General features: G+C 63.1%; 1 protein-coding gene and 2 long non-coding RNA genes across 11 annotated transcripts; 2 read left to right on the top strand and 1 right to left on the bottom strand.

Moving 5' to 3' along the window:
* Positions 1–13,716: 13,716 nt before the first annotated feature.
* Positions 13,717–18,897, top strand: LOC136793148 (uncharacterized). The gene is made up of 3 exons (XR_010838028.1): positions 13,717–13,836; positions 17,384–17,531; positions 18,800–18,897. It is a non-coding gene; the product is annotated as an uncharacterized lncRNA (long non-coding RNA).
* Positions 18,898–30,700: 11,803 nt separating this feature from the next.
* On the top strand, positions 30,701–66,462 carry KCNJ12 (potassium inwardly rectifying channel subfamily J member 12). 9 transcript variants are annotated; one of them, XM_067020518.1, is made up of 4 exons: positions 52,570–52,785; positions 54,376–54,466; positions 55,448–55,569; positions 61,610–66,462. In XM_067020518.1, exon 4 carries the CDS (start codon positions 61,672–61,674, stop codon positions 62,953–62,955), a length of 1,284 nt encoding a protein of 427 aa, XP_066876619.1. In that variant the 5' UTR covers positions 52,570–52,785; positions 54,376–54,466; positions 55,448–55,569; positions 61,610–61,671; the 3' UTR covers positions 62,956–66,462. The 9 variants fall into 9 exon arrangements, with proteins under 9 accessions (XP_058904867.1, XP_066876622.1, XP_066876619.1 ...); XM_067020516.1 differs by lacking the exon at positions 52,570–52,785 and adding an exon at positions 53,135–53,340; XM_059048884.2 differs by lacking the exons at positions 52,570–52,785; positions 54,376–54,466 and adding an exon at positions 30,701–30,867.
* Positions 43,691–50,559, bottom strand: LOC136793147 (uncharacterized). Its single transcript, XR_010838027.1, has 2 exons — positions 48,998–50,559; positions 43,691–47,829 (listed from the first exon to the last, which is right to left on the bottom strand). It is a non-coding gene; the product is annotated as an uncharacterized lncRNA (long non-coding RNA).
* Positions 66,463–67,936: the final 1,474 nt, after the last annotated feature.

Below are 67,936 nucleotides of genomic sequence, written 5' to 3'. Positions count from 1 at the left end.
GAGGCCCTGCTCCAGAGCACAGGCGCTGACTCAGCAGCACAGCACCCACCGCCCTTATCCTCTGCTGAGTCACACACTGAATCTGTGTCACCGCAGGCCACGGTGTGGGGACCAGAGGGGCCGGGTGCCCACGCATCCAGAGAAACGCCACGTGGACCCTCAGGGGGCGGGGCGACGCGAGCCCATTTCCCGGGCAGGAGAGGTGAGGTGGTCCCACTGGGCTGAAAGGCGGGGTGTCACCCGGCCTGGCTCCTCCAGAGCCTGCAGGGCCGCTGGAGTCAGAGCTGGAAGCAGCTGCAGACCCCAGACCCCAGCCCATAAGCCAGGGAAAGTCAATGGCAACACTGTGTGGGTGTGTTTCCAGCCTCGCTGGCCAGACGGTCGGCGTCTGTCCCGAGAGAGTCGGGGTGGTGGTGGGGGGGCGATGAGCCCAGAGGGAGGTGACGTGGCCAAGGTCACGCTGTGTGGGGGGACAGAGCTGGGGGGTGGAGTCCTGGGCTCTGGAGGGAGGACTCAGCTGCAATCGCAGCTCTGCCTCGGGCTGGTTGCTTTACCTCCCTGGGCCTCAGTTTCCTCCTCTGCAAAATGGTGTCACAGCACTGCCTCGGGGGTGGACGCGAGCCGGCGCGGCCCACGGCAAACACTCAAAAGCACTAACATTTGTGCAGCCGGTTCTGTTCTGCGCACCTGCCATGACAGCCTGCACAGGACAGCTCCCCTCCGGCGGGCGCAGCGCAGATGTCTGACCCCAGGTGGGCGGCCCCAGGCTGCGCTCCTTGCCGCGACCCCGCAGGCAAGGCTGCTTCCGGGGCCATTAGGGCAGCGCCGTTCTCCTCAGTCCTGCAGCGCACGGCTCCTGAAGCCCACGGCTCCCGTTCTCCGCCGAGGCCCGGCCCCACCCCCCGCCACGTCCTGCCCTGCCCATCACGGCCTCTGCTCCCTGGAGACCTCCCGGCCTGCCTGTGGTCTCGGGAGATTCTGAGTGCGGCTCCACATGCACTGATTCACTCTCTTGTCCACTCACTCACCCAGCACGCGTCCACCAGCCCCGCTGTGAGCAGGCTGTCTGCGGATGTGGCCCCGAACTTGACCTGCCCCGGGGGCTCAGGCTGGGAGGGCGAATCGATGGCAGAGAAACAAGTCATCCTAATCAGTCACAGGAGGAGTGGGGCAGGGGCAGCTTTCCCAGGGTTCGCTGAGCCGTCGGGGGCCCCCAGAAGAGGTGACGTGACGTGGACGGAGATGGGGACAGCAGTCCTGGCGGGGCGGGTGCAAAGCGCCTGTGGTGAGGAGTAGGCGAGGTCTGTGGGAGGAAAGGAGAGAGCAGCCCTCGGGACGTCCAGGCTGGCAGGGCCGGGGGTGGCTGTGGCCAGAGTGCAGCAACGGGGCCTGCGGGCCCCCTCGGAGGATGGCGGTGTCCCTTTCCGATGGCTGACTTGGCTTGACCTGGGCCTGCAGTCTCTGTGGGGTCAGAGGGAGGCCCGAGGCTGCGTGGCTGGGAAGGGGCGGAGCCAGAGCGGGCCCAGATCTGAGAGCCTCTGGGGCAGGTGTCTCCACAACGCCGGGGTTAAGTGGACTCATTTTGTCAACCTTTTCTTCGTGGTTCTGCTTAAATAAAGCGTGTGAGCGTGTTCACGCGTCCGCCACGTGGCCACCACCCAGGTCAGGCCCCGGCAGCCCGCAGGCAGCCCCGCTCCGACGGCATCGCCGAGAACCGACGGGCCCGTTTGGAGGCATGTGTGTGGCTCTGCACCTGGGCCCCTCGCTGGGAACGCGTCCGCGGCGCTGGTCCACGTGACCGGTCCGCGCCGCCTCTGTGCCGTGTGCCGCCGCGTGGGTGTGCACGGTGTGTTCCCCCTTCCTCTTCTTGATGGGTTGCTTCCCGGTTAGGGTGACTCCGAATAAAGCAGCAAGGACGCTCTGCTGTGGACCTTCTAGCGGATTCACTGCCTGAGGGTTCACACCCACGAGTGGATCTGCTGGGTCCCAGGCTATGGGCATCGCTAGCAGATGCTGTCGGATGGCTTCCCAGGTGCTTATCCTAATTACACTCCTACCCACGCTGCGTGGAAGTGAACAAACCCACTGAGAGAAAGAAAGCAGATCGAAAGCTGGAGCAAGGTTCGAGGTGGGGGGCGCCTGCCTCTCCTGTGCCTGGCACCCCTGTGGATCCGAGGGTGCTCTGGGAGCCCGTTTAAACCCCTCTTCCAGGGCTCCCCTGGTGGCGCAGTGGCTGAGAGTCCGCCTGCCGATGCAGGGGACGCGGGTTCGTGCCCCGGTCCGGGAGGATCCCACGTGCCGCGGAGCGGCCGGGCCCGTGAGCCGTGGCCGCTGCGCCTGCGCGTCCGGAGCCTGTGCTCCGCGACGGGAGAGGCCGCGACAGTGAGAGGCCTGTGCACCGCAGAGAAACAAACCCCCCCAACCCCCCCTCCCCCCGTTCCAGCCCAGCCCTCCGCAGCCCTGGCTGTGGGCGGGAGTCATGCGCACAGGCAGAGAGGGCAGGCGTGTTGAAACACAGGTTCCAGAGCTCCATCCACACAGTGTTTGATCTGCAGGCTGAGGCGGGACCTCCCCCCACCCCCATCCCCCCGGACCTTAGCCAGCGACCCGCAATCGTGACCGGGTTTGAGATGGCTGGAACGAGCGGGCACGGTGCCTGGGAAAAATGCATTTTCCTGGAGAAGTGCAGTCAGAGCTGGTGGCTGAGTTTTACTTCCTCTAACTTACCTTAATTCAGCTCAAGTCCCTGCTGGCACCCGGCCTGTGCGGGGCTGGAGGACAGGGTGTGGACGGAGTGGCTTCCGCCCTCGGGAGGTTTCCATGCTGGCGGGAAAGATGCTGCTGCATTGACCATGTCAGCTCAGGGCCCTGGCCTGGGGGTGGGACACAGAGACGTGGATCCTGCCTGGAATCAGGGCCAAAGGGGACATTAACGTGGCCGGGCTGTGAGCGTTGCACACAAGTTGGCCGTGGTCCGACGAGGAAAGAGGAAAGGGCACACCAGGCAGAGGAAGCGACAGCTGCAAAGGTGTGGCAGGTGCAGAAAGCGTGGTCAGTGCGGCCGGGGCTGCAGGTGCATGGGAGGCCCTGCCTGCCAGCGGGAAACAAGGCAGGCTCTGAGCTCCCCTCCTCACCTTCCCGTTGCCCCCACGCAGGCCACAGCCAACTCTCAGATGGAGGAGAAGACCCCCCGCCCCCCGCGGGCCCAAAATCAGTGCGGGAGGGGACTGATGCTGGCCCTTGTGCCCTTGTCTGCTGGGGCCAAGCCGCCCCTCGACCAATGAACAGCCAGTGCAAAACGTCAGGAGGGCTGAGAAGGCGCCCTTGGCGTGAGCTTTATCTGCAACAACACATCTTTATCAGTGAGCAGCCGTCCATTCCCAGGGTGTGCACTCTTCAGTCACTGCGGCTGCGTCCCCTCTGTTCCTCGCGATGGGGCGGTGGGTAGGGTGCCCCCTTGCAGATGGAGATGAGGCCTGGAGATTGGGCCCATTGAAACCTCAGATCTCCTCACCTGAGAAATGAGGATATGATGTGTACCAATCAGCTACTGCGCCGTAACATACATCCCCTAAACGCAGGGGTACAAAACGACAGTGCTTTGGTTTTGCTCACCGTCTGTGGGTGGGTGATTTGCGTTGGGCTTGGCTTTTCTCCGCTGGGCTTAGCTCACTGTTGGCGAACTCAGGTGGGGTGCCTGGGCCTCACTTCCAAGAGGCCCCTCGCCCTCCAGCAGGCCAGCCCAGGCCAGCTGACCAGAGGCGGAAAGCTGCAGGCCCTTTGAAGACCTAGTCTTAGTCCCGGCCCGGTTTCACCGCTGCCTATCCTCCAGCTGCTGTAAAGCTCACGATTCAAAGCGACGGGAGGTAGAGTCCATCTTCTGATGGCAGTCACTGGGAAGAATGTGTGGCCATATTTGCAATTCGCATGTGGTGAAAGGCCGTCGTGCATTCAGTCAGTCAACATGTTCTGAGCTCTCAGGCCTTACGTTGGGTGTTGCTGGGGTCACAGAGAAATCAGACTCAGTGTCTGCTCTCCAGAAGCTCTGGTTTGATGGAAGAGGGAGACACAGTCGGGGGGGGGACTAGAAGTTAGGGTGCTAGAAGTTGATGGAAGTTTTGACCTAACAAATGAGGTCATGGAGGTAGGATGTGGGAAGTAAGCTCTAACGGGCTTTATGAGATAAAAAGTGCCGATTTCGTGCTTATTATTTACCACAGGTGTTCGTGATGTTCTGGTCGGCTCTGGGCTATCAGCTGAGGCCCAGGCAGCTGAGGTCACTTAGCCTGAGGTCGGTCCTGGCCCAGCCGGCTTTGACCCCAGTGATGCGGTAGGTGAGCCAGTGACCTCAGGTCCCAACACGCACGTGTGTGTGCCTGGACTGGGCCCCCTCAGAGCCCCCAAGTCAGGCGCGGTGAGGGCCTCCGGCCAGGCCTGCTCCCTAGCCCCGCTTGCTCTGGCTTTGCTGCTGACCTCTCCAGCCGACTCACAACCTTCCTTCCCCTTCTGCTGTGTTTGTTGGGTCAGTCATACCGGGAAGGGGGTGAGGGAAGGTTCTCCCTGAGGACAGCTGCAGGCCCTTGGACAGGGTGCTGGCGTCCCCTGCATGGAGGGGCCCCGCCAGGCGCAGCAGCAGCAAAGATGGCACCGGCGTCCTCTGCTGGGTGCTGCCCTGCTCTCACCTCCCTTCCTGCTCACGACAGCATCCCACGCTAGGCGTTATTAAGCCCGTTTTGCGGATGAGGAGACTGAGGCAGAAAGGCAAAGAGCTTGCCCCGGGTCACACAGTGAGTCGAGGTGCGGCCCTAGGAGTGTCCGGCTCGGCGGCCCCGCCCACCTCGCCGACCCGCCCCAGAGGCCGGAGTGTCAGGCCCAGCCAGGCACGTCGTCGGTGTCACGGCCCTGAGCTTCCACGACAAGCTCTGCTGCGGGGCCGATGCCACCGGCTGCACGGGGGACGGGAAGGCCACCCATCGCAGCCGAGTGGCTGGAAGCGGGGAGCCGGGCTGAGGCCCGAGCCCAAGCCGCCTGGCAGGGAACCGTCCGGGCTGCAGGGCCTGTGGCTGGCGGGTGCCCGGGGAGCGGGTTCCGGGGGGCTGGAGAAGCCGTGCTTCTCCTTGGGGAAGGTCCACTCCCCAAAACTGTGCTCTCTGGGGTCTCCTCTGCCTGGCCGGCAGGGCTCTGGCAGACAGGAGACGGTGGGGACAGCAGCCCCAGAGGCTCGCTCTCACAAGCGCAAGGGGTCGCTCTGCAGGGGGACAGTTCCGCGGCTGGTGGGCAGCAGGGCTGGGCTTGAACCCCGGGCAGGGGGCTTGGAGGCTGTACCTCAACCACCCACTGTGGGGCAGGTAGTTTTACCCTCACACATGTACTATTGGGGAAACTGAGGCACAGAGGGGTCTTGCATCTTTCCCAAGTCTCCCCAGCCACGAAGTGGGTCCCGGGCCCCGCCAGCCCCCTCGAGCCCGTCCGCTCACCCCTCCCTGTCAGCTCGCTGGCCACTTCATGTGTTCACCTCGGGACCAGGCCAGTGTGTGTGACCCTCGGTGGCGGGTAACCTCCCCAGGCCTCAGTGTGCCCATCTGAGAAGTGGCCTTGCAGCCCCACAGGGCAGGGGAGGATGAGGTCTCCAGGCCTCCCGCTGCACCCTCCTGGGCCCAGACACACCTGGCCCTTCCCATCCCACGGCTCCCTTGTCCCCCCTCCTCCCCCCCCCGGCCCTGCACTGCAAGCACTTCTCTTCCCTTTGAACTGTCTGTCTTGCTGTGGAGGAAGCTATTCATAGCTGAGATGATGCAAAATTTATAAAGCATGGTTGGTAGGCCTGAATCCGCCCCCGGCACAGGCCACGCCGCCCGTCCCCTCCGGGCAGCTCTTTCTGCGCGCGCGTCCGTGCGTGCGCGCGAGGGTCAGCTCCCTCCCCCACCCTCTCCCCCCAGCCCCCTTCCTTCCCGGCCTCCCCTCTCCGCCCAGCCCGCCTGAGTCTCCACTCTTGGGGGGACTTGGGCTTAGCGCAGCCAGTCTACCTGGCACGGAGCGGCCCGGCCTGTGGCCCCCATTGCACGTTCCAGCCCGACCCTGCGTCTCTTCACCTGAGGAACAGGGCTTGTAAGACTTAGATGTTTGACCTGCACCTGTGGAGCCAGTGCCATGAGTCAGGACTCTGCAGGCCTCCGTGCACCCCGCAGAGTGGCTGCAGGTGGGGAGGCTGAGGCGGGGAGCCACTGACCGTGGCAACTGGGTCCCCAGGGCGGAGGGTTGGGCGGTGGGGAAGCTGCGATTCGAACCCTCCCCTGTTGCATCATCCCCGCGGCTGAGTCCGTGAGGCTCCCGGAACAGAAAGGTCCTGGGGTGGGAGCTCTGCGGATGGCTGGCGTCTGGTCCCTTCACAGACAGGTGGGCGAAGCCCAGGGACGAGACACCAGCTGACCAAGGATGCGGAGGGACGGCCGCTGTGGCTCAGATCTTGGCCCCTGGGGGCGGGGCGGCCGTGGCCGCAGACGTGCCATGGGGCAGCTGGGGGCCTCGCCCGCCCAGGGCAGCCGGCCCTTGCTGGTGGCGGTAACGTGGCAGCAGGCCTGCTCCAGACACGCCCACTTGTCCTCCCCGCAGCCCTGGAGCTGGTGTGCTGTCCTCTCCCCACAGGCGGAGAAATGGGGGCTCAGAGAGGGAAGGAACGCGCCCAAGGCCACACCGCCGGCGGGTGGCAGGAGGCACTTGCACCGGGCGTCTGCTCACCGTGTCTCCTGCTGTTGCTGCCACGGTCCTGCCGTGGCCCTGGTGGTTCCCGCCTTTTTACCGAGGTAGAAGTTACATGACGTGCAGTTCCCCGAAGCTCAGTGGTGTCGAGTGTATTCGCTGTCCTGCCAACGTCTTCGCGCTCGAGTTCCGGAGCATTTTCGCCCTCCAGAAGGGGCACCCCGTGCCTGCCGGGAGTCACGCAGCCCCGGGCAGCCTCCAGGCTGCTTACTGGCTGTGGATTTGCCTGGTCCGGACGCTGCGTGTAAGGGGTCGTGGCCTTTGCCCTTTGCCCTTCATGTCTCCGTTGGCACGATGGCCTCAGGTTCGTCCCCATTGCAGCCTGGCCAGAGCTTCATTCTCTCCGGGGTGCGGTGATATTCCACCCTGTGGACAGGCCCCCTTTCGTGTGTCCGTTCATCTGCGGACAGACGCTTGGTTTGGGTCCCCCTTTGGCCATTGTGGGCAGTGCTGTTCTCAACCTTCTCAGATGGTTTTTAAAAAAACTTATTTATTTATTTTTGCCTTTGGCTGCGTTGGGTCTCCGTTGCTGTGCGCGGGCTTTCTCTAGTCGAGGTGAGCGGGGGCCACTCTTTGTTGCAGTGCGCGGGCTTCAGTAGTTGTGGCTCGCGGGCTCAGCAGTTGTGGCTCGTGGGCTCTAGAGCGCAGGCTCAGTAGCTGTGGCGCACAGGCTTAGTTGCTCCGCGGCACGTGGGATCTTCCCGGACCGGGGCTCGAACCCGTGTCCCATGCATTGGCAGGTGGATTCTTTTTTTTTTAAATTAATTAATTAATTAATTAATTTATGGCTGTGTTGGGCCTTCATTTCTGTGCAACGGCTTTCTCTAGTTGCGGCAAGCGGGGGCCACTCTTCATCGCGGTGCACGGGCCTCTCACTATCGCGGCCTGTCTTGTCGCGGAGCACAGGCTCCAGACGCGCCCGGGCTCAGTAGTTGTGGCTCACGGGCCCAGCTGCTCCGTGGCACGTGGGAACTTCCCAGACCGGGGCTCGAACCCGTGTCCGCTGCATCGGCAGGCGGACTCTCAACCGCTGTGCCACCAGGGAAGCCCCTCTCAGGTGGTTTTGTGAGAACACGGGATTCAGTTCTTTCGGGCCGAGACCTTGGAGGGGCGTTGCTGGCTCACGGTCCCTGGCGTTTGGAGGGCTGGACCTCCTTCTGTCCCCAGCAGGCTGCACTCTGCTCCTTCCTCCCTTATCCGGGGACTGCGGCCGGGGACCCAGGGCTCTGAGGAACCAGGTCACAGACAGAGAGGTCGGGGACCACAGGGGAACAGGGTGTGGCCCCGTAACCAAGGCCCACGGGACGCCCGAGTCCTGGCTCTCCCACTGTCACGGTGTGTCACGGGGCGGCCTTACCCCGGAGAGAGCCAAGCTGCAGGGCACTCCTGGCCCATCTTCTTGGGGCATCGGCTTTCCTCGAAAATCCGGGGCAGGACGTGACACTTCCTGTGAGAACAAACCCCGGGCAGATTCTGCAGCGGAACACCAGCCTCGCGCGGGTTTTTCATCATCGGTCAGAGGCATCCAAGAAATATCAAGACACACCAGGGACGGGGCCGTGTCTGCTCAGCGGCCAGGGTGTGACTGACGCTCCGGACAGGCTCCCGGCCTGCGCGTCGGGGAGGGGTCTCCTCATCCCCTTCCTCCTGCAAAGAGAGGCGTCGCCCGAGCTCACCCGGCCTCCCCAAAGCCTCGAGGTGGCGGGGAAGGAGCCCCCGCCTGCGGCGCCGGCGTGGTTGAGACCGTGGCGGTGACGTTCCTTCTTCCAGATCCCGGGCCCCACGCAGTTTGCAGCTCCCCTGACCCTTCGGATCAGCCGTGGACACTCGATAAACATTGAGCTGACCAACGAGTCTGTCCCCCCGGCCTGGCCGAGGGAGCCGCTGAGTGCCCGCCACGGGCTGTATTTCCCACTCCCCTCACTGTGCAGGTGGGGAGACTGAGGCCTCCAGTGGGGTTACGCACCACGGATGAGGGGTGGGGGTGGGCCTGGTGAGCAGCTCAGGGGCCCGGGCAGGGCTTGTCCGCCCCGTGCTCGCTAGCCCTGAGCTGGTGTTCTCACTGCGGAAACAGACACAGTGAAATGCCGGGCAGGGGCGAGCACGGTGGGAATAACGCTGGGAAACGGAAAGGCAAATAACACGGGGAAGGAAGCCGTCTCAGAGGAGGTACCACCTGAGTGGATACCTGAACCCGGCGAGAGGTCTGGAGGAAGAGCTTTCCAGGAAGGGTACGGCGAGTGCAAAGGCCCTGGGGCGGGCGCGGTTGAGGAAGTTGCCCACGACACGGCCCCGTTGCAGGGACAGGTGAGAACTAGGGCTCAGGTGGTTTGGGGCCCAGCTTCCAGGCCTGGGGGGCCCGTCCTGTTGGTGTCCTCCAGCTGGTGGACACCAGAGCCCTGCCCAGTGGGGCAGAGAGGCGTCTGATGCACTCGTGGCTCCAGGCTCACCTCGACGGTCCCGGCATTCCAGGGGTGACCCGACCTCAGAGAGGAGAGAACCAGCTTTGTGGAGGACACGCACTCTCTCAAGGCCACCAGCGAGGGGGTCAGGGCCGCAGACAGCAGCTGCCAGACCTCTGATGATGTCACACCTGGTGGTGTCACTTCCGGTCTCTCCTGGAGGGGGTGGGACCAGGGCAAGTTCAGCAGGCAGGCTCAAGGGCGTCCTGAGGAGCCAGCCCCCTCCCCCTGCCCTGAGCGCGGCCCCTGGAGGCCCCTCAGTGGCGCCTCACGCGTGCAGGGTGCATCCTGCGGCCCCAGCTGACACCCCCTGAGGTCCAGTGTCCAGGGCTGGGCGCTGCCCACACAGCACCTCGGGCAGCTGGGAGGGAGACCCCGGCCCTCCAGTCTCTGGACAAGAAGACCGGCGACCCTGCCTTGACCTCGTTCTCCTGCCCTCTCGGAAGCAGGCGTGCGGGGCTCGGGGCCCTGGACCCGGGATCCCTCCGCTCTCTTGACGGACTCGGGGACTCGCAGGCCTCAGGCCTAACTTACTCCCTGAGCCCCGCCCACTTTGGGGCCAGGTCTGTGGGGCTCGGAGGGTCGGTCTTGTGGCCTCGACTCTGCGCCCCAGGGCTTGTAGCTGAGGCCAGCCCTCACCGGCGGGATCTTCTCACCCCAGCAGCTCCGGGAACCCAGAAGGGCCTGGCCCCTGAGCTCACGGGGTCCTGTTACACGCTCTGACCAGGCTGCCCAGAGAGGCTGAGCCACTTGCCTGGGGTCACGTAGCACCTGCCCTTGCGGTGCTCTGCCTCCAGCCCCTCCCAGCCCCGCCCTCCTTTCCTCTCCTCCTCTTTTCCCAGAAGCTCGGAACTCGGGGGCCACGTGGGGTTGCCCGGCAGCTGGGACCCCAGAGGCCGTGAGTCCGCTGCCTCTGCGGGGCCGGGTCCTCAGCGGGCACCGGCAGGACCCCGTCTGTGGGAGGAGGGGCGCGGTGTGGCGTGGGGGGGCCACTAGCCTTTCAAAGCTCCTTGCAGCCCCCGTCTGTCCCCCGCCACCCATTTCTCCGTGTGGTTGTGAGACTGGGAGGTGTGGTGGGAGTGTGTTTCTGCGAGGCCGCTTTGCTCGTGCGGGGACGGGGGCGGGGGCCCGTCTCTGAGCCCCGAGCGGGGGCCGCTGATGTGAGTGGAGCGGCCGGCTTCGGGGACGGCGGCCTGCAGGGTGGGCCAGCAGTGAGGCCTGAGCTGGCTCCTTCCCTGGTGCCCGGCCCTGGCGTAGGGGCAGTGACGGTCAGATGTGGCCTCGTCCTGGAGGAGCCGGAGGGACCTGTCTGCGGGGTCACGCACAGGACAGCACGTCCTGCCGCCGCCGCCCCTGCCCACGAAGCCCAGGCTGCGCTGCAGTAAGCTCGGGGGTGCCGTGCGGGCCCGGCTCAGCCTGGGGGGCAGTGAGCCTGGGGCAGGGCCTTTTTTTTAAACATCCTTATTGCAGTACAGTTGCTTTACCATGGTGTGTTAGCTTCTGCTGTATAACAGAGTGAAGCAGCTCTACGCATACATACATCCCCATATCCGCGCCCTCTTGCGTCTCCCTCCCACCCTCCCTACCCCACCCCTCTAGGTGGTCGCAGGGCACCGAGCTGCTCTCCCCGCGTCGCGCGGCTGCTTCCCACCAGCTCTCTGTTTGGCGTTTGGTCGTGTATACGTGACCACGCCACTCGCTGGGGTAGGTCCTTTTACCCCCCACCAGCCATACACATTCTCAAAGACACAGAGAAAACAAGAAGATACCAATGATCTGGGCCCCGGGCTAAGCTTGCCCTCCAGACACTTCTCTCTGCCCCTGAGCACATCTTACTCTCCTCCTTCTGTGGTGCCTGCAGTCTGCCTTCCTGCTCACTGGCTGTGCGGGGCGCCGTTTACGCCGTCGGCTGCTGCGTGGATGGGGGTCAAGGCTGCCCCAGGCCTGCTGCACACGCGCCAGACACTGTCCCCTCCTGCCGGAGGTCGGGCCCTTTCCACCTCTCAACCGTGACCCTGAGGTTACAACTTCACACGTCTTAATTATTTCTCGAGGGTTTGTGCACGGTTGCAAAACCCCTGGGTCAGTGGATCAGCAGGTTTACATTTACTCCGTCTTTACATTGAGTTTGTAATGGACATATGGGGACGGAGTCTGAGGGGACGGCGTGGATGCCTCCTCCAGCCCCCCCACTTCTCCCTTCTAGAGGCAGCCACTGGGTTTCTTGTGTGTACTTCCGGAGGCTCCCATACACACACAGCACTGATACAAAATCTTTTTTGTGGTTCTTGTTTCAAACAGAAAAATAGCACGTGTGAATGCTGTTCCGCACCTCGTATTTTGTTTCACTTGTTACCTGTGGAAGCGTCTCCTGTCCTGAGAGATCGGCTCTGTGACATTCTGTGTCCGAGGGCACCGGCGTTTGTCCCGTCAGTGCCCCGCAGCGGGCAGGCTGTCCAACTTTTTGTTCTGGCAAACGGGCTGCGGCGAGCATCTTCGCTCAGGTGTTTCACACACGTGCGAGGAAATTCGTGAGCTGAAGTCTTCAGTGGGTCGGTGGTTTCTGGTGAGCTTTTGCCTAAGTGGCCCTCGGTGGCGGCTGTTTGACCAGCGATGTGTGGCGCCCACTTCCCCGTGCCCTGCTGAGGTCTTTGGAAATCCGCCGGTGGAAATGGCACCTCCAGGTAGACTGCATTTGGCTTGCACCTCTTAGAGCTGGCAGAGTGGAAGGGGGTGGAGGGAGGGACCCCTGGGGGAGGCAGCCAGCCATCACACGGGGTGGCCCTCTGTGTCAGTGGCGCACCTCTTAGAGCTGGCAGAGTGGAAGGGGGTGGAGGGAGGGACCCCTGGGGGAGGCAGCCAGCCATCACACGGGGTGGCCCTCTGTGTCAGTGGCAGGCGGATCTTCCTGACAGACTGACTTCATCGGGCCCTTGAGCTGGGGGGTTATTGCCCCAGGTGAGAAAGAGGCGACAGGTGAATCGCTGCGGGCAAGGCAGGAAGGTGTGAATGGGAGGGTGGGTTTAGGGGGCAGTGAGGCTGTCAGCTGGGCAGCAGGGGACAAGGACAGGCCTGTGAGAGCCTCGGCGTGTCCGCGTGTCCTCTGGGCGCTGGCGAGTCAAGCAGGAGAGGGAGAAGGGAGGACCCAGGAAGAGCGGGCGGGGCGACCCTAGCCTACGAGGCCTTCGTGAACCCTGGGCCCAGGGCGGAGGAAGGCCGATGTTTTATTCACGCCGATGCGGAGCCATCCATCACCGCCAAGCCGCCCAGCCCCGCCACCTCCATCATCCTGCCACCTCAGGCTATTTTGGGCTTGGGCTCGGCCTCGCCTCCCCCGTCATCCAGGCCCCTCTCCCGGCCTGGGGTGGGGGCACTCCTCCTGCCTCGAGGTGACAGGCCAGACGCGTGGGTCCACTCCCGCCTAGCGCTTGGGTAAACTGAGGTTCAGAGAGGCGTGAGGACCCCACTAGTGCAGCCAAGGACCAGGGCCCTCATCTCCCCGGCGCAGCCCCCGAGGCGGATGGGCTTGCGCCTCCCATTTCACGGGGAACTGGAGGACCTCAGGTGCTGTACGACAGCCACAGCTCACACAGGGCGTCGAGAGCGAGAGACGAAGCCGGAGCTGTCCCCAGCCGTCCCCGCTTTTCCCAGGCTCTGCGTGCCCAGCAAGCTCCCTCTGGGAGGGTCCAGCTCCAGTGCTTCTCGCTCATTCATTCCATAAACGCCCCCAAAGTTCTCCTCTGTGCCAGCCCTGTGCCAGCTGGCCGCTGAGGCCATGGAGAGGGGCAGCTCTGGGGCACTGCTGGGGCCGCAGAACGTCCCACCCCATCTGCTCCTGGCTGAGCTCCCTCTAAGGACCAACTAGCTCCAGGCTCAGAGAGGGAGGCAATCCACCCAAGGTCACACAGCATGGCGCTGGCAGGGAGGGGAGAGAGCGCATATAATCTGTTCCTACTCTGTGCCCACGGGGTTGAGGCCACATGGCTGCCTGAACCTTGGTCGGCCCTCACAACAACCCCGGAGGTCTCAGGGGTGAGCCGGAGCCGCCGCCCGAGCAGGGCACCCGGCCCTCCCGGCGGACGGGAGTGCGCTGCTGCCGGGCTTCCCGCCGGCCACTCGGAGATGCCGTGAGTGGGCGGGACAGCGCGAGCCACGGAGCCGGCTGCGTTGCCGGGGCCGCAGGCTTCTCACAGCGGGGCCCCCGGGCCCCCACTCACCGCACAGCAGCCTCGGGCGCACCACGCCCCCACGTGTCCGAGGGAACGCCGGGCGCGCTCCCCCCGTGGGGTCCGGGCGGAGGACAGGCGGGGGCCGCCCCGCGCCGACCCCGGGGTGCCACTTGACTGCACGTGGCCAGTGGCTGCCTCGTGGCCTCCCCGGGCCACACTTGTCCTCCAGCCCCCTCTTTGCGGGGTAACTGGGCACGCGACCGGTGTCTGGGAGATGTTGGGGTAGCGGGCTATTTCCTGTCCTTAGGCCTCCGTCCCTGAGGAGAGATCACGGCGCCCAGGGCTCACGTCTGGGTGGAGGCTGTTTCAAACGCAAGACCAGGGGTCTGTGGGAGCCCAGATGAGGTGCTGAGCCAGCCCTGAAGGACTTCCTGGAGGAGGAGAGGGTGAGTGGTGCAGTTTCTGGAAAGGGTGTCCCCTGCAGAAGAAACCACCTGAGCATGGCCCTGGAGGTGGGGAAATGGAGACCTGAAGGCTGAGCCAGGCTGGAGGGAGGTGGGGAAGAAAACGGGGCCCCCGTGAGTCATCAGGCCTTCCTCTGGGGCCCCGTTATGACTTTTAAGCACCCCGGGCACTTTTGCCTTCGTGAGCCCCGTCCTCCACGAGAGACGATGAACATTGTATTCTGGGGCTGAGTCGGTATAAAGATAAATATGAATCTGCTCATTGTCTACTCGCCGGTTCATCCACGCCTCCCTCTTGGCCCACCTGCTCACGGCAGCCAGTTGTCCGTCCTTCCCTGACACACACTCACCTATCCGTTCACTCACCCATCTGTCCACGTGTCCATCTGTTTTATCTCTCCATCGTTCACTGTGTCAGCCTCTACATTCCTCTCTCGCCTCTAGAGATTCTTCCAGCATCCGACCCCAACCTTCCCAGCACAAACCCCCTTTCGCCTCCTATTGCCGACAGATCCCACCCGCACTTCAAGCTTGGCTGGGCCTCAAGGCCCTGCCGAGCTACCTCTTCTGTCCTCTCCCCGCTCCACCAGTGATCCTAGAAGCCTGTGGGCCCGAGGCACCGCAGCAACTGTGCCCAACGGGTAAGCTGTGCTCAGATGTCCCGCTCTGGCCTGGGTTGGAAGCTGTTCCCGAGGGTCCGTGGCTGGGCTCCTGCAGCCCAGAGAGGAGGGGTGAGCCATGATCACAGGCTCAGCTGGAGGGGAGGGGGTGAATGGAGACAGGTGCGTGCACCAGGCCTCGGTTTTCTCACTTGTAATGAGGGGGGGGGAGGGCAGTGTCGTCCCCCCACATCCTAAGCTGGTTTCTAGACTCCCTGGGCTGCCTGAGTAGCAGGGTGGTGGTGGTGGGGGCGCTTGCTTTTCCCTTCCCTCCCTTCCACTTATCCACTTAACAGCCCAGGAGGGGAAGGCCTGCTTCCGGAGGGGGCATCTCAGCCCCATTGACGCTGTTAACAGCCTCCGGGGAAGCAGCAGGCCACCAGGTCGCAGTTGCCTGGCCATTAGCCCCAGCCCAACCCTCACTCCAGCCTTAGGACCTGCACTTCCTGGCAGAGCTTCTGGCCCCTCACACCACCCCCCTCAGAGGCCCCCATCTCTGGTCACGGACTGGTCGGCCTGTACAGGGCTGAGGAGGACAAAGGCAAGGGAGAGCCTGGCAGCTGGGAGCCCGTGGCTGGACCCACGGAGCAGGTGGTGATGGCAGGTGGAGAGGTGTGGGTCGTGGGGCCAGCGACTCAGCACCAAGTCCCCTCTGTCCCTTTGCCAGGTAGCAGTTGTACGCCGTTCTCCGCTTCCTCCCCTCCAGCGTATGTGAAGTGCCTTTTATCCAGGAGCAGCTGTGCCGGGTCAGGCAGTCAGTCAACAAACGCCCATTGAGCTAGCAACCAACAAAGTTCTATCACGCCCTGCGTGCGAGGACAAGACTTAGGCTCCCCTAGTTACAGAATTCATTCATTCACCAACACATATTTATTGAGCACCCACCGTATGCCAGGCCCTGAGCACAGCAGTGAAAGAGACAAATATTCTGGGCCTGGGGATGAAAAATGAACATGTGAAGGAACAAATGGGACAGTTTTTGAAAGGAAAGTGCCATGCAGATTATAAAACACGGTTTCTCGTGAGACAATGGCGGGTGGCTTCTGTGGTCTGAGGACTTGCAGGGAGGCTCTTGGAGCTGAGGCCTGGATGGTGCGGAGTCTGGTGAGCGGAGAGCTAGGGGAAGAGTGCTACAGGCGGCAGCAACAGCACGTGCAAAGGTCCTGAGGCGGGGACGGAAGCGAGGAAGCCAGCAAGAGGGAGAGAGAGAGGGGTGGGAGAGGGCACAGGAGGACTGAGGGGACCCAGGAGTCTGGCTTCCTAGTACGCACAGGACCGTTGCTGGCCAGCTCAGAGCCTGGGGGACACGATCCAGCTCAGGTTTCCTGGGACCCGTCTGGCTGTGAAAGGGGCCAGCAGGGAGGCTGAGGGGTGGCTTCTGCCTGGGTCTTGGTGAGCGTCTCGGGAGAGCGGAGGGTGGGGATTGCTTGGACTTGCTTTTGGACTCCCAGTCATCAGGAGTTAGAAGCCTCAGGAATCTTAGACTCTCCCAGTCAGGGCTAAAACGGGAAGCCTCGCAGCATCTTGGCCTTAGACGCTGGCAGGAAGCTCAGGGAGACCTGGTCCCTTGCCTTGTGGCCTCAGCCCCCTGGGCCCACCCCGACCAGCGTCCCTCGTGGGAGGGCGGCCAGTGGTCCAGGCTGCCCGCGCCAAGCGCTTCGTTCACGTTCCTTTACCGGCTCCTCGTGAGGTCCTGACGAGGCGCGGGCCGCTCTCCTGCCGGCTTCGTGGAGGAAGGAACCGAGGCTCGGCGAGGGTCCCGATCCGGCCTCCGCTTGCTCGGCCGACCTCGGGGTACGGGAGGCAGAGGAGCCTGAGTGGGCCCGGCGGGAGGGTGGCCGCGCGCCTGCCCTGCCTCCGGGGTTGCGGGGGTGGGGGTGGCGGCAAGACGGCCTGGAAGGGAGGAGGAACGTCAGGCGGTGTCTAATTGGGATGCTCGAGGACAAAAACGGTCACCAGTGCTCAATTATTTTACACCGAGCCCGCCCGTGCAAAGCAGAGAGCCCCAGACGTTGGCAAAGCTGATGTGTGTGTGTGTGGTGGGGGCACGCTGGTGTCGGGGGCCGGAGGGATGGAGGTCCTTCCTTCTGGTTGCGGAGCCAGGAGGCTCCTCCTGCCCTACAGTTCACTCCCTCAGTTTCAAGCGTCACGGGGGACGCTTTGGTGAGGATTCCAGAGGCTGCCAGACCCTCTCTCCCTGACGGCGCTGGCTGGAAAGGGGGCCACGCTGGGGAGGACAGACCCCTGTTTGCCTCTGTCTGGGTCCCTAGCAGCTTAACGCCTTCCATGGCCCCCAGCGCCCCCCTGATAAGGTCCCAGCCCCCCGGCCTGGGTGGTCCTGGGCAGCCTGCCGCTCAGCCTCCCTCTGGCCCTGCCCGCTGCTTTCTCTGAGCCACCCTGATTCTGAACCAGGCCTGGGAGGTCCCCGCTGCCTGGACCTCCACCTTCCTTCCGTTCATAGCTGGAGAGCGTTACCGCTTCTTCCCTGGCTCGGTGCAACGTTTCTCCTCAGTAAACCGTCTTGTGTATTTCACCTGCTGCACGAGTCCCTGGTGTGTCCTTGGGTAAATCAACCCCTGCCAGGACCTCACTGACCTCATCTATTCAACGGGGGCGGGGCTTGGACTGAAAATTCGGAATACTGAGGTGCCCGTGCTGGGAAAGACAGGATCTCCAACCCACAGGCCCCGAGAAGGTTTCCACGGCGGCTGGCCAGAGATCAGGCACCCTCGGGGCTCTGCCGTCAACAGAGCCTGGCCCTTGGCCGGCGGTCAGGATGAGCGAGGCAAAGCTGGACATTACGGTTTCCATTTCACGATTAAATTTTAAATTTCAAGCTGAGTTTTTAAAACATGATTTTGCGTTCACAGATATGTCTGGGAATGGAACAGCGGCTGGGAAACGGGAACCTGGTGGAGAGTCACTGCTGGGGGCTCTCAGGAGCCACAGCCCCGGGGGCCTCTACTTCTCCATCTGTGAAATGGGAGCACTGATTGTCTCCCCAGTCCTGGGGCCGAGGTGAGGCCTCCAGGGACCGCCGAGCTCTATTAAAGAGGCTCAGTGTTTGTGACAGCAGCTGTAACGGTCTGGGGGCAGGATGTGTGAACAGCCCTATGCCTCAGAAGCAGGGGGGGGTGCTCCTTGGAGTCCTTCCCAATATCCCTCCCTGGTCCACGATCAGCAGCCCGGATGCAGCTGCTGGAGCAGCAGGAAAGGAGCAGGAGCAGGATTCTGCTGCAGGAAGGCACATGTCCCCAAAGGCCCCCGAAAGCGACAGGCTGCAGCCTGAGGCTGCCAGGGGCCCTGAGGCCTGCAGGCCTGTGTAGGGGCGTTATTCCATTTTACAGGTGAGCAGTGGGGCCCTCAGGTGTCAGGGAAGAGGAGGAGGGCAAGGAGAAAGAGCAGAGACCCTTATGCTCTCCCTTCCTTCCTTCCCTCTTTCCCTCCCTCCCTCCCTCCTTCCTTCCCTCCCTCCCTCCTTCCTTCGATCCCTCCCTCCCTCCCCCCTCCTTCCTTCCCTCCCTCATTCCTTCCTTTCTTGTCTTGCTCACATCACCCCTTCTTCCCTCCCTTCTTTATTTCAGTAAACGTTCCCCAGCTCCTGCTGTGTACCAGACGGCTTGCTGAGGGTTGGGGACAACGGGACAGACACAGGCTCTGCCCTTAGGCCCCTGCAGCTGGGTGGGGGGAATGGGGAGAGGCAGGCTCTCAAGCACCTTCCAGGAACTGTGGATGATAATCCACACTTACAGCCACCAGCCCCCTTGAGTGTCCTGAGGGGAGGAGCCGAGGGGCCTTGCCTGTCAGGCTCGCTTGTTGGCTCCAGAGGCTTCTGCTGCCTCCGTTTTGGAACCTAAGTCAGCTCAGGCCACTCCTCAGCTCAAAACCTTCCCATAGCTCCGCCTCCCTCGGGGACAAAGGCAAAGGTTTCTCAAGGCCCCGGAGGAGCCCCTCCCGAGCCCCCAGCCCTCTTGCCCCCTCTGCTCAGCCCCGTGGGCTTCCGGAGCTCACCTGGCGAGTCCCACCTCAGGGCCTTTGCACATGCTGCTCTCTCTGCAGGCTGCTCTTTCTCCAGTTACCCTCACGGCCCCTCCCTCACCTCCTTCTCAGTGAAACTTCTGTGGCCCAACCTAAAATTGCACCCCCCCGGCCCCTGCTCTATGTTTCTCTATAACGCTTGACATTCTAAGTCCTCACTCAGCTTGTTTATTCCGTGTCTCCTGCACTAGAGCCCCAGCCGCTCACGGCCAGGGATTCTGTGTGTTTTGTTATTGCTCTGTCCCCAGCAGGTGACACAGTGCCTGACACACAGTGGGTACCCGACGCCTGTGACTTGAATGGATGGATGGATGGTTGGCTGAGTGATTGACTGCCTCCAGGGCACCCTGCCTGCTCTAGTTGCCAGTCTGGGCCGAGCTGGAGAAGAGTGTGAGGGCGGGGGGTGGGCAGCCGCCCTCCCTCCCACCCTGCTCTCTTCCACCAGGCCAGCCCCAAGGCCTCCACCGGGTCCGGAAGGTGGAGGCTCAGGTGAGTTTGAAGTGTGGGTCTGACTATGTCAGCAGTGGGTGCCAGAGAGAGGGTTTGTACTAGGAGGGCTGAGGTCAGATGGGGGTGAGAGGCGAATGAAAACACGGATGCTCGAAATGATGAAGAAAGGAAACCGATGGAAAGGTAGGTGAACGAGGGGGCAGATAGATGGGTGGGTCACCGGGTAGGTGGGTGGATCAGTAGGGGCTGGAGAGACGGATGGACCGATGGACAGATGGGCTGATGGACGGACGGACGACAGGACGGATGGGCGGGTCACTCGGTGAGTGGTTGGCTGGGTGGACAGAGCGCCAGGAGAATGAGTGTGATGCGGGGGAGGAGGAGCAGCTGTTTCGTAGCTGAGTGGCTCCGGTGGGCCCTGCCCGCACTTCACACACTCAGTCTCATTTAATTCCCATTAAAACCCCCGTGAGGGAGCCCTTTACGTCCCCATTTTCCAGACGAAAATAACCGAGTCTCAGAGATGTGAAACGACTTACTAAGTGAGGCCCGCTCGGTACCCAGGTTCGCGCAGCCTCACGGGCTGCCTTGCTCTTGATGGGGTCACCGCCACACAAGCGGGCACCCTCTGGCCATCTCCGGAGCTCCCTGCAGCTGGCCTCTGGCGGAGGACGTCTCCGTGGAGACCTGTGGGCTCCAGTCCGGTGTGTACAGCGTCGTTTGGCCGGGCCCTGCCTACGGGAAAGCGGGTGTGAGTGGGAGGGCGACGGGCGGGGTTCTCCGCAGACAAAGGGAGCCGTTTGCATGGGGCCCCGCCCTCCCCAGGGCCCCAGAGCCCCGAGCCTCGGTGCCCAGTGGGTGCGACAGGCACGCTGCTGCCCGGCTGGCTCCCTGGGGCGTCGGGAACGTCCTGTGCGACGGTGAACGTGACGCGCGTGGCACGCAGTGGGTGCTCGGCTTCTGTTGACGGCGATTCCATCCGGTTCTGCTGCGTCCTTGACGGGAACCCTGGCCAAGGCCCCTCTCCCTGAGCCTGTCTCCTTCTCTTTAATGTGGATGCCTTCTTTGCAGCTTTATTACGAAGTTTGTGTTCGTTGAGCAAAGCTTTATTTTCCCAGGTAACTCTAGGTGCTGGGAAAGCAGCAGAGAACAGAACAGACAAACGTTCCTGCCTTCGGGGCGAGATAACATGACCAATAAGTAAATTACACACCCTATCATGTGGGGTTTCGTGGTATAGAGAAAAGTAAAGCTGGAAAAGGGGTGATGGGGTGGGGAGGGGTACAGTTTTAAGTAAACATCCAGAAAGGCTTATCCCCGAGAAGAGACACGTGAACAGAGACCTGAGGCTGCTGAAAAAGTGAGCCATGAAGAGATGTGGGGGAAGAGCATTCTGGTAAAGGAAGCAGCAAGTGCAAAGGCCTGGGGTGGGCGGGACCTGGTGGTTCTAGGAATAGCAAGGAGGTGTGAGAGGAGGGGATAGGAAATAAGATCCGAGAGGTAGCGGGGGGTCTTGAGGCTGTGGCTGAGTTGGGAGACGTGCGAGGGGTTTGAACAGAGGATTTCACAGGCCGCCAAGTCTGTGATGTGTGAGGAAAGGGTCATTTCTCCCCAGCAGAAAAGCCCTTCCTGGGCCTTTCAGAGGCTCAGCCCTGCCCTCCCGGCTCTCACCCCAACCTCTCACCCCCCGGTGACCCCTGTGGAGGCTGCAGGAAGCTGGCGGCTGCCCCTGACCAGGGCTCAGGCAAGGGCTGGTATTAAGAGCCCACGAACCCCAGGAGCCAGGTGGAGACAGCGCCTACATCCTCCCCTCACCTGACACCCCAAACCTGCAAGAAGGAGACTGTAGATGGGCAGGAGGGCAGGTGCCTGGAAGCGGCTGCCCAGCTCCACGCCCAGCCCGCATAACCCAGTGTCACCTTCAGGAACTTTATCTCGTCCCTTTGGATGCAAATGGTTTGTGGTGCAGATTTTTCCCGGGACAGAAACCCCTAAGGATGTACGGGCCACAGCCAGGCAGAGACCGAAACGGTTTCTAAAGCAGGACGACAGAAATCCTTTCTCAGTCTCCCCCTACCCTCCTCGGATGATGCTGGGGGTAGGGGTGTGTCCAGCCTTCAGAGCCCCTGAGACGGGCAAGGCTGAAAGGGGCCGCACCCAGGATGGGGGCCCGGGTGGGGGCAGTGCCTGCTTCACCCGGTGCGAGCTATGTGCTGACACAAAGCCCTGAATTCCGCATCTTGCTTCCCTCACTGCACCCATTTTGTGCCTAAGCCCTGGCTCCGCTGAAGGCCCAGGAGGGATCCCAGGACAATGGTGCCGCAGCTCTGGGCGCTGACCTCGTGGCCGTGCACGGACAGGCTCAACCTCTGCACGCCCCGCGCCCCGCTACGCGCACGCGTGCGCACACGCACACGCACGCGCACATGCACGCGCACGCGCACGCGCACGCGCAGAGACAAATTGACCGGAGTCTCCGCCCAGACATCTGAAGCCTGCTGCTGGAGGACAAAAGGGTCCTGGCCACTTGCACACCTCTTGTAATAATGGTACTCACTACCCCTCACGGCAGCTGTGTCTGGCTTTGAGCTGCTAGGGTCGTAGGAAAGCTTGCTCTTCCTTCTGCAGAAAGAACTGAGCGGAAAGAGGCTGAGCTTTGGCCTCCAAGAGACCTGATTCCACACACACTGCCTGGCCCCCCACCAATCCTTTGTCCTCACTCCTCTCTCTGCCCCAGATGTCCTCCCCGCTCCCATTCATACCGTAATGCTGGACCTTCAGGCACCCGAGGACTGGGGGGAACTTGGACCCTGAAACTTCGTTCCTCGGGGAAGGGAGGAGTGCAGCTCTTACGAGCGTCACGTCTGGAGTCAGCTGCTTCGTGGCCGTGCGACATTGGACTTGATATCTCTGTGCCTTGGTTTCCCTCAACGTAAGATGGCCAAGATGCTCTAACTGGGAGAACGGGGATGTGGGTGGAGGGGCTGCCTGGAGAATTCAGTGTATGGGACCCAGGGATGAGCCGAAACACCCTGAGGTCTTGGGGCCTCCCCGAGAGGCAGGGGGTTGGGGTCTCCATGCTCAGCAGAGCTGCCTGCTTTGGGAATTCGAGGAGGGGGCTGCTTTCTCCACGCCATCTACCTGCTCCATGCCGGAGCCCCTTACTGTGGACAACTGCATCTTCCCGGCCTCCTGACTGGGAGAGGCTCCCCTGCCCAGACCCTCTCGTCACTCTCCCTGCCTCGTCTTCTGAGTGCCAGTTTCAGGCGCTGGAGATGGTGCCTTTCCAGGGGCTCCTGGAGTAGCCAGAGGCATCAGGAGCCTCGGCCCAGATGCCGGGGAGGGACTGAGACCTGCAGCTGGGGAGGAGGGCTCCCCGGCAGAGTCGGAAATGGCGAGGCCAGGAGTGAATGTGTGAGACCTCTTAGGGAACCTCCAATGGCAACACCCCCGCCCGGCCCCCAACGCCAGGGCTCAGACGTCCCCTTCTTGGTCTGACCCCCTGCAGGGAAGTAGGGACACTGGAGCTCGTGCAGATAGATGTGCAAGGCCCAGACCAAGGGAGGGTGAGCGTGGGGCTCTGAGGCGCGTGGCCGCAGGCCTAGGACCGGAGCCGTGCGGGCTCTGCGGGAGTGCGGTCTGTGGGTCCGGCACCCTCGTGGTGCTGTGCCTCTGGGGGCTTCTGGCCCATTCCCGTGCCTTAGACCCCTCCGCAGAATCTTGGTCTTAAATGCATCAAATAGCACCCAGGATTCCGGAGGAGCCAGTTACCACAGTGGCTAAAAGGCACCTTTGTGACATGGTGAGATGTGTGCCTTTCTGTGAGCTCATCGATGGTGACGTTGAGGGGCGGATTTAATCGCAGCGACCATTTGGGGCCAGAGGTGAATGTGAATGACGTTTGCAGAGTCTGTAACACCAAGAGTGGGATACGAGCACATCTGTGACTTTTCCTGGTGATGAAGTCCTAGGCGCCGCTGCTGATACCGGCGTTTGCTGCCTCAATGCACACTTGAAGGAAATGGTAAATTTCAGCTGTGCCTGGTCAAAATAGTGATACTCTTCCCACTTAAACACACGGGCCCCGAGTTCCATCCCTGACATGTCGCCTGCTCCCGCCCTCCCCGCCCGGAAGAGCAGCAACACCGATAATGCCACGTTCAGTGATGGACGGTGACAAGTGACGATCGCTGGTCTTTGCGGGGGCTTTGCACGGTGCCGGACACTGGGTGAGGGCTCTTCCTGCATCTCATCCTTGCCACGGCCCGCGGGGCAGGCACTAGTATAGCCCCCGTCGTGCAGAGGAAGAAACGGAGGCACAGAGAAGTTAAATGACCCGCCCAAGGTCACACAGCTTGTAAGTAAGTGATGGTGTCGGGATTTTAGCCCAAGCCTGTCTGACCCCAGGACCTGCGGTCGTTACTGAATCCTCTGTGTTCAGAGGGACATTCCGCGGGGCTGGGCTGGGCTCCGTGGCTATGCAGCTGATTCTGCGTTTATCGCCCCCATCCCTAGGCAGGCTAATGGATTTTGGACGGAGGCGAGACGGCTGTCCCCGTGCTGTGGATGGGCCAGCCTCGGGGGAGAGATTCCTCCAGCTCTGGACAGAGACCTGCACTGAACCTACTGCCGAGATGCCGGTAGGGGTGGCGCCCCGGGCCAAGGGATCAGGGGGGCCAAGGCGTGTCAGGACCCTACAGACCACCGGGGGACCATGCACGTCCCCCAGACCAGCAGGTCCTCCTGGCCCCTGGCGCTAGGCGAGGCTGCCCCGAGGAGCTTCTGTGAGATTGAGGTCATCACAGAGTGTTTGTGAATCCCACAGACAGGGTGGGGTCGCGCAGCTCCTCGGGGACTCTGGAGCGGAAGGAGGTGGTCATGGGAAGGAGTGAGGGTGCGGGTTCAGGACGGCTTTCTAGACCGGCCTCCTGGGCAGCTGAGAGCCCCAGAGTGGGCAGTCTCCCTCTCCCCTCAGCTCTGGGCTATTTTTTAAATGAATTAATGTGGCGGGGAGGCGCACAGAGCCCTTGAAGGTGGTGTAGAGGCACGATGAACTCACAGAGAGCAGCTCACCTCCCTCCTGTCCCCTAACCTCCCAATTCTCTTCTTGGGAGCCAGTTTCTGGTGTCTTTCCAGAAGATTCTATCCAACACCCTAGGGTGTGTGTGTGTACATATCCTGCTTAAATAAAATCCCAATGATGGCATCCAACCCCCTCTCTTCTGCATTGTGCTTTTTCACTGTATCTTAAAGAATTTACCTCATTAGATCCATTCCACAAATATTTATTGAGCAGCTACTAAGTGCCGTCTTGTGGCCGACAGACCAGACCTCTGTCCTCACGGAGCCCAGTCCTCACTCCCCACAGCTGTGTGCCCCCCGCACCGGTGCCAGGGTGTCCTCACCTCTGCAGGGAGCAGGGCAGAGAGCTGCTGCTACAGAGCGGGAACCTCTGAGGTACGTCTTGGTACCCGTGTGCAGGCACGTCGGTGGGGTGAATTCCCAGCATCAAGGGATGTGTCTCGTCAACTTGGCCAGATCGTGGTTGAAATGTCAGGGCCTGGGCTGAGGCAGGGAGGTGACCCAGGCTGGAGGCGATGCCGATTCCCGTGGAGAGCGAGATACGGAAGCTGGAAAGTGGGACATGTTGGGGCAGGGGAGAAGCCCCCTCTGGCCTCAAGGAGCCCCCAGTTTGAGGGGCAGGCAGGCTTGGAGAGGGACAGTGATGTGATGTGGGAAGTCCGGGAGGCTGTGGGTGCCCAGAGCAGGTGTGGGACCCGGCCCGGGAGGGCGGGGCACCAGGGAGGCCGCAGGAGCCCCCACTGTGCTGGGCGCATCCGAGCACTGTCCCCGGGAGAGCTGCGTCCTCTGTCCACTCGTCCAGTGAATCCCCCGAGGGCCTCGCAAGCGCCAGGCACCGTACTCGGGCAGCACTGTACCCACTCTACCGCAGAGGAAACGGAGGCGTGGGCGGGGAAGGCGGGAGCCGAGGCCCCAGAAACCCGGTCTCCTCCTTCCCCCCACTCCGGCCCCCGTCCCTGAGAAGAGCGCAGCCTGCACGTGCTCCTTAAATAGGAGCAGCCACCCAGGCTGGTCCCTGGACCTGGACCTCAGGACACCAGGGAGCTTCGTCGGCCCCGTCGCTTTATTACCTTTACAAGACAACTTGAGTTAAAAAATGTTGAAGTGATAAATGCTTTCTGCACAAAGTTAAAAACCAACACAAAAGCAGCCCTGAAGCCCACCTGTCCTAAGCGTGCCAACTACTGTCGTTGCTCGGAGTGGAGGGCGAGCTGTGCCCAGGTGCCCAGCGGGGAGAGCACGGGGGCGGGGGCCCACCGGGTGGGCCTGAAGCCAGAGCGCTCAGGAAGCAGGTGTAGACGTCTGCTTCCACGCACAAGTGAACGAGGGGGAAAGTCTCCCCACCTCCGGGTTTTTTGCTTTGCTGATGCAAACGTATCTGTCGTTTTTCTTCACGTCAATAGGATCATGTAATCGGCCCTGTGCTGCCTCTTGATGCTTCGCCAGGGGCCGCGAGGAAGGGGAGACAGGGTGTCTTGCCAATTCACTCTCCGTTGTCAGGCCTTACGGACTGACTTCTCTTTCGGAGTCAGGCCCAATTCAGAGAAGAGACTGAGGCAGAGGGCTCCAGCCCTGCCCCCTTGTAGGATGGAGGGGTGAGGGGCTGGTCCTGGGGCCACAGGCCCCATCCGTGGGGATCTCGACGGCAGGTGCAGGGAAGGGGCTGGTAATTGGCTGGGTTATCCCAGCGGGGAGGCCTCCCTGGGGAAGCTATTTTTAACTCGCAGAGCTGAAGCCACTTCCCTCTCTCCCTCTGCTGCCCTTTTTCCCTGTCATCCTGGGGCCTGCAGGCTCTCCCGGCCCCTCTGGAGGAAGGGCAAAGGGGACCGGGAAGGGTGGCCTCGCCTGCACCAGGTCCTTTACCCCCACGGCTCTGCCAAGGAAGAGGAAAGAGAGGTTCGGGGAGTTTGCGGGGCTTTGTGGAGGCCTTGCTGGCCTTCTTACACCCACCAGCAAGCCCTCGAGGGCGTGGAGAGGAGCCTTAGAACCCACCTCAAAAACCTCTCAAGTTACAAAAGGGATTATTGCCCTTGCAAAACTCGAAGTTCAGGGATGGATCCAAAGGGCCCCATAGGCCATGTCTGGAGTCTGTTTCTTGCACCCTCACCTCTGCTTTCCTCTGGGTGGGGGTCCTCTCAGGTGGGCTCAGCCCATGTTGGGGCAAAGGTGTCCCCAGCAGCCCCTGGGCATAGAGTTCCTTTCCCAGCTGATCCAGCCAAAGTCTTAGGGCCCGTTCTCCTTGGCTGGCTTTGATCACATGTCCACACCCCCAACCAATCACAGTAAAGCTCACCGCCAGGCCTGGGTCACCTGCACCCCGGGCCGGCTGTGGTCCCAGCCATCCCTCCAGCAAGCAGATGGTAGAGGGCATGGGTAGGTGTGGGTAAGGTTCTCAGGAGAGGGGCTTAAACAGTGGGAGGATGTGGACCACTCATGCCTCCAAAGGGGCCCAGCCGGGACAGCACCCGCCCGATGCACAGAAGGTATTGGCTTGAGCGGGGTGCTGCCCCCTGGCCTCCAGACGGCTGCGGCTCCAGGGGCGCGGGGAGGAGGCCACGTGCTGAGCCTGTGCAGGAGGGAAGCGTCAGCCGGCCAGCTCCAGGCTGAGACGGAGGCTTCCTGATGGGGTGGGGCGGGACTGTGTCCTGTTTCCAGGGCTGCCCTCCATTCCTGAAGTTCTGCTCTCAGATCGATGCTGTAAGGTCAGCCCGGGGCCTGCAGGTGCCCGGGGACCGGGGAGCGCAGGGCCGGGAGCTCGCAGGCTGTCGCTTTCTTGGCCACTCCCTGCCATCATGTCTCCGCAGCGCCCCTGACAAAGGGCCTCGGCCTCGGCCTGCACACCTGTCACGTCTTCCCCAGGCAATCCCTTCCCACTGTTTTGGGGACCCTGGGCTGTGAGCGTGCTGGACGGACGTCGCGCCTGCCCTCATACAGCTGGCAGACCTTGAAGGAGACAGACAGTAAGTGAGATGCCGAAGAGAGTGGCCAGCTGGGAAGAAAGTAAAACGGGGCATGGGAGACTGTGTGCAGGCCTCTGCGAGAGGGGCCCTGAGCTGCCCCTGAAGGAGGAACAGTCCGGGGAGAGAGCCCAGCAGCAGAACTAAGCTGGTGGTGTCTGAGGCCTGGCTGGCTGGCCGGTGTGTTGGGAACAGGGGGGCCGAGGAGGGGGCGCACTGGGACTTTGGTTCTCAGTCGTGCCCTGGGAGGCCATGAGTCCATCTTATGTTGCGAGGGTCTCCTGCTGAGGAAGGAGAAACCCGGGCAGGCTCCTGGGAGGAGGAAGCCCTCGGGGCTGCGGAGCTCGGGGGGGGGTCTTGGGGGCATCGAGGCAGCAGCCTGACGGGTGGGGTGCCCAGTTTTCACATCTCAGTCAATGGTTAATTTATGCTGGTGTCATCATATTAAGATACGAGTATTACAGGAGCCGGCACCTCCGAGCCCGTGGCCGCTCAGACCAGTAAACCCCAGCCTGCGGGGGGCCCCCTTCCCGCCCCACCCCTGCTCCTCATGGCTTTGTGGCCTCGGGAGCAGCCTCCCGTCTCTGGGCCTCACATTCCTCAAATGAAGGAGTGGTTCCAAATGCACCGGGGGTCTCTGCCTCCTGGCCTGTGGCTCTGAGAATGCCCAGCTCAGCAGATGTTTTATTGAACAGCTACTGTGTGCTCCGCCCAGGGCTGGGAGGGCCTGGGCCCCACCCTGGAGAGGAGGAGAGAATTTCAGGGTACGGGAAAGCTGGGCCCATTCACAGGGTGCTGGGAAGGGCCGTCTGTAGCCAGAACTCCTGCTGTGTGCAGGACCCTACCTCCTCTGTCCCACTGGCTTCTCATGCAGTCCTGGGAGGGGGGATGTTTTACAGAGGAGGAAGTGGAACCTCACAGGGAACACGTCCAAGGTCCCTCTACGGGCCCTGCTTGGCCTTCCTCCACACCGCAGGGAGGTGTGATGCCCCCCGCCGCTCTGCGCAGTGCCCTGGGAGGGCCGAGAGCCCCCTGCCCGCGGGCCGGAAGCCCTGGGCCCCTCTGTGCTCCAGCTCCTGCACCGGGACGAGGGCGAGTCCCCCCCCCCCCCCGCCGGGAAGCGGGTTCCCCTTGTTGTCCAGTCAAGGACTGTGTGTCCAGGGAGCATGGCGACTGCTGGTGGCGTGCGTTTAGGGTTAGGAATTGAGTTCCCACCCAGCTGGTAGGCCGGGAGCGAGGGCTGCAGAGCCTGAAGGGCAGCAGCCTAAGGAGTTAGGCTCGCACCTCTGCGGGACCTTCTTTGCTGGGTGACCTTGGGGCAGATGCTCGCCGTCTCTGTGAAACGGGTCTGCTAATGGCTCTGTGGGAGGCTTGGGGTCCAGGGCGACGACCAGCTTGCCTCACGCTGGCCCCCTTGCTGAGCAGCTGGGTGAGGGCTCTGTCGGGGGGCGGTGTTCTGGGGCTGAGGATGCCCCGGGTACACCCCCTTGTCCCAAGAGCTGCCAGAATCCTAGACCCAGTGTTGCCCCGAGGCGCTCCTGTCCATTCCCCAGCTGAGAGCATTTGCTGGAACCGTCTCCCAGCTGAGGGCCAGCCATCCCGGCTCCTCTGGGGACCCTGGGTGGGGTCTCACAGGATGGGTGTCTTGGGGCCCCTTCCTCCTACGGTGGAACCGTGTCCTCTGTCTTCTGGGAAACTGGGCAAGGGAGGCTGGGATGCTGAGCCACTTCCTTCCTCGGTCACTGTGAGGGAGACGGAGGAAAACTGTCCTGAGAGCTTTTGGTCCCCTGGGAGCTGGCCTCGGAGGAGGAGAAAACCAGGACACCGCGTACCAGTCGGGCTGGACGGGTTGGGGGCGTGGGGCTGGAATCCACTGGGATGCCCCCTCTCTCCGCCGCAGCCCCTCGCGGCCATCAAGGCAAGGGGCAGGGGCTCGCATACTGGGGACAGATCTGCTCCTGAACTTGTGAAATAGGGCCGCTGTCGTGGTGACAATGAAGTGTCTTCGAGAGCGAGCGCTCGGTCAGCGTTCGGCATCTGCCCGGCCGTGAGCCTGCCGAGGGCGTCAGGTGTGCTCTGTCCTCGGCTCTCACTGCAGCTGCAGGACGAAGGCGAGGAAAGCGAGGCACGGAGGGGCGAGGGCGTCCGCCTCCACAGCTGCACGGAGGACCTGGTGTGGCTCCAACCCTGGACAGCCTGGGGTGAGTTTTCCGGGTGGCCTCCGCCAGTCCAAGCCCACCAGCTGCCTGGGGCCGGGAGCCTGGGGCTGGTGGGGACTGCAGACCGCTCTGTCTGAGCCGTCAGCGATCTGGGCGGTGGCCAGAAAGCCATCCTCCTTGGTTAGAATCCTGCAGCCAGTCTCCCTGCTGTGCAGGCACATAATTATATTTCACATTAAAGGGGAAGCTGGAGGCTGAGGGGGCCAGAGAGCCCTTTGAGGCTTGCAAGCTGAGCACAAACCTGCCTCCCCGGCCGAAATCCGTGGCCCCAGAGCCGAGCAAGGGGTCAGACTGGTGATAAAATGGGGTCTCCCTAGGCCAAGGCCCAGCTGGGCAGGTCTGTCTGCTGGGATGAAAGGCCTGGGCCCTGCCCAAAGCGGAGGGATCTGAGGCCCAGACAATAGGCCCCAGGAGGCTTGGAGGGCAGGGCTTGTGGGGACAGGCTGGGAAGAGGCAGAGGCAGGGGTGGCAAGAGAAGAGGGTCACATGGGGGTCAGGTCTGCAGAGAAAGAGGGCAGGGGGAGGAGCACAAAGAGAAAAAAGCCAAGCAGAGCACAAGATGAGGAGCGAGATGCTATGAAAGAGGGGGGAACGCTTGTGTCCGGGAGTGCATGCCCGGGGTGCAACGGGAAAGGAGTCCATGGGAATGTACAAGCTGGGACCTCTGTGCACACGTGCCCTCCTGCAGCTATCACCCTTGCACGTGCATGTATGAGTGTGTATTGCACCTGCGACCATCATGCATGTCACGGCATGCATTTTGCATGTGTGGATGCAGACGCCGGAGCTTGTGTACTCGGCTGTGTGCACACGCGTGTGTGCAAGATTTCCTTTCCTGTGTGTGCGCTCTCCATGCACCTGTGTGGGTCTCTGGGAGGACATGCCTCCGTGTGTGTGTGTGCACGCGCGCGCGCGCTCCAGCGCACAAGTGGCTGGCCGTGTGTCTGTGTGTGGAGGGGGGCCGGGGCCGGGGACGCCGGGCCAGGCCTGGGCTGGGTGGGCGGGGGCAGCGGCGGCGCGGCGCGGGGCGGGCGTTCTCTCGGCGGAGAGTTAGAGTTGTTGCCGAGCTGGGTTCTGGTGACAGCCGGGCGCGGAGCTGGGTGCGCGCCGAGCCTCAGCTTCCCGCCGCCTCCTCGCCCTCCATTCCGCTCTCCCCGCCTTCTCCGGGCCTTGCCGCTGCCACCGCCTTCCCGGGCACGGCAGCCGAGGGCGAGGGCGACGGGGCCGGAGGGGCCGGAGCGGGCGTGGAGACGCGGGGCGCCTGGGCGTGGGGGAGCGCGCTCGGCCCAGCCCGGGATCAGATAACAGCCGGCGGGGGAGGGGGTGGGTCGGCCGCACGCGCCGCGGGACGGAGGGACGGACGCCAGCCGCGCCGACCGGAGCGTGCGCCCCGCGACCGGGGGCGCCGTCCAGGCGCGCGCCCCCGCCCCGCGACCGGACCGTGGCGATTGGCGCCCCGCACCGACGCGCCCCTCAGCATGGAGCGCCCCCAGGGGCTGCCCTGAGGCGGCGGCGGCGATGCAGGCAGCGCGGCGGCTGCCGGGGCCAGGAACGGCCGCCCGGAGCTCGGAGGACGCGGAGCGCGCCGCGCCCGGGGCACTGACCGAGGTAAGCGCCGGGGGGCCCGGCTGCAGCTCCTCGCGGGCCCCCTTCCCGGCCGAGCGAGCACGAGGAGGTGCAGCAGTTGGGAAGGTGGGGCGGCGGGGTCTGTTCGACCTCTCGTTTTCTGCTTTTTTTTTTTTTTTTCTTCTTCCCCCTCCCTGGTGAGCGTTGGGAGGAAATGCTGACTGCGAGCTTTTCTCCTCTGCCATGTCTCCAGCCACCGCCGCCAGGGAACTTTGCTCCTTGCTAACCTTCGTCTTGGGGGCGCTCCGGGAAACTTTGAGGCGCCCTCGGCCCCCCTCTGGACGCCTCGCACGAGGGGGCTCGGGAGGGAGCGTGGGGAGGCGCTTCCGCAGGCGGCGTCAGTCTTACGAGTGACCTTCCCCGGAGACCCCCCGACCGGGGCGGGGGTGCCGAGCGGGGCGCGGACTGCGGGCGGCCCGGAAAATGCCCCCAGGCCCAAGGGCTGCGGGTCCTTGGAGTCGTCGGTCTTTCCCACCTCCTGCGCTCTATTGGAGTAAAGATATTCTGGAAACGGTGTGGTCCTCTGGCGAGTGAGCCAGCCGAGGAGTCCAGCCGCACCTTTTTTTTCGCTTGTAGAAGTCGGCCTTGATCGCTCAGGGGTGGTCGCTTGGCTGAGAGGCCCCGCGGGCTTCAGGGCCGGGGTCCCCTCACAGTGAGGACGTCTGCTCTGGATGTCCTGGGGCGCGGGGAGGGGCGCGGGGCGGGGAACCAGCGGCAACTGGGTGGGGAGTTCCTGCGGGGCTTCAGATGGGATTTGAGGCCCCAGTGGGTGTCTGTGCTGCCTGTTCCGATGGAGTGTGCACATGTCATGTGAACATTTAAAAACCTGTGTTCAGAACCGGAGGTCACAAGAAAGTGTCTCTTTGGAGGTGGTCTTTGGTTCTGGGAGGTTCTCCTGCCTCCCCGCGGCCTGGATCTGCTGGGACCGGGGCCACCCTGCTCCCCGTTTCCCCAGCAGCTCTTCATCCGGGAGCCCTGCACTGCCTGGGACCTTTGCTCCTTTCTTCTCTGCTTCCCGTGCCCAGGACGGACCCTGGAATAAAGTGCTGGGGACCTCCAGCCCCCCATATCCGCGTCGCGGAGCCTGGGTTCGCAGGCTCCGTCTCCGGGGAGCGCAGAGGCGCCCACACGCCGCTGAAATCAGCAGCCGCCTCCTCGAAGGTGCGAACCCAGAAGGCGGTAGCCTCCAGCCTACCCCTCGCCCGCTGCCCAGGTGCAGAGGACGGCCAGGCCCCGGCTGCCGCCCCATTCGGACCTCGGCCTCTGCCTGGGCTCCTCTGCAGCCCCTCATCGCAGGTCTCCGCCCTGGACCGCCACCACGTGGCTGGAGGGCGCCAGGGAGGGGAGAACCCGAGGAGCGGTGGGGGCGTGTGGTCTTTTTGCGGCCAACTCCCCCCCCCCCGTTCTGAGAAGAGCGCCTTCACGCGCGCCGGGACCCCCAAAGAAACTCCTCAGCATGATCCGCCCCTCAGCCTTCTGGCGGCCCCCCCCCTCCAGCTTAGGGGGCCGGGTGTCGGCAGCTCCAGGAGGGGGCCTCGGAAGGGCTCCAGCCATGTGGCCCCCAGATCCCTGAGGGAGAGCAGGGTGCATGGGCGCAGGGGCTTGCTCGGGCACCCTTGGGGACAAGAAGGGGCCTCCAGCGTGCTGGACAGCAGGGGAGGTCCCTCCTCTCTACGGGTGTACCGCTGAGCGCGTGCATTGGGCACTCTGTGAGATGCCGGGTGGTGGCACTCACCTGGCAGACCTGAATTTCCAGTCCCGGACACCCTCCTTGTGCCCCCCTCTCCAGGTGAGGGCACAGCAGAGCCCCCTCCCAGCCCTGAGGGGGATGGACCTTCCCTCGGGCAAAGGGGCAGAGCCTAAGTTTGTCGATCTATCCCTGGACCCTCCCCCCCATGCCCCACTGCCATGTCAGACCCCCGTCAGGCTTCAGGTCGCTTAGGAGGAGACCCCACCTCGGGCTACGTGCCTGCTGGAAGGATGTTCAGTGAACTGTGCTGTGCTGTGAGGAAAAGGTGCCCAGAGAGGGGCAGGATCTTGCCCAAAGCCACACAGCAAGTCAGGGGTTTGAGCAGAAACCTCCACCTAGCTGTCTCCAGGCCAGAGGGCTGCCCTGCCAGGTTTCCTGCCCCAGGGCCATGGTGTCCCTCCTCTCAAGTCTGCCCAGAGCAGGACAAGGTAGCCCTGGTGGCCCTGAGGCAGTGAAATAATAGCGACAGCGGTGGTAACAGTAGCAACGCTGACAGTGACAGCAGCGCCCTGCAGTTATGCGGCACTGGGGCCAGCTCTGCCTGCGGGCAGCTTCCTCTGGCCTGGCCAGGCCTCTGGTGCCCTGGGCCATGGCCGGCAGCACCAGGCCCGGCACCAGGAGGCCTTGGCACAGCGTCTAGGGTGGCAGCAACTGCACCGTCACTCCCAGCAACGTCTGTGGCCCTTGTCTGGCTCCAGGCCGGAGGCTGCTGGAGCCCCGTCGGGGCCCCCCCGACGTCCACTCTCAGGCCCACTGCTCCCAGCTCGGGCTGGGCCGTCCCTCCTACAGGTGCAACTGGCGCCTGTTGCTGGGTCCCTGCCGGGGCTTTTGCTGTGAGTGACGCCGGGGCGCCTCTGCCCCTGCCCCGGGGCTGCAGCTGGAGCCCTGTCTCGGGCTGGCATGGAGGAGAGGCTGGGAGAGAGGCAGCCGGTGGGCAGCAAGAAGCGTAGAGGCCGGCCGGCCGCTCGGAAGGCATGCGGGGTGTGGGCTCGGCCCACGGGATGGCTGCTCCAGGGGGAGCTGGCAGTGTGGCGGGGAGACAGCCAGGGGAAGGCCAGAGATGAGAGAAAGGCAGCCTGAAACTGGGCCGCAGGCAGGGCAGGAGGCCCGGAGGCTTCAGAGGAGCCGTGGGGCTGGGGCTGGGGGTGGGGCTGGCCAGGCAGGAGGGTTTTCCAGAGGATCTGGGGCCGAGGGCAGAACTGGAGCCCTCGCTGGGCACTGGCTGCGGGCCCAGAGCTCTGCCAGCTGATTCAATTTCCTAATGGCCTGCCAGTGCAGAGGGTGGCAGTAGCTCCGCGAGGCCCAGGGAGGCTCTGGGAGAGACTGGAACGCGGCTCGGACCCGGAGCCCACCTTCCTGCATCCCACAGACAGCCTGCGCAGAATACACGCGTGTGCCAGCCTGTCTGTGGGGGCCGCCCCCACCCCCAGGGCTGGTCCCCTGCAGGCCCTGGTGCCTGCCCGCCATCCCAGCTCCCAGGTTGCTGTGGTCTCGGGACCTGCTTAAGGCCTGGCATGTAGTAGGTGCTCAGTACATGATTGGTGGGTCTGTGTCTGGGCTGTTTTCTCTGCTGCTGAGGCCTCACTGGGGGCTGTGGTGGGGCTGTGAGCTCCTGGGGTGGAGGCCCTGTGCCCCGCTGCTCAGCTGTGGCCCCACTGCAGTGTCTGGCCTACAGAAGGTGCTTAATAAATGGGTGTTGAGTAAATGGAGACCCGGCCCTTGACCTGGCCCCTTCTCTCATTCTTTTTTTTTTTTTTTTGCTGTACGCGGGCCTCTCACTGCTGTGGCTTCTCCCGCTGCAGAGCACAGGCCCCGGACATGAAGGCTCAGCGGCCACGGCTCACGGGCCCAGCCGCTCCGCGCCACGTGGGATCCTCCCGGACCAGGGCACGAACCTGCGTCCTGCATCGGCAGGCGGACCCTCAACCACTGCGCCACCAGGGAAGCCCTCTCATTCTTTCGGGGGAGACTTTAGGGCAGACAGCTAGGGTGAGCGAGGCCCGGGGTCTGACTGTGGCCCAGTCACTTCTTCTCTTGGGTTTCAGTTTATCATCTGTGAAGTGGGGTCAGAGCACCAGGTGGGGAGGCTTCTGAGAGCACCCAGGACGGGAGAGTGGACATGTGAACCTCTTTGCGTGCCTTTGGGGCAGTCGCAACAGAAACGGGGTGCGGAAAGGCGGGGCTCCGTGAAGGAGGGCATGTGAGCCTCTGCGTTGCCAGAGCCTTGATATCTGCCATGCAGTCCAGCCTTCCCTTGGACTGGGGGGAGACTGAGGTCCAGAGAGGGTAGGCGAGGGTTCTGTGGGAGAAGAGGGCCTCCCCCTCCTAGCGTGTCAGCTCTACCCCCTCCCCAGCCCACTTCCTCCTCTCACCCCACTGACGTTCTGCATCTCGAGGCTTCCTGCCCAGCTGCTTAAGTGGCAGCTGCAAAGGCCGCGTGAGGCTGTGAGTGCCCCGGGGACCCTGGTCCAGCCCCTGATTAGCCTTCGGCCCTGCAGCGCCAGCCATGTTTCCCTTGGCGTGGCCCCTAGGCTCTTGGGGTCTGGACCCTCCTCAGCCTGGTCCGCCGTTTGCCCTGTTGCCGCCCTCACTCCCTGCTTCCGCCGGGCCGCCGGCCTCCCTCCCGCAGTGCCTGCGACGCGCCAGGCCTCCTCTGCCTGGGCCTTTGCCCCGTCTGCCCCCAGCTGCCCTCTCCAGGGCTCCACGGGGCCCTCCCTCATTGCTCTCAGCTCTTGCCCAAACGCCGCCCACTTCCCGCGCCTCTTCTGGCTCCCCGGGCAACACAGCAGCCTCCCTTTCCCCACTTCCTGCTCCTGCCTTGCTCTCCGTAGAACTTAACACCGTCTGCCACGTTACGTTTTATCTTGTTTGTTGTCCGTCTCCCTTGGGTGCAGGGCGGGCTCTGTCTCCTGAGCTCCCTTCTGGGGCGGGGCCGGGCCCCCTCCAGCTCGCCTGGGGCTGCGGCCCCCACGTGCGAGGGGCGTCCCCGCTGTGGGGGTGGGCAGCCTGCGGCCCAAGAGGGACAGCCTCAGCCAGAGGTGGCAGCAGGGTGGGGGACATCGGTTGGGACCCTCTGCCCCCGAAGCCTCCTCACAGCTGCTTGGTGGCTTCCCCAGGAGAGCTGGGCCGGTGCGGGGGGTGGGGCGTGTGGAGATATCGAGGGACCCAGCTCTGTGTGTGTGTGTGTGTGTGTGCACGCGTGCGTGTGTGTGTGTGCGTGTGCGCGCGCGTGAACGGCCGAGGTCACGGAGGGGCTGTGTGCCCCCCACCCCGCCCGCCTCCCTCTCCTTCCAGCTGCAGCCCAAGCCCCCTGAGCTGGCGGCTCCAGCCCTGCAATTCTCCAGCACTTAAGGCAAAAATAAATCGCTGCCAGCAGCTGGCGTTCTGGGAGGTAGCAGCCGCGCCACCCCCCCTGCCCCCGACCCCGTGCCTGTGGGCTCTTGGTTCCAGGCCAAGCCGGGCCAGGGGGGGCCGAGGAGGACTGGGGGCCCCGCGGGGAGCTGGCTCCATCCGGCCCCCTCACAGGACGAGAGGATGGCAAGGCCCAGGGAGCGCGGGGCCTGGCTGGGGGGCGCGGCGAGCAGAGGTAGATAGACGCCGGCGACTCCCGAGGGGGCCGGATCCGGGCCAGGTGAGGGGGCTCAAAGGTGGGGCTTCGCAGGGGCCTGGCCCGTGGCCCTGTGGAAGCAGGGTGTGGGCAGGGCCCTGGACCCCCTTGCACGGCGCCCTGGGGACCAGCCCCTGGGCGTGTCTTTCCTTGCTGGCCTCTCCCTTCCCTTCTCAGAGAGCCCTAGAGGTCTCTGCCTGGTGAATCTTAGCGACACAGGCCCCGAGGAGGTCCGAATTCAGCATTATTCATGCTTTTGACTATTGAGTCTGGAGCAGGTACCTTTGCTTTACCCTGTGCCTGGGGCTGGGGGCTGGGAACTGACGTCTGGACTGGGGGAGGGGGAAGAAACCAGTGAACGGACACTTAAGGAAGCATAGAGTTCGTCATATTCTCTTGCTAATTAGCACAGTTTTTAATGACAAGAGAGTTACGTGCTCACGGTGAAGCATCGCAGGATGGTAAGGACAGAAAATGAATTTCTTTTTCTCAAACCTTGTCTCCCCCTCCCCCCCACCCCAGAGCTTTATGCTTTTGAGGGGACTGTCATTAGAGAACCTTTCAGATCGTCTGAGTGCTTAGCAAACCTGTGGATGGAGCTTGCACACCTGCTAGCAGCTGCAGCGCCCTCTCTGTCTCTCTCCCGCCCCGTTTCCGTGTTTCCTCAGCTCCCATCCCGGCTGTCCCTGCCGGTGCCCCAGGCCCCACACGAGGGGCTTCGTCCTTTCTCCTTTGACTCACTTGAGGGCCGAGCCAGAGTCTTGGGACCATAGGATCTTAGCTGCGGAGTCTAGGAAAGCGCGCAGCCACCCAAGTTCCTGGGCGACGGAGCTGTGGCCTCTTTGGGACCGAGAACCTGGGATTGCAGAATTGGCGTGTCTTAGTCCCGGGAGGGCTGCTGGATCTTTGCTGCGGTACCTCCTTCCGCAGACCCCTCGGGAAGCAGTTGGAGAATCCAGATCTCCTGACTCTGTCCCCAGACTTTCTGGTTCCAAGGGCCTGGGGTGGAGTCTGGGAAGCTGCACTTTTCAGTCTCCCCAGCAGGCCGGCCACCACGGGGAGGTCACCCTGCTGCAGCCCAGCCCCTGACCCTGGGCTGGCCCCGTCCCCTCTGGCCTCGGGGACCACCCGGCCCAGCGTGGGCACGTATGAGGCTGAGGCCAGCGCCGTACTCGAGCCCCGCGGGGAAGGCGCTGGCAGGGGGCTCGCCCAGCACTGTCACTCCCGGCACCTGGTTTGCGAGGACCCGGAAGGACCGGCCCCGCCTGGCTCCACGGGGGGCCCCTGTGGACAGGGTCTGAGAGGCTGAGTTTGAGAGGGGGTGTTAGTCACCCCCGCGCTGGCCCCGAGCCCCAGTCCCGCCGCGTGTGAAGTGGACGTGAACATCATGCCCCGTCTGGGCAGCTGTTTCCTCGTCCCCTTTGCACTTCAGCTGTGCGGTCAGGGCAGCCGGGGCGGCCTCCGCTCTCCCTGTGCCCCGGTCTCGCTGCCACGCGGGCCGGAGGCTCACCCGTGCCCCGCACCTCGGCCTGCTGTGCCGCAAGCTGTCGGCAGCACCTGCCCGGCTGGGGCAGCCAAGTTCCCCCCACCCCCACTCCGGGCCCCAGGAGCCTTCAGGACCGCTGGCCGGGGTGCCTCCAAAAGCCCCCGGACGGCCCGGCCCCTCCCTCGGGGCTTCACGGCAGAGGAGACCCAGGCCACCCTCTTCCTTTCCTCTGCCGGCCCAGCCAGCTAGAGCCTTGCGGCACCTGGGGGTCTGGCCCCAATCCCACAGCAGATGCCCCAGCCCTGAGCCTCCTGACCCAGCTGCCCTCCCGGTGGGCCACAGGGGTCCCCCACTTGCCCTGCCGCAGATCAGGCACTGGCGGGCGGGGAGTGGAGGGGAACCGGCTCAGCCCTGGGAGCTGTGACCCGAGCCTTGGGTCTCAGTCTCCTCCTCCGGGAACTGGGGGCACGAGGGAGGTGATTGAACAAAGCCCCACACCCGACATGCCTGCACTGCCCTGCGAGGGGCAGCCATCCTATGGGGTGGCCCGTCAGCCAGGCCCAGAGGAGGAAACGGAAGGGGGGTGACGGCGAGCGGGTGGGGTCTGTACTACTTTCTTTCATACCAAGTCGCCACAAACCGGGGGGCTTAAAACAAAACAGATGATCGTCTCTCAGTTCTGGGGGCCAGAGTCCGAAATCAAGATGTCGGCAGGGTTGCTTCCTCCGAGAACCCACCCCGGGCCTCTCTCCCGGCTCCTTGGCATCTGTCCAGCCTGCTCCTCTGTCTTCACGTGGCCTTCTGCTCCCTGTGTCTCCTCTGCTCTCATGAGGACGCTTGTCATTGGATTCAGGGCATCCTTATCCAGGGTGGTCTCGTCTCCACATCCTCAGTTATACCCGCAAAGACCCTTTATCTAAATAAACTCACATTCAGAGGTACTGGGTGGGCGTATATTTTGGGGGAGCCGTCCCTCAACCCATTACACGTGGACAACCTGGATATGCTGCCCTGTGTCTTGGCTTTTTCTTTTTTAAGAAAAAAATAATTTTTGGCAACATATCTTGGAGACACAGGCATATACTTGGTATGCTTGGCCTGTGCTACTTACCAGCTGTGTGTCCTTGGGCAGATTGCTTGACTGTTCTGGGTCTCAGTTTGCTCACCTGCAAAATGGAGGCATTAATGGTTGCTGCGCCCATCAGGCTGCTGGGAGCCATCACAGGAAATGCACAGGAGAGGTGAGGAGATGACCCCCCTTTGATTAGTACATCAAGTGGCAGAACGGTTTTAAGGTCTGCCCGGTATTCCCTGCCCTGGGCTGGATTTCTGTTTCGTGGGCCTGCTTCGTTCCGGGCCACCTCCAGCCCTTGGCTGTTATCACGTGAAACGCTGCTGTGATCACCTGGGTACTGGGGTCCTCGTGCCCGTGCTGTCCAAGCAAAACGTCCAGAAGCGGCCCTGCTGGGTCGGAGGGCTTGCGCCTTTGTAGCTTTTGGAGCGACCCCCGCTGCGCCCTCCAAGGGTGGTCCCCGCCCCTTGGAGAGTGGAGCGTGCCTGGGTCCCGCCGTGGCCTCCACTGCCTCTGTGTTAGAGCCAGTGGCGTGTTTCTTCCTGTTGAAACACCTTTCTGTCATTCCCTTCCTGGCAGCTGCCACCTCCTGCAGAGCGGTTATTTCCCTGACCTTTGCCCTCCCCCAGGTTGAGGTCTTTGGGAGTCGCGTGGGTGCCCCTGCCATATGCGAGGCCCTCTCTCCTCCTGTTGGGTCCTCGTGGCTAGCCCCAGCGACGGGGAGCAGCTGCCCTATTTCCAGATGCCAACACTGAGCCTCAGAGAGATCTCACAGCAGCCCAGCCCGTCTCTAGCAGTCCATCTGCGCCTGGAGCCCGAGGGGCCTCCTCAGGTGTCTTGGTTTCCCTGCAAGCTTCCCTGGTGGCGCAGTGGTTGAGAATCCGCCTGTCAAGGCAGGGGACACGGGTTCGAGCCCCGGTCCGGGAAGATCCCACGTGCCGCGGAGCAGCTAAGCCCACGCGCCACAACCGCTGAGCCTGCGCTCTAGAGCCTGCGAGCCACAGCTACTGAGCCCACGTGCCCCAACTAATGGAGCCCGCGCGCATAGAGCCAGTGCTCTGCAACAAGAGAAGCCACCGCAGCGAGAAGCCCACGCACCGCCACGAAGAGTAGCCCCTGCTCGCCGCGACTAGGGAAAGCCCGCGCGCAGCAACGAAGACCCAGTGTAGCCATAAATAAATAAATAAATTTATTAAAAAACCAAAGAAAGCCCCAGCCCTCTCCTCACTGGAGGGAGAGGGCCGGGTTTCCCTCCTGCTGGCCCCATCCCTGGGCCGCCAGGCAGAGTCCCTCTGGAGGTGGCTGGTGTGCTGACACACCACTGTGATACCCTGGCCTGAGGCGTTAGAACTGTTTCAGAAGAGTCTACATGATGGAGGAGGGTTCTCAGGGTCCCGCCCACTTTACAGGTGGAGAGACTGAGGCCCCAAGCGGGGAGGGACTGAATGACCTGCCACCCTCCATCCCCTGTGAACTCAGCCACAGGGCGTGGGGCTGGTCCAGTCTCCCTCGTTTTTACCCTCACAGGACTAGGATAGAAAGACCATTATTTGAGCCTACTCTGTACTGGGAGGCTCATGCAAGGGAAGGATTTAGGCCAAGGCCCTGCTAAAGTTCTCGGCGTGCGGGTCGTGCCGCCTCTGTCCATTTCTTAGGCAGCAGTGGGGCTCAACATCTGTCCGTGAGTCCCGTGTCCCGGGAACCCCCCACCCCCACTCCCGTGGCTGCGTTGTGGGCACGCGAACTTTTGCTGCTTGGGGAGACAGCAGGGCGGCCGATTCACTCTCCGCTCGACTTTGGACCTGGGGGAAATGCATCCGTGTGGCCTGAGCGGAGTCTCTGCAGAAGTGGGGATGCTGGGGCTTCTGGAGCAGAGAAGGTGCCCCAGGGGAGGGGCTCTGGCCTGGCCCCACAGGAGGCCTCCCAGGGTGAGTGTCCAGCCAGTGGACCTTAGAGAGCCCTTCAGAACCCCCCCCACCTGGTGCCCTGGTCCCCTGCCATCTGCCTCCTGAGCCCACCCTATCCCTCCTGGACATGCAGGAAACCAGACTTAAAGGATGTGAGCCCCTGAGTCCGGTTGCAGCCTGCACTGCCCTGGGGCCTCGTGGACCCCTCTCTTGCTTCCAAGCTTGGGGCTCTGGCCCCAGACCTCCCCCCTTTCCACCCAGAACCTGCCTTCTTCGTCCCGGGGCCCTGTCTCCTGAGACTCTCCAGGGCCCTAGAGTCTCAGCCGACAGTGTGGCCTCCTCATTACTGAGAAAGTCAAAGGAGAACCTTGCAGCTCCCACCTCCTGCCACCTGCATCCCCTCACCATGCCTCCATCCCTTTCCTGTGGATAGATTGTTGTCCCCCACGGCCACTTGGCCCTTCTGCCTTCACCTACCCAAGGCCATTGCTGTGGCGTCTCCCTCTCCCTGCTAGCCCCTTCCCTATACCCTGCACCTGTTCCTTCCAAAGGAGATCACAGAGGGCCTGCCATGGGCTGGCACTTCCTCCAAGCACCAGGACACACCAGGGGACAAAACAAAGCCCTGCCAGCATCCATTTGCAGTAAAGACTCTCAGTAAACTGGGAATAGAGGGAAAGTTTCTCAACTTGATAAAGGCACCTACAAAGATCCTGGAGCTGACATCATACTTAATGATGAGAAACTTGGCTTTCCCACTAGGATCAGGAACAAGGCAAAGAAGTCCTCTCTCACCAGTGCTTTTCAACATCGTACTGGAAATCCTGGCTACTGAGATAAGACAAGAAAAGGAAATAAAAGGTAAACACATTGGGGAGGAAGACACAAAACTGTCTCTATTCACGAATGACATGATCATCTATGTAGAAAATATGAAAAAATCGACAAGAAAACTCCAGGAACTAATAAGCAGTTATAACAAGGTTACAGTATACAAGGTTAATGTACAAAAGTCAGTCACTTTCCTATATACCAGCAGTAAACAAGTGAAAAGTGAAATCTAAAATTAAAATCACAATACCATTTCTATTAGCACCACCCCCCAAATAAACCACTGAGGTATAAATCCAACAAAACCCTGATGAATGAAATCAAAGAAAAAACTAAATAAATGGAGAGATATTCCATGTACATGGATAGGAAGACTCAGTATTGTTAGACATCAGTTATTCCCAACTTGATCTATAGGTTCAATGCATTCCCAATCAAAATCCCAGAAAGTCATTTTATGGGTATCGACAAACTAATTCTAAAGTTTATATGGAGAGGCAAAGGACCCAAAATGGCCAACACAGTACTGAAGAAGAAGAACAAAGTTGTAGAACTGACACTAATTGACTTAAAGACTTACTATAGGGACTTCCCTGGCGGTGCAGTGGTTAAGAATACACCTGCCAATACAGGGGACACAGGTTCGAGCCCTGGTCCGGGAGGATCCCACATGCCATGGAGCAAATAAGCCCATGCACCACAACTACTGAGCCTGTGAGCCACAACTACTGAGCCCGCATGCCACAACTACTGAAGCCCGTGCGCCTGGAGCCCGTGCTCTGCAACAAGAGAAGCCACTGCAATGAGAAGCCCGCACACTGCAACGAAGACCCAACACAGCCAAAGGTAAATAAGTTTTAAAAATAATAAATAAATTTATTTTTAAGGAAAGACTTACTATAAAGCTACAGTAATCAAGACGGTGTGGGGTTGGCAACAGAACAGACAGACAGATCAATGGAGGAAAGTAGAGAGCCCGGAAACAGACACGCACAAATATAGTCAACAGATCGCTGACAAGGAAGCAAAGGCAACACAGTGGAGCAAGGATAGTCTTTCAACAAATGGTGCTGGAAGAGCTGGACGTCCACACGCAAAGAAGTTAATCTAGACACAGACCACACACCCTTAACACGAATTAACTCAAAATGGATCATAAATGTAAATGTAAAACACAAAGCTATGAGATTCCTAGAAGATAGAGTAGGAGAAAACCTCGATGACCTTGGGTAAGGTTATGCCTTTTTAGATACAATATCAAAGGCATGATCCGTGAGAGAAATAATTGACAAGCTGGACTTCATTAAAATTAAAAACTTCTGCTCTGGAAAAGACAACGTTGAGAGAATTAGAAGACAAGCTACAGACAGGGAGAAAATATTTGCAAAAGACACATCTGATCAAGGGCTGTTATCCAAAATAAAGAATCTTGAAACTCAACAATAGAGAACAAATGACAAACAGACAATAGGAAAAAATGGGCCTAAGATGTGAACAGACACCTCAGCAAAGAAGATATACAGATGGCAAGTAAACAGATGAAAAGATGCTCTAGGGACTTCCCTGGTGGGCCAGTGGTAAAGAATCCGCCTTCCAGTGCAGGGAACATGGGTTTGATCCCTGGTCAGGGAACTGAGATCCCACATGCCACAACTACTGAGCTTGTGCACATCAACGAGAGAGCCCATGTACCGCAAACGACAGAGCCTACGTGCTCTGGAGCCCGCGTGCCACAACTAGAGAGAGAAAAACCTGCACGTCACAACTAGAGAGAAGCCCACGTGCCACAGAGAGATCCCGCATGCCTCAACGAAGATCCCGTGTGCTGCATCTAAGACCCAATGTGACCAAAGAAATACATATTAAAAAAAAAAGAAAGATGCTTCACATCATTTGTCAGCAGGGAAATGTAAGTTAAAACAACAGTAAGATACCACGACATACCTTGAGAGTGGCTGGCGAGGCCGTGGAGCAACGGGAACTCTCATCGCTGCTGATGGGAATGCAAAATGGTACAGTCACTTTGGAAGACAGTTTGGCAGTTTCTTACAAGACTAAACATACTTTACCGTATGACCCAGCAACCCTGACTCTAACCCTTGGTATTTACCCAAGGAAGCTGAAAACATATCCACACCAAACGCTGCAGGCAGATGTTTATAGCAGCTTTATTAGTTATTGCCAAAACTTGGAAGCAACCAAGATGCCCTTCGTAGGTGCTGGGTAGATAGACCTTGGTCCATCCTGACAGTGCAGTATCTTTTAGCACTAAAGAGAGATGAGCTGTCAAGCCGTGGAAACACATGGAAGAACCCTAAATGCATATGACTAAGTGAAAGAGGCCAGTCCTCAAGGGCTACCTGCTGTGTGATTCCAGCTATATGATATTCTGGAAAAGGCAGAACTATGGAAACAGCAGGCAGATAAGTGGTTGCCAGGGGTGGAGAAGGGGTGATGGACAGGCAGAGCACGGGATATTTAGGGCAGTGAGCTGTCCTGTGTGACACTGTCATGGTGGATACAAGTCTTTGTACATTTGTCCAAACGCACAGAAAGTACAACACCAAGAGCGAGCCCCGAGGTAAACTGTGGACTTCGGGTGATGCTGACCTGTCCGCGCAGGTTCACTGATGGCAGCGGAGGTCCTGCTGTATTGACGGATGTTGCCAGCGGGGAGGCTGTGCATGTGCGGGGTCCGGGTATGTGGGAAATCTCCGTGCCCTCCCCTCGGTTTTGTTGTAAACCTAAAACTGCTCTAAAAACCACTCTTGAGAAAAAAAGAGAATCCCTGCCCTCACATGTCCATGGGCAATTGAGCATAGACTCCTGAATTAGTGAGCAGGGAACACGTGAGAGGGTAGGGCCGTCTGAGCAGAGACCCTCGTGGCATCGGGCAGGAGCTGCCCGGGCTCTGGCTGCAGCCGGGCTCGTGTCTCTTTCACGTGTCTCCTCCTAAAGGTGGATCGCAGCGAACCAAGGTGATCTGTGCCGAGGGGCTGAGCCCCCCGAGCCCCGGGTCCCTGGGCGCGCCGTGGGAGTCACGCCACCCACTCGGGGTCCCAGTGGAGCCGTGGGACCCCGGGGTGCCGCAGGCCTGGCACACAGTAGGTGCTCAGTTGGGGGGCACAGATGTGGACGTGTGTGTGCCCAGCGGGTGTGGGCTCCCCAGGGAAGGGGGGGGTCTGCCCGCTGCTGGGAGGACAGAAAGGCTGGCAGGGGACAGGAGCCCCTCCCTCTGCACCCCACAAAGGCTGCAGCTGCTCTGGGTGGGAGGCGGGGGCACAGCTGATCCCCACCCCCTAATCAGCCTGTCGGTGCCGAGGAGCCTGCAGGGGCTCCCATCAGGGCTGTGCCGGCGGCTGGATCCGGAGGGAGCCCCAGCCACCTGGTTCCCCTTGGTCTGGGGGCTGGTGCTGCAGGAGCGGAGGGTCTCATGGACCCCCACCCTCCTTTCCGTGCCCCTCCTTACAGCGCAGCGTCCTCAGGGGGCGGAGCCCGAGCGCGTGGGCGGGGTCAGGCCGTCTGAATGTGGGCGGTGCGGGGTGCCTGGCTGCGTGTGCTGCGGCCGTGCAGGACCCTGACTGTGTGACGGGCGCGTGTCTGCGTGTGTAAGCGGGCGTGGGGAGTGCGTGCGCTGCGACCAGCGAGGCGGGCGTGGCGCCTGGCGCAGGCGGGGGAGGGCCGCGCCGCGCCTCCCTGTGCTCGGGAGCTTTTCGGTCCCCGTGTCTTTCGTTGTCTCCTGTCCCCTCACTCTGCTCCCAGCGTCTCCCCGGCTGGCTCGTGGGTTCCATGGCTCCCCTGTCACGCCCCCCCCCCCCCCCGGCTGGAGGGAGAGTGTGGGCTCCGGGGTCGCAGGGAAGGACGTTCCCGGAAGCTCGCGCTGCTTCGGGCTTTGGTGGATGTTGACACATTGCTTTCCCGCGGTGACCCCGGAAGGCGCCAGCACTCTCTCTACCCCCGTTGGCAGAGGAAAGCACAGGGCTCGGAAAAGTTAAGGGATTTTCTGGGGCCCCAGGCGCTCTCTGAGCCTCAGTCCGGGAGTCCGGCTGTGGCTGGCGGGGCAGCTGTCACAAGCCCAGCTTCAGGGCCCCATGCGATCCGCGCCCGCATCGCCGGCTCCCCGCGGGGCGGGCCCTGTGCACCCCCGCCCCTGGCCGCCCCTCCTTGTGGGCACAGAGCCTCTACCACTCCCTGCCTTTGTGCGAGGCCTGGGGTGCCTTTTCTTCCTTGCTCATGGGGCCATCACTCCCTGTCCTTCCGGTGCTGGGACCTTGAATGCCCCTCGGGGGGCCTCAGACCCCTGTCTGGGTTGACCTGCCAGTAGGAGGTGGAGGCTTGAGTGGCGGGAGACTGGGGGACCCTGGGCCGCTAGGGCCCCTTCAGCCCTCCCTCCCATAGCTGATGGCTGAGTGCCCGCGTGGCCGGCTGCCGGGCTTGTCGCTACCGCCCATTACACAGACGAGGCTTCAGAGGCCAGGGGTGCAGCCCCCATGCACCTGCTACTCCGCCTTCCAGCGGCCGCACCGAGCGCCGGGGGCCGTGCGTTGGGGCCGGGGGTGCCACCGAGGGTCAAGGGCCAGTGCTGGCCTCTCCTGCCACCCCACAGGCAGAACAGAGAAGGGGGTGGGGTCTGGGCTGCAGCCCACATGGTCTCCAGTATTCAGAGGCCGTCTCCCCGTGCCTCGGTTTCCTCCGATGTCAAAGCAGGCCTGTCACGAGGCTTAAATGAGAGCATCCAGGTAAAGTCCCCGGGTTCCGGGTAGGCGTGTGCGAGGTGCCCGGAGAGCAGCGCGCACTGCACACCGACATCTGCCGTTGCTCTTGCCGGCCCTGTGCTGGGTGACGGTCAGATCCAGAAGCTCAGGACTCCAGGCTGGGGGGGAGGGGGTACGTAGCGTGGTCGCTCTTTGGGCCCCCGCGGCCAGGCCCAGGCCGAGGTGTCGCTCAGAGGTGCCAGCTGCCCCGGCCTTGGAGTCGGGTGGGGCGAGGGGCTGTTTGGCTCTCAAGTGCTCGCCGAGGCCGGAGCACACCTGGACAGGCCCATGGGCGGGGCAGGGGCACCGGGGCTCAGAGGGGGGGGGCGCCAGGTGCGTGAGACACACAACCAAGGAGTCGGAGTTGGAATTTGAACTCAGAGCTGGCACCCCGCAAAGCCCGTGCAGCCCTGTGGTTCAGCAAGCGGGCTGCTTCGTGCTTTGCAAGCGACGTGAGAGCCAACGCCGTGACCACTTGCTCAGGGGTTCTTGCGTGACGGCCTCGTGCTGGGTGCCCCGTCTTGCACGCCCACCCTCAGAGGGCCTGCTGGCGCCTGTCTCACGGGAGAGAGCGCTGAGGAGCTGGGGGCGGGGGCGGCCGCACTGCCCTCCGCAGCTCTAGCTGGCTCCGTTCGCGGGGTCTCAGGAGAAGCCAGGGCCAGGGCATGCCCACGGGGTGGAGGTCGGCAGGGCTTTCCGGAGTCCCCTGCTCTAATGCTGACGTGGCCAGGCGAGGGGCACCGTCTCCGTGCGGGTGATGACCAGAGGTCAGCACTGGAGGATGCAAGGGCCCTTCCCACTCGTCCCTGTGCTGGTAGCTGGGTCCTTGGAGGTACCAGAACCGGGCAGGCTGCCCTCCGCTGGTGTCTGGAAGGTGGGCTGGGCGTTGAGGCAGGGCCGCCTCACGCCGTGAAGGGGCTTCTGCTTCAGGCAGCGGTGGGGGCTGACTGCCCTGAGCCGTTCTCAGCCCCCTGGGGCTGTTCCCCGCACGTGTCGGGGGGGGTCGCGCAGGGCACGGGTTGGGGCCCATTATCAGTCAGGGTCGCACACCTGGCTTCCGTCCCTGGCTGTGTGACCCTGGGCAAGTCACTTCACCTCTCTGAGCCTCAGTTTCCTCTTCCGTAAAACAGGAATCATAACGATGCCCACCTCGTAGGGCTGCTCTGGGACTCAGTTAGGGAGGTCAAATGCTGTGCGGTAAAGGCCCAGGCTTTGGGGCGGCTTGGCTGCATTTAGTCCCCAGCTCTGCATCCTACAGGCTGTGTGGCCTTGGGCAAGTCACTTCAGCTCTCCAAACCCCAGTTTCCTCATCTGGCAGATGGGGACCACAGCAGACTCTTCCTTACAGGGCTTTCTCAGGGCACAGGGAGGCCGCTAGGGCAGAGCCCCTGTAGATGTGAGCGCAGGCCCGGCCCAGGCTCTTAAGCAAGGGTGTGAGCACCTCGCACTTCCGCCTGATGCAGCCCGCGTCGGGGTCTCAGCTCCTGGCTGCTCACGGGGCGCGGGGCACCGGCAGTCTCATCCCTGCGCGCGCTGTCTGATGAGATATAAATAGCGTGCAATGTTTGCAAGCGAGATAGGGAAGCGTCTGGCCGGGCCCTCCCTCCCCACCCAGCAGAGGCAGCGAGGCTGGCGAGCTGGCCGCGGGGATGGGAAGGGGATGGGAGCTCGTGAATAAATCATCACACGATCTGCACTAATGCACTGGCCACGAGGCAGCGCGTGCAGTTAGTGCGTTAACTGTCCAGAGAGGGTGACTGCGTGCGGCCCGGCCCAGCGTCCCCTGGTCTGCAAAGTGCCTGGTGTCTAGGGTGCCCTCTTCCGGGGCTTGGTGAGTCTGCAGAGCGGGGGGCCCACCCAGTCCCTGACTGCTGCCATCCCGGGTGGGCTCCCTGGAGCTCGGAAGGGACCCCCCACACCAGGGACTGTCCGCCCGCTGGGTCCTGGGACCTGGGACCTGGGCCCCGGCTGTGGCAGCCCTCGCTGGGTCGGGCCAGGTGGGCCGGGTTGCGGTGGGAGCCGCGAGCGGAGCCTGGCGCTCAGCCGCACCCTCACAGCCCCCCAGCTCCTTCTCCTCTTTGTGTTCAGTGGTTGGATTTTTCTTTTTTTCTTCTTCTATTGAAGCAAGGCTGCCCCAGCTCAGCCAGTTACCAAGGTGACCAGACCATCTCCACCGCCGCACGGCCACGGCCAGGGTTGGGTGAGGGACTTCGGCGCGTGCACGCGCACGTAGCCTGAACGTGTGTGCAGGCCGGTGCCATACCTTGTGCACGCGTGCGTGCACACGCAGCTCGCACACACGCGTACACGTGTGCAAGAGCAGGCGCACGGAGGCTCACCCCGTGTGTCCAGCCCCGGCATGACGTAGGCACAGATGCATTCTCGTGAGGACACAGCCCACGTGCCTTCGCGTGTGTTCCCGCAGGGAGCAGGGACGCACAGCCATGCGCTGCCCGGTGTGAGCAGCGGGCTGCCAGCTGCGCACCCTGTGCCCCGGTCTCTGTGCGAGTGCCGCCTGCGGCTGCACAGCTGTGAGATGAAACACAACATCCAGACTCCAGGCCAGTGCAGCCCCGCCTCCCGTGGCACCCCCTTCCCGTTGCTGCTCTTCTCTGGGTTCGTCTCCCAAGTAAACTACCTGCCCCCAAATCCTTGACTCAGAACCTGTTTCTGGGGCAACAGAGTGAGGCCAGGTGTGTACGTACCACGACGCTCCCGAATAACCACAGCCCAGGCCGTGCGTCCACGCAGGATGTGTGCACCCACGAGCACGCTTGTGTTCTGGACCCGGCTCTGCGCCCTGTGCGTGGACGAACAGCTGTACTAGGCAGGCAGTAGAATTGGGCCCCTTTTACAGATGTGGAAACCGAGGCAGGCATTAGTCATGTAAACACGTGCCTTAGAGGTGGAGGAGGGCAAGCTGGAGCTGGCGGAGGTCGGGACCAGGTGTGGGGGTGTCCCACGGGCCCCCAGCCGCTGGCGGTGCTGGCGTGAAGGAGAAGGCGGGAGCAGCCTCGCCATTCTCCCGGCTTCCGGCCATGCACCCCGGCCGCTGGGCGCACGCAACCTCTCCACGGCTCCCTGCCCGGGGGCGGCGCAGCCCCAGGCACCGACTGGCCTGTGGCCTTGGGGCCCTGCATTCTCTCTCTGAACCTGCTGCTTCCTCTTCGGGCAGTGTCTCACAGGATTGTGGAGAGGCGCACACAGCTGGTGCTAAATAAAAGCGCCAGGTGCGAGAAAGCTGTTCCTGGGGCTCTCAGTGGCCACCCTTCCTGCTCTTGGGGCAGAGGCCTGCTACTCACACCCCCTGCCCCAGGAACCATCCCCCCGCAAATATACCTCCTCTTCCTGGGCGCAGGCTCAGAGAGGGCTGGTGGCTCAAGCCAAGGTCACACAGCACAGCAGGGCCTGATAGGATCCAGACACCAGGTCCCTGCCCCACCAGTCTTGGGCTCTCGGCAGCCCCTGCCTCCCCACAGCACCCGTTAGCCATGAGAAAGAGGGAGCCAGGCAGAAGGCTTCCTGTAGGAGGTGGTCCTGAGCCCCTTGGAGAGACTGTGGTTTCTCCTGGAGACATCAGGGCCGGACGTGTGTGGTCAGTTCCCGGGTCTCTGTTCCCATGGCCCTGAATCTGGGTTCAGATGATTCCCACCCAGCTCCGGGCGGACCAGCTGTGTGGCCCCGGGCATGGCGCTCACCCTCTCTGAGCCGCAGTCTGTTGCAACTGTCCAAAGGAAGCATAGCGCGAGCTGACGTAGCTCCTGTCACAGTGTTCACGTGTACGGGTCAAGCTGTGGGCTTGGAAAAGCGTGTGTGGCGTTGAGGCCACCAGCGTGGGAGGCTGCGGCGGGTCAGAAGGTCAGGCGCCCCCCCAGCTTGGTGCTTTCCCACGCTGAGCCTCGGTCTCGTGCGAGGCGGAAGGTGGAAGCGTTTCCCCTGAAAGCCATTTCTGGGAAGTGGATGGTGATTGCCGCTGGCACATGAGAAAGAGGGGGCTCGAGTGCCCCCATCGGCCGTCAGACCGTGTGTCCCAGGCAGGACGGCTCTCCCTCTGAGCACTCCCTCCGCCGTCACCTTGTCTCCCGTCTGGCACACTCGGCTCCAGCCCTACTGCCCTCCCTTAATCCCCTGAACACTTGGAGGAACATTGCAGCCTCAGGGCCTTTGTCCTTGCTGCCCCCACTTCTCAGAACGCTGTTCCCACATTCTCTCCTCCTGAGGCCTGCAGTCAAATGTCATCTCCTCGGAGAGGTCCTCCTGTGCCCACCCTGCCTCTGGAATGACGCGGCTTCTTTTCTCCCCAGCGTGTTTTTTGTCTGCCTTGTCCCACTTGGATCTCGGCCCTGAGCACGTGTCTGCACAGAGTGGAGGCCCAGCAGGTGTCCGCTGAGCGAGTGAATGCCGAGTGCGGGTCTGGTGAGCCGGCAGAGGCCCCAGGCCTTGGCGGTGCTGGCGGAGCCGAGCTGGCAAGGGGACCCTAGGTGGAGTGGTGGGCCGTCCGGAAGCCCCCCCCTGTTTTCCCGGACTCCTGATCTCAGAGCACAGCCTCCAGCCCATGCCAGGGTGAACCCCAGCCCTCAGAGGTCTGTCAGGCCCTCCCAGTGCATCTTCTGTTCCCCAAATAAAGCCAGATTTACACAGTGAGGAGGGCAAGGGGAGGGGAAGCTGAGAAAACAAGTGTCCCTGAGCTCCGCCAGCAAGCGGCCGGGCGTCAGGCCGTGTTCTGCCTGGCCTTTGCCTGGGAGGCGTCATGCTGGGCCCAGCCTGCTGTGAAGCTAAGACAGCCCCTGGCCGGGAGGGCTTCTTAGGAAGGGGGTGGCTGGATGCAGAGGGACAGAGGCAGGACCCGTGGATGCTGGGCTTGGAGCCGTGGCTCACGGCCTGGTGACTGTGGACACGGTGCCCTTTTCCGCGACTTACTTCCTCCTCGGTCAGAGACGCTTGGGCCCTCTCACCTGCAACAGTCTCAGATGCAATGCCAGGCACTCGCCAGAAGCTAAGCATTTGGTTCCAGGGCTCCAAGAAAGATGCTGTGGGGACCTGGCAAGGAGCAGCCGGAGCTCCAGGGAAATCTTGGAAGGCTTCGTAGAGGAGGCATCCTTTGAGCTTGAAAGATGAGAGGCAGAGAGGGGCGTTCCCCGGTGAGGGGCCGGCTCTTGCTGAGGCTCTAGGTGTGGACATTCCTGAGACTTCACCCGCTGCGGATCGCAGGATCACACGATCATTCCTACTGTGTCCTTTTCTCTTGTTGATTTGTAAGAACCCTTTATATATTAAGTACATCAATCCCTTTTATAACGAACGTGTATCATTCACCTTTTATTTTGCGTATAATGGGTTTTGATAAGCAATATGGTAACTATTTTTCTGTTGGCAAATTTTCCAGCCTTCTCTTTCATGGTCTTTCCTGTCCCCGGCTGTTTCTTGTCACTATCTCAGGTCCATGCTCTCCTCCGCACACTTAGAAAAGGTCTGAGGCTTGAATTCAGTTGAAGCGTGAAAAATCACAGCTGTAAGAAAAATAGACACCGTGGTGCCTTTGCTCGCTGGGTCCCTCCCTTCCTGTCCATCGGGTCTCCCCTTCCTGCTGGGAGGTAAGGTCCAGTCCAGGCCCTCCAGGGACCTGTGGCCCCTCTTCGGGGTGAGTCGGGGGCTCAGAGGTGTGATGAGGGGAGGGCGTGGGGGACCAGGAAATTTCCCAGCTCCTTGTACTCACTCGATGAAACCCCGTCATGAACCCATAGACAGATAACATTATTCATCCCTTCTCACAGGTGAGAAAACTGGGCTTAGAGAGGTTATTTGACTTGCCCAGGGTCACCCAGGAAGGGACAGAGACAAGATTCGAACACAAGCCACGTTGCCTCGGAATTTATACTTTCTCTGGCACCCCAGTGCCCCTGGGGTCCGGTCCAAGCTCATTGAAATGACCCCCAGGGCCTCTCTGAGCCTCCGCTTCTGCAGGCTTCCGTGCGGTGCCCACAGACACTCAGCACGCCTCCGCCCTCACTGTTATGAGGGTGACGGGGGTGCCCCTGCCTGTCTCTCTATTCCCGCCTCAGCCCCCAATCCTCAGCATCCTGAATGCTGGGACCGGAAGGGCCAGCCCCCTCGTTTGCAGAGAGGGACGGGGAGGCTCAGAGTTGGGCGGCACTCGCCCGAGGTCCAGCGTGCGAAGAGCAGAGCCGACGTGCGCCCTGACCTGTGCGACCCCTAGTGCCCTGTGCTGTGCTGTGGTCAGTCCCGGCTGGGCTGTCTCCGGGGAGGCCCTGCCCCCGACTGGGCCAGGCACCTCCCCTGGGCTCCACGGGCTCTGACCGCGGCACCGGCCCTGCCTGCAGTTCGCCGCTGAACTCGCTGCCTTGCTGCCCGGTGCGGACGCCCCTCGCAGGCGGGCGCCACCGGTCCATCGCCAAGTCCCCGGCGCCCTCGGGGAAGTTTGCCTGCCGGAGGGAGGCCCAGAGAGGGACAGGGGCCTGCCCTAGGTCACACAGTGAGTTTGAGCGGAGCTGAGAGCCCCAAGGAAACCCCGAGACCCTCCAGGTCCCACTTGCTCCTGGGACCCAAGGAGGCCCAGGGATGGGGCAGTGTCTGTAATGGCCACTCTAGCAAAGGGCACCAGGGGTCTATGTCCTCTGCTGCTTCCAGGGGCCTGGGGCCAAGGACACCCTGCCTCTCTCCTCCCCTACCCCCCAGGGAAGGATGTTCTCAAGATAAAAATACCCTCGGAAACATTCCCTGGTGCCTGGCATGACCCGTCGTCCGCCGTGGGGGCCAGAACTTCCTGCCCTGGCTTCACCTCGGGGCTCAGAGAGTGGACACCTGTCCCTCCCGGCCGCTTGGCGCAGCCTATCCTTGTGGTCAGTGCGTGCAGCCTGTCTCCAGGCCATGGAATCTGAGGGGCCCGAGGGGCCGTGGTCACTGTGGTGGCCGCGGCCAGCGTTTACTGGGCACCCCGGCCAGCGATGACACCCCTGGCGCAGAGGAGCGGGGCAGCCAGGCCCCTGCGCCCGCAGAGCTCAGGCTCTCCTGCTCCGCTGCCTGTTGGGTGCGTCCCGAGAGCGTCGCACCAGGCCGCACGGGGGGGTCCGGGATGCCCCCGCTTCCCGTCGTGTCGGGCTCCCCGAGGGTTGTCAGAGCAGGAGGAGCCCTCAGGGAACACTGGGAGGACGGGTGCTAACCGTGTGTCTGCTGCGCACCGGACGCTGGGGCGGGGCCTCGGTCTGCCTTCTTCACAGCCTCCCCAGGCAGGTGGGATCTACCCATTTTGCAGATGAGAAGCCTGAGGCCCAGGGAAGTTCCCACTGGGAGCTGGGGAGCGATCAGGCCTCGAACGCAGGGCTGGGAGCTCACTGGACCCCGGGCCCCGCTGCTCCAGCGGAGGCTGTGGTGGTGGTGGTGACGGAGCCGCGTGGTGCCCGGCCTGTGCTCAGCGCACACCTCCCCACCAAGTTGAATCTCACAGGCACGTCCGTGGGGAGGCCCCTGGCTGACAGGACGGCCCTGGGGGAGGAGCAGGGGGCTCCCCTCCCTTCCCGGGAGGCTGAGGGACAGTCTCACTGTCACACCCGGTCACCCCTGTCACCTGCAGACCTTGCGCCTGCCGCGGCCTCCCCTGGCCAGGACTGTGACCGCCACCGAGGCAAGCGTTCGGGGAACTTCAGAGATTCGGGGTCACGTCTCGTGGGCCACGGCCACTGCAGGGGCAGGGGCAGTGCTGGACGGGGCGACAGATCCTGGCCTCTTGTCTCCAAGCTGCCACGCACTCCGTGGCTTTGTGACCTTGGGCAAGGACCTCCTCTGATCTGAGCCTCCATTGCCTCCTGTGCAGAACGGAGCTGGTGTTGCTTCCCTCGCAGGAGAAAGCCCCTTCCAGGAAGCGGGGAGGCAGAGGCCGACAGGGCTTGGGGCAGGCGGGCTGAGTGACCACGGGAAGTGGGGAGGGCAGGCGCCCTACCTGCCTACCGCCCCCTCCCCTCCCCACGGCCCCGTGACACCTCCTCTGCTCGGAGTTCCAGCGCTCGGTGACCCGGCACGAGTGACCTCACCTCCCTCAGCCTCAGTTTCCCCATCTGTCCCTCAGGGTGGGCTGCAAAGCTTGCAATGACCGAAGCCGAGAGCCCAGCACACGGTGCCGGGCACAGTGGGTGTCCACTACCGGGGAAGGACGAGAGGTCAGTGACCCGGGAACACGTCCTCACCGTGGGGGGTCCAGCTGCGTGATGGGGGTCTGGGATGGAGCCCCCATCGACTTCAGAAGGAAACGGCCGAGAGGGGCCGACGGCAGGGCCGCTGGCTGCTGCTCTAGGGACCGTGAGGGTGGGGGAGCAGGGGCTGAGGACAGGGCGTCTGGAGGTGGGAGCCTGGAGCGGAGAGGGACCAGCCAGGCCACCACTGCCAGAGCGAGCAGAAGCCCCGAGCCGGGAAGTGACGCACCCAAGGTCACACGGCGCGTGAGGGGCGCAGCTGCGGCCGGAACCCAGGTCTGTGCGCTTCTAAGCCCACCGTGGCTGGCGCTGCCCCAGGGGGCTTGGGATGTGGGCTGACTCACAGCCGTTCGCTGAATCCCAGCCGGAAAATCCAGTGCCCCTGTGGGCTCCCGCCGGCGTGGGCCGCGAGAGGGTGACCTGCGTGGACGCCGTGGCCGGGAGGGCAGAGGTGACGGCGCACCCCGGGCTGGCCCGCCTCCAAGGCTCCCGAGCCCCTTCCCGCTGCTCTCTGCCCTGACCTCGCCGCGCGCCCGCAGCGGGGCCCGAGCGGGGCGTGGGCAAGGCTACGCGGGCGGCCAGGCGCGCAGGCTGGGCCCCGAGGTCCTCTGGGGCCCGCGGAGGGTCCCCGCAGCGCCCACGCCTCTGGGACGGGGGCAGCAGCGGGTCCAGCTGCTTGGGGCTGTCAGGAAGCTCACCTGAGTTGGCGTCCGGGAAGCAGCTACCGAGCGCCCGGCGTGCGGTGCGCGCTCAGTAGCTGCCGGCGGCCCCCCTTGTCCTGTCCTCCTCTGGTTCTGAAGGGTCGTTATGGACGGGCTCACGGGCTCTGAAGCTTTGGCGCCTGGGGGTGGGCGGGAGGTCCCCTCGAGCAGAAAGGGGGGTTTGTGTGGAGGTTTATGGCTGTTGGGCCCCCCCAGGAGATAGGTAACTGTGCTCTGTTAACCTTAGGGTCTTCCGGCCGCTGAGTCCTGTCCAGCTGGCGCCTGGGACATGGCAGCCGCTGCTAGTGCAGCCTTGAAGACAGTCACTTGCCTGGTGAGCACCGTTACTTAGAAGATAGGATCCCAGAGGTAAGATTAAGGTCGCGGAGAGGCACCTGTCCACGCGGTCGTCCGCCCGGCCGGACGCTCATCTGTGCCTCCACCCACCCGCTCACCCATCCACGCGCCCGTTTGACCTCCCATTCGCCCATTATCTGCCCACTAGCTCCACCATCCCCCCATCCACCTAACTGTCCGCCCACCCTCCCAGCCCAGCCGGCCGTCTTTCCGTCCATTCATCCCCCGAGCCATGCGGCCACCCTCCTACCCGTCCGTCCGTCCACTCGGTCCGTCCACCCCCCCATCCACTCATGCACTCATCCGTCCAGTCACTCACCCGTCCGTCTGTCCGTCCACTCAATCCATCCACCCCCCCATCCACTCATGCACTCATCCGTCCAGTCACTCACCCGTCCGTCCGTCTGTCCATCCGTCCACTCAGTCCGTCCACCCACCCGTCCACTCATCCACTCATCCGTCCAGTCACTCACCCGTCCGTCCGTCCATCCATCCGTCCACTCGGTCCGTCCACCCCCCCATCCACTCATCCACTCATCCGTCCAGTCACTCACCCGTCCGTCCGTCCGTCCATCCATTCACTGATCCATTCGCCCAACTCATCTAACCATGTTTCACCCACCTAAACGAACCTTCCCTCTAGTCACCTTCTATCCCCCCACCCCCGTCCGTCAGCCCCTTCCATCCACCCGCACACGCTTGACCACCCGCCTGCGCACGTAACTGTCTCCTCGTTCGTCGATTCCCCCACCTCCTCATCCATCCCTCCGTTCAGCAGCGTATGCCCTCGTCTTTGTCTGCACAGTGAGCATTTCCTGGCTGCCCCACTGTGCCAGGCCTGCGCCAGCCTCTCTGGACCTCTGAGGTTGGCCCGAGGTGGGGCCCAGGCAAGGCCGACTCTCACACAGGGTGGAAAGTAGCTTCTGGTCCTAACGGGAGAGGCCCAGGGCCAGAGGACGTAAAAGGGCTTCATGAGAGCGGTGGGCCGCTGCGGGTCCCTGACCGATAGGGGGACTTCCAGCTTTCCCGTTAGCTGTGACTTGGAGGTTGGACCACAGGGAAACCCTCGGAGCCCATCGCTGCGTGGATAGGAATGGCCTGGACAGGAGGGGTCTGTGGGCGAGGAGTGGGCAGACAGCTTTGATCATTGAGGAGATAAAATACACAGGACCTGGGAAGGGAGTGGATCTGGGGGCTAGAGGAGAGGGAGGAGGCCAGGCTGTGGCTGGGGTAACCGGGGAGGTGGTGGGACTGCCCGGTGACCCCATAGGGGTGGAGGAGGAGGGGGAGGGGGAGAAGGGGGAGGGAGAAGGAAGGAGGCTGAGGGGGGAGGGGGGAGGGAAGTGGGGAGGAAGCTTTGGAGGAGAGGGGGAGCATTTTGGCCACGTGGTGCCGTGGGACGTGGCCGGGGAGCTCGGGTTCCGGGGTGTCCGCGGTGGAGGCACCCCCGAGGCCTGCGAGGAGGGCCCAGGAGCTGAGGGGCCTTGGGAGGCCGAGTGGAGCAGGTGCCCCGAATATGCCCATCGTGGTAGGGAGCTAGCTGCTCCTGGGGCATTAACTGCCCGGCATGCCGGTGCATGGGCAGAGCAAGCTTTCGGGTGCAAAGACTGGTGTGGGTGGTTGGAAACTGGGCAGCTGGGCCTCGAAGTGGTGAGGGCCCGGGGACCGCCAGGCACCGGCTGTTCCCATCCCCAGCACAACGCGACACGTCTCTCCTCAGGCCTCACAGGGGCCGTGCAGGGGCCCGACCCAGAAGGCCCGCACGGTGTTGACCCCAAACGTTTGCAGGCCATGGGTGACCGAGGCCGGCTGAATGTTTTGGGGAGGGGGAGGGAATGTGTCTGGGAAAGGTGGGCGGGCCCGGGAGAGGGCCGCTGTCTCCCCAGAGTGTGAGGACAGAAGTGCCGGCCCCCTAACCCTCCACCTCCTGTCCAGGCCAGCGCTTGGCTCTCCCTGGCCAGCCTCAGCCTCCCCACTGGACCCTGAGGTGCCAGCCTGTTCTCCCCTCCCCACCAGCAGTGCCCCCCCCTCCCCACCTCTGCGCCCCAGTCCTTGGAACCTGCCGCCCCTGAGCTGCCCTGTCACTGCAGTGCACCCTCCAGGGGAGTGGGGGGGGGGGTGAGTGCTCTCCTACCCGCCCCAGACTGGGAGCTCACTCCTGAAAGGCTGTGTGACCCTGGGTGAGTGACTCAACCTTTCTGAGCTTCAGTTTCCTCATCCAGAAAGTCATAATAAGGGATTACGTGAGCTACTGGAGCTCTTAGTGCCTGGCAGGTAGTAAGCACTTGATAAATACTGATGACTCTGGTCACCCCTATGAAGGGGTCCTGCCACCGGGGAGGCCTCCCGAGGGAGGGGGGCATTGAACTCGTCCTCGGTGCCCCCTCCATTGATCCGACTAGTCAGTGCTTTCTTGGCCTTGCCCTGGTCTGCTCCGGACGTTGCTGAAACCTGAGGCCCAGAGCCTCAGGGGACCTGGCACGGGCTGTCCTGCTCCATCCGGGGGCACTTCGCGATGACTCTTGGCCCTCAGGTCATGTGTTAGCTGTCTCCCTAAAAGCTCCCAGCCCAGGCCCTGCTGCTGCGCCCGGCCCGCTGGGTGCCGGGAGGCTGTGTGCACAAGCGCTGTGGTCGGCGGGGCAGGGACGCGGGCCCTGGAGGAACTCCGGGCTCGGGACAGCTCCCCTCCCCTCGGGGTCTCTGGGTCCAGCCTGCTGGGCCTGCCTCACTCCCAGTCTCCAGTGCTGAAGTCGCCCAGGCTGGCTCAGGTAGGGGACCCTAGTGCCTCTCTCCCCTTTCCCTCCCAGCAACGCCTGGGACCCCCACTGGCCAATCGGGGCGTCCGACCAACGTAGTCTTTTTTTTTTAAAAGATGTTGGGGTAGGAGTTTATTAATTAATTAATTTATTTTTGCTGTGTCGGGTCTTCGTTCCTGTGCGAGGCTTTCTCCAGTTGTGGCAAGCGGGGGCCACTCTTCATCGCGGTGCGCGGGCCTCTCACTATCGCGGCCTCTCTTGTTGCAGAGCACAGGCTCCAGACGCGCAGGCTCAGTAGTTGTGGTGCACGGGCCCGGCCGCTCCGCGGCATGTGGGATCTTCCCAGACTGGGGCTCGAACCCGCGTCCGCTGCATCGGCAGGCGGACTCCCAACCGCTGCGCCACCAGGGAAGCCCCCTCGTAGTCTTAATTATTGTCTTTACCGTCTGTCTCATCCTGGCCCACAGGGTGTTTTGTGACCTGAGTCTCAGCCTCAGTTTTCCCATCTGTAAAATGGGGAGCGGGCTCCTTGCTTGCTAGAGCCTCTTCCAGCAAAGCAAATCTAATTTCCTTTCTATCTGATCTAACTGTTTGCACCCATTGAGCAGGAGCCACACGGGGCCGCACGTTGCTGGTTGAGAACCTTGTCCCTCATTTCTTTTTCTTTCTTTCTTTCTTTCTTTTTTTTTTGGTCACGGTACACGGCTTGCGGGATCTTAGTTCCCCGATCAGGGATCACACCCGGGCCCCCAGCAGTGGAAGCGCAGAGCCCTAACCACTGGACAGCCAGGGAAGTCCCCCACATTTCTTAAAGCGAGTCCTTAAAGCCCACAGAGCCCTGTGACCTTCTTGCCTTGGGTGTGTGGAGGGTCCCTGGACGTTTGGCAAGTTTGTGGTGCCGGGGCTGCTACTGTGGATCCTCTTCTCGGCCTTTCTCTGTGGCGGTGTGTTCACCAAGCGCCCGCGAGGTACTCCCCCCACCCTTGGCATCTCACGCACGCACACGCGTGCACACAGAGCCGCCCGCTGCGTCTCTGCTCCTTGGCCTCAGGGGACTTTGCTCCGAGTACCGGTTTCCAGCTCCGAGGAGTGGGGGCGTGGCTGCGAACGGGACCTGTTGGTTTTTGCTGTGGCTTTAGGAGGAAGGTCCGTAGAAGAGGGGTTCCCAGGGCTGTGCAGCACAGTCTGGGTGCGGCCCAGGCGCCCAGCCCAGGCAGGGGTGCCGGTGGTCACTGTGGCACGCCCACCTGTCTGCGAGCTGGCCGGGTGGGAGGCTGCCGGGAGCAGTGGGCCAGGCTGGGCTCCTCCGGCCTTCGAGTCTTGCGCTTCTGTCCGCCGCGGGGCTCGAGCTGCTCAGGGCGCCCCCTGGACGCCCCTCAAGGCCTCCCGGCCACACAGACCCGCCCCTGGTGATCCGGTGGCCTGCCGCTGGCATCTGCGTGCCCCAGACCTGGCCACCTCCCCCTGGAAGGCCCAGGAGTCTAGGGCTGAGCCGTCTTCCTGGCACAGTCCACGGGGTTCCCGCCACCACCGGCTCCTGGACCAGGCAGGAGCGGCGGCCACCACTATGGCCCGAGGCCGCAGCTCCTCAGACCCAGGGTGAGGCTGTCAGCTGGAGCAGCCGTGGGGCAAGGATGGCAGCCTGAGCAGAGGCCGCCGCAGAGCCGGGGGTCCCCACGGTGGGAGGCCTGGTGTTCGACAGAGGTGGTTCTGCGCCCAGCTCTCCTGCCCGGTGGGTGTGTGGCTTTGCGGAAGTCACGTGACCTCTCTGAGCCGCCGTCCGGAGCGGAGATGCAGCCACGGTAGCTACCTCCTTGGGCTCCTGAGCCGGTGACACAGGAGCGTTTGCCGACAGGTCTGGCCTGCTGTCCCTGTGGATGGGTGAGCTGGTCCGGGCAGCAGGGAGCGCGCCCTGCACCTGCCAGACCTGGGGATCCGGTGGCCCCAGCGACCGGGCAGGCCCTGGGAGGGGTCTGCAGCCTGGCCGGCCGTGTGTGTTTGGAACAGAGGTCAGAGGTCACCCTGTCCCACAGACCAGGGCCGGGTCCCAGTGCTGCCGCCTCCTCTCTCTTGGCCTGGCCGCCCTGGACCTTCTCTGGGGCCTCCGTGTCTCATCACGCGTGAGCACCCCGAGGCTCAGCTAGCTCTGACCTCGTCGTGCGACTGCTGGGGGTCGGGGGGCGTGGGCTCCAGCCGCAGGGGGCGCAGGCCTGCCTCTTCGGTGCCCTGCCACGCCATTCCCGCGGGGCACCCGGCGCGGACGGCCGGACGGCCTCAGTGCCCGCGGGGCCAAGTGGTGTCGGCGTCTCTGGTCTGCGGATGCCTCAGCCTGGCACTGCCGGGCCGGCGCAGAGCCGGCGGGGCGCCGGGGGAGGGGTGCCGTGGGGCGTGTGCCGGCCCGGTGCTCTGCCGAGGGGGCTGAGGACAGGGCTCTTCTGAGGGCTCCCCACCTGCTCTCCTCTAGCGCCGAGGAAGGCGGGGTGGTGGAGGCCCCCGGGCTGAGGTCCGGGGTCAGCGAGCCCCCCGGTGACGGGGTCGCCACGGGCACAGCATCTGGGCCGCGAGAGCGGGCGCCTGCGGGGAGAGCGTGAGCCTCGGGAGGACGGCTGGGGCCCGGCTTGAGGCGTCTGTCATGCCCAGGTCTCAGCCTCGGGGGGAGACAGCAGCGAGCAAAGAGCAAACCCCCCGTGCTCAGGGACTCGCGGTCTCGTGGTGGGATGGCGGGTGCAGCCCCAGCGAGCCACTGCTGTCGTTATTACTACCGTTACGAGGTCAGAGGCCGGTGCAGCGGGATAACCGTGGGGTCCTGGGTGGGGTGCACAGTTGGCCCGGGTGCAGGGGGGCCCTGAGACACCCTTGTGGCCTAGAAGCCAGGGCCTGGGAGGAGGGTGTCCGGGTGGGCCTGGGGGTGAGCAAGGGCGAGACTGGAGGCGAGGTCCGAGGGGTCCCAGGGGAGGGCGCACTGACTCCTGGCGGCTGCCGTGGGCACTGGCACCGGCGTGGGAGTGGGGAGGCCGGCGCGGTGGCCGTCATGCTGCTCTCGGCGGGTGATGCCAGGGATTCAGGCCGGGAGGTGGGAGGAGGGGCTGGACGTGGAATGTCTTTGCAGGCAGAGCCGTTGGTGGGGGAAAGGGAAACTGAGGAAGAAGCCAGGCTTCCTGTCTGGAGCAGCCGGGAGAGTGGAGGTGGCCGAGGACCAGGAGCTGGTTGTGGGGGAGGCCGGGGCGGGGCGGAGGCGCGGGTCGGGTGGCTGCTCCGCCGGCCTCACTGCCAGCCTGCTGTCCCCTCTGTTGCAGGAGCTGCCCCGCCTGGAGCCGGCCCGGGGGCAAGCTGGGGTCCCGCCGCCCCCGCCCCCGGGATGACCGCATCTGGCCGTGCCAACCCCTACAGCATCGTGTCGTCCGAGGAGGACGGGCTGCACCTGGTCACCATGTCGGGCGCCAACGGCTTTGGCAACGGCAAGGTGCACACCCGGCGCAGGTGCCGGAACCGCTTCGTCAAGAAGAACGGCCAGTGCAACATTGAGTTCGCCAACATGGACGAGAAGTCGCAGCGCTACCTGGCCGACATGTTCACCACTTGCGTGGACATCCGCTGGCGCTACATGCTGCTCATCTTCTCGCTGGCCTTCCTGGCCTCCTGGCTGCTGTTCGGCGTCATCTTCTGGGTCATTGCCGTGGCCCACGGGGACCTGGAGCCGGCCGAGGGCCGCGGCCGCACGCCCTGCGTGCTGCAGGTACACGGCTTCATGGCGGCCTTCCTCTTCTCCATTGAGACGCAGACCACCATTGGCTACGGGCTGCGCTGCGTGACCGAGGAGTGCCCGGTGGCCGTGTTCATGGTGGTGGCGCAGTCCATCGTGGGCTGCATCATCGACTCCTTCATGATCGGCGCCATCATGGCCAAGATGGCGCGGCCCAAGAAGCGCGCGCAGACGCTGCTGTTCAGCCACAACGCGGTGGTGGCGCTGCGCGACGGCAAGCTCTGCCTCATGTGGCGCGTGGGCAACCTGCGCAAGAGCCACATCGTGGAGGCCCACGTGCGGGCCCAGCTCATCAAGCCCCGGGTCACGGAGGAGGGCGAGTACATCCCGCTGGACCAGATCGACATCGACGTGGGCTTCGACAAGGGCCTGGACCGCATCTTCCTGGTGTCACCCATCACCATCCTGCACGAGATCGATGAGGCCAGCCCGCTGTTCGGCATCAGCCGGCAGGACCTGGAGACGGACGACTTTGAGATTGTGGTCATCCTGGAGGGCATGGTGGAGGCTACGGCCATGACCACACAGGCCCGCAGCTCCTACCTGGCCAACGAGATCCTGTGGGGCCACCGCTTCGAGCCTGTCCTCTTCGAGGAGAAGAACCAGTACAAGATCGACTACTCGCACTTCCACAAGACGTACGAGGTGCCGTCCACGCCCCGCTGCAGCGCCAAGGACCTGGTGGAGAACAAGTTCCTGCTGCCCAGCGCCAACTCCTTCTGCTACGAGAACGAGCTGGCCTTCCTGAGCCGCGACGAGGAGGACGAGGCGGGCGGGGAGCAGGACGGCCACGGCCACCAGGCCAGGCGCGACTTTGACAGACCCCAGGCCGGCACCGCCCTCGATCAGCGGCCCTACAGACGGGAGTCCGAGATCTGAGCCGCCAGCGGCCAAGGTGCAGCATCCGCCCCGCCGGGGAAAGGCCCCTGAGTCCCGCGAGGGCCCCGGGCCAGAGCGGAACGGGCTTGGGCCCTGGTTGCAGACTCAGTAGCGTTTTAGATGTTTTACGTTTCTTCACAGCGGCGTGGGAATGTTGGTGGGAGAGTGGGTGGCCTGAGTGGCCTCTGAGGCCAGAGCAGGCCTGGGGGCGGGGAGGTGGCCTCCCGGGTGTGTGTTGGGGGGGCGCGGGCCACAGGAGCTGAGGGCTTCTGCCTCAGGGGGGAGCCACAGCCTGTCCAGAAACGGCTCACGAGCTGCCCGGCCTCTGGGGGCGAAGGCCTGTGGGCTGCAGCGCACCTCGCTGGTTTTTAACTTGGGGAGAAACACCGGGTTTGGGCTTTCTCGACCTTAGTTTAAGACTGTTTACAAAAAAAAATTAACATGTGATTGAAAAAAAGGTTTATAATTTGAGGGGGGTGGGAAAGGACAATTAGAATTCCCTTAGTCTGCCAGGATGCAAGTAGCTGGGTGGGGTTTCCAGAAGGTCCCCGAGGCTGGGCTGGCCTCTCTTCCATGAAGGCCAGGCACGTGCCCGACGCCAAGGCCTGAGGGCAAGCACGGAGGTCAACCCCACCTCCCCACCCCGTTATGCTTTACGCTCACGGGGTGAACTGAATTTCCTTTGTGATGGCAAAACCAAGACCTTGTTAATGGTCGTAACAAAAGCTTTTCAGTGTCACTGGGGCGGGAGTAAGGGCCGGGGAGAATCCAGTCTGAGCTTTTTAAGTTTGACTCTGTACCTCCTTTGAGGTGCATCTCAGGGCCGGGATGGGACCTGCCTGCGGTGGAAGGTCTGCTCCCCCCCCCGCCCCCCCCCCCACGACCCCAGCCCGCGGGGTTCTCCCTCCTTTGCTGCGCCGCGGCCTCCACCCCCTTCCCCAGAGAGGGGCAGCCGGGGAGCGTAGGGGTGGGTGGCTCCGTGGGAAGGGGGACCAGCTTCCCCGACTCCAAGGAAGTGTTTCAGCCCTGTCCCCGCGGGGCCCCAGCATGAGTCGTGCCTTAGAGACCCCGGGGGGTCCGGCTCCAGTTGTCACTGTTTTTATTGGACTCGCCCACCCTCCCTGCTGCCCCCGCCTCCAGCATGGCCCGCTGTCTGCGGAGGCCGGGCCGAGCCGGCGCCCCATCCCCCCAAGGTGGGCAGCAGAGGTGAGCCCGGGTGGGGCCCAGGCAGGCTCTGCCCTGGTGCCGACGCACAGGAAGGTCCTAGGAGAGCCGTGGGCCGGTCTGCACACACATCTGGGCCCCTCGGTCAGGCCCCGGCTCGGGCCCCCTGATCTGTCACTGGCTTTTGCCTCTGCCAGCCCAAGCGCTGCCCAGCGCTGGCTCGTTCCCGGAGAAGGAAACAGCTGTCAGGGCGGCGCCTGGGCCCTTCCCAGGACTGCTGAGAGTGTTGTCCTCACAAATGACCAAGCCGGTCGCTCATCAGAGACCCCAGCCTGCCTATCCAGGCTGCTGCGGGACAGCTCACCGCCAGGAGATGCCAGGGCTCCGGCCCAAGTTAGGAGACGGAGGCCGAGGGCAGATGGGCGACGGGCAGGGAGAGGCCAGGGCCTGCGGTGGGGGCTTCTGCCTCTCCCCTCCTCCAACCCCTGCAACAGCGGGAGGCATGGCCCTGAAGTCGGGGGCCGTGCAGGGTCCGGGCACCGGCTGGGTATTCCCACCCAGAAAGCCCTGCCCTGGCCTCAGACGCCACCCTAACTTCCGGTCAGGAAGGATCAGAAGCGTCAGCCCGAGGCAGGCGGAGGCCTCGTTCCTCTCAGGATCTGCTGGACAGGCCTCCGCTCCTTCCCGGCCTGAGCCCCTACTTCCTCAGCCTTAGCCCTGGGCGGTGACGTGGAGTCCCTGTGGTTGCCCGGTGGGTGGCCGGTGGCCCTGGTCGCTCGGGGCTGGCACGTGGGCCTGTTGGGCCGGCCCTCCACTCACCCCACCAGGGCAGAGCCCCGGGGGCCCTGGGTCCCCCAAGGTCCTAGCTGTCGCGGGTGGCCCGGGGCGCCTCCTCTCGGGCCTGTCCCCCTCCCGGCCCCACGCTGGGCGGCTCAGGCCGCAGACCCCGCAAGAGGGCCTCCCCGAGCTGCCTTTCGTCTCTCACCAAAGGCAGATGCTGCGTTTTCAAACTCCGCTGCCCTCTTTTTGCCTCCTCTGTGTGTATTTATTTATTTATTTATTTATTTATTTATTGCTTGTGCTAAAGACCAAAATAGCCTCCCTCTTTAGTGCCCTTGAAGCGGGAGGGCGATGGGAGGAGCCGTGTGTGCAGAGGCAGGACCGCGTGGTCCCTTGGGTGCGTGTGCCTGTGCGTGGGGCGTGGAGCACGTGAGCCCAGCGGGTGCGCGGTGTGCCGTGTGCGCGCCGAGCACGTGTGTATGTTACGTGTGGCCTGTGTGCTGAGCGGGTGTGTGTGCGAACGAGCTCCTGACCCCGCCGCCCCCCGGCAGTGGTATTTCCAGGGAGTCCCTCGACAGCCTGGACCCAGTGGCGCAGAGGCTGGAGCTGGCTGAGGGGGCCTCTGCCCCGAGACACTGAGCTGCTCACGTGGGGGAGGGGCCTGGGGACAAACCACGTGTGTGGGCGCCGAGGCGTGAATTCCCGGTGGAATCGTCTCATCCGTGTGCCAGCGAAACGCGTCCGGTCACGGCCTTGCCTGTAGGTGCACAGGTGTGCGTGGCAGTGCTGTGCGGACACGTGCCCGCGCCGGTCTCCGTCCCTGTGTGAACCTGGGCCGACGGTGTCTATACGTGATGTATACGTGTGTGTAAATGCGCGCGCAGGCTCACACAGTTATGTGTATATGTGCGCATAGGCCTGTTTGTGTGCTCGCTGTACGCGCAGGCGTCGGTTTAAATGTTTACCAGGCCGTGGGGCTGGGTACACAGTACTCGGGACGGACACCGGCCGTGGCCCCACCAGCCCTCTGCCCCGACTGTCCACGCGGGCAGGCGTCGAGCACGTGTGACAGGTTGAGGCTTCTGTGTACCTGGGCGCAAGGTGACAGCTACACGTGTGTGTGAGGGCATGGCCTCCAAAGGTGAGCGTTTGCACGCAGTCGCACGTAGGAGGCCCGTGTGCATTTGTCCACGAACGCACGTACGTGTGTGCCGGCCTCCGTCAGCGGGGCTGTTGCCTGCCTGCTGGGGGTGGCGTGTGTGCGTTCGCGGACCCGCCCGGGTCCCGGAGGTCGTGTGTCCGGACGGGCGAGTGTCTCAGAGCACGGCGCCCCCTGCCCCCACCCCGTACCTGCTGGTGCTGTGTGTCACCCAGTCCCTGCCGCCCGAGGGTCCCGGCGGGGCAGGAGGCCCGGTGGGAAGGAGGCCCCTGCACAGGTCAAATCGATGTCAAATCTATTTTAAATGGTGAAACTGGAGAATTTTCATGTTATTTTCAATACACAGCAGTATCTAAAGACGTAGGCCACAAGACTAGACCGCATTAAACCATTTTGATCTCTCGAAGTGCCACCGCGTGCAGATGTGTGTTTGAAAGGCCCCGCCTGGCACGGCGGGTGCTGGTGCTGCCTCCACGCCCCACCCCCACCCCCCACCCCCGGCTGTGTCCTGGGCCGGGGGGCTCCCCAGAGGCCGGCGGGGGAGGGGAGAGAGGACAGAACTGGCCTCCTCGAGGGCCCCCGCGTGCTTTTCAGGCCGTCGCACACGCCCTCACACGCCCTCACTCTCCCGCCCCCCGCCCCCACCGTCCTCTCCACACGGCCGAGTGTGCCCGACCGCCCGCCCGCCTTGCCTGGACTCGCGCCCCTGCCTTGCCCTCCCCGGGCACGGGCCTCACCCTTTCCTTTCCCCTGCAAGGGTCTGATGAGGGCAGGGCAGGCGCCGTCTGGGCCCCCAGCTCGAGGCAGCCCTGCTTCCCACCGGCGGACCGGAAGCCGGGTGGCGTGCGGGCGCCGGGGCGATGGGACCGGAAGGCAGGCAGGTGCCGCCGCCGGGGAGAGCCGCGCGCACGCGCACAGCCCGTTGCGGGCGAAGGAGACCGTCATCGCCCCGTGGGCTCCGGCGGCTTCTGGAAGTAGCCCCCACGGAGACAGTCCTTCCTTTTGCCCAAACATGCCCCGAGTGGAGACCTCCTCTGTGTCAGTGAAGGACCGGGGCCCGCACGCCGTGGGGTCCAGGTGACACCCCAGAGCACAAGGTACGAAGCCGGTGATGGGAGGAGCCGGGGTGTTTGCGAAGACTTCTTGGCGGATGTCCCGTGAGTCGGACCTGGAGATGGTCGGCCTCGTGTGGGCGGGGCTTTCCTCGCCTGGCCCCGAAGCTTCCCCTGCGACCCCAATACCGGAGTCTGAGCCAGCTGTGGCCTCCCCCGCTCCCCGGAGAGTGATTTCCACAGCACTGACAGGTCCGGCCTCTGGGCAGGAGGGCCTGGCCCTGCCGGAGCTCAGGAGTCCCTCGGGGCCCGTCCTGGCCGGGACCCCGGGTCAGACGCCAGGCCGCGCGCTTGCTCGCGGGTCTGGAGTAGTGGCTTCCTTCTCCCCCCCTCCCCCCGCCTCAGTCTCTCCATCGGTGGAAAAGGGTGTTCCTAACAACGGGCCAGCTCGCGGACTTGTTGAAAAGAATGGAGGAGAGAGAGGCCCTTCGTGCAGCGAGTGCTTTGGACCCGTGCCCTCCTGTCTGAACACAGGTCTTCGGGTAGGGGCGACGCAGCCGGGTCCCCCTCTGTGTGTGGCTTCCTCTGCTCTTTCCTGCCTCCCTGAGGAGGAGAGCATGCGCATGACAGCCGGTACACGTGGGGTGGGCGGGGAGTCAGGATCAGGGCCCCAGCTTCCTGTTCCGGCCGCTGCGGACTCCACGTCTGCTCTTTTGACCCAGATGCCTCCGGGGTGGGGGGGGGGGTAGTCCGGCCGGAGGGTCCGCCCCGGTTTATCCTCCCCAGCTCCACCTCCTGAGACTTGGGAGGAAGTCGGGAGTGGGCT

The sequence above is a fragment of the Kogia breviceps genome, chromosome 19 (assembly GCF_026419965.1).
Source record: "Kogia breviceps isolate mKogBre1 chromosome 19, mKogBre1 haplotype 1, whole genome shotgun sequence".
Taxonomy (NCBI): Eukaryota; Metazoa; Chordata; class Mammalia; order Artiodactyla; family Physeteridae; genus Kogia; species Kogia breviceps.
This window is presented reverse-complemented; position numbering and strand designations above follow the sequence as displayed.

Coding starts and splice junctions, on each gene's coding strand:
- KCNJ12 (XM_059048884.2), top strand. CDS start 61,672: ATGACCGCATCTGGCCGTGCCAACCCCTACAGCATCGTGTCGTCCGAG.